The sequence below is a fragment of the Ostrinia nubilalis genome, chromosome 9 (genome assembly GCF_963855985.1).
Source record: "Ostrinia nubilalis chromosome 9, ilOstNubi1.1, whole genome shotgun sequence".
In the NCBI taxonomy this organism is placed as follows: Eukaryota; Metazoa; Arthropoda; class Insecta; order Lepidoptera; family Crambidae; genus Ostrinia; species Ostrinia nubilalis.
Genome location: NC_087096.1, coordinates 8,589,699 through 8,661,787, shown reverse-complemented (window position 1 = coordinate 8,661,787; position 72,089 = coordinate 8,589,699). Strand labels below are relative to the sequence as shown.

At 39.0% G+C, this 72,089-nt stretch overlaps 1 protein-coding gene across 1 annotated transcript; it reads right to left on the bottom strand.

Annotated features, from left to right (window-relative positions):
- Positions 1-23,441: 23,441 nt before the first annotated feature.
- On the bottom strand, positions 23,442-58,149 carry LOC135074573 (transcription initiation factor TFIID subunit 1). Its single transcript, XM_063968911.1, has 35 exons — positions 57,806-58,149; positions 57,630-57,697; positions 56,843-57,096; positions 56,629-56,746; positions 56,163-56,344; positions 55,514-55,685; positions 54,846-55,025; positions 54,310-54,437; positions 53,568-53,815; positions 52,908-53,067; positions 52,574-52,808; positions 43,799-43,984; positions 42,501-42,673; positions 41,989-42,109; positions 41,648-41,805; positions 38,544-38,739; positions 37,886-38,149; positions 37,666-37,799; positions 37,159-37,327; positions 36,864-36,978; positions 36,355-36,554; positions 35,920-36,007; positions 35,602-35,741; positions 34,883-35,071; positions 32,962-33,195; positions 29,430-29,574; positions 28,848-28,978; positions 28,229-28,391; positions 27,661-27,803; positions 26,402-26,585; positions 26,197-26,253; positions 26,011-26,103; positions 25,531-25,676; positions 24,429-24,530; positions 23,442-23,894 (listed from the first exon to the last, which is right to left on the bottom strand). Exons 1-35 carry the CDS (start codon positions 58,023-58,025, stop codon positions 23,820-23,822), a joined length of 5,571 nt encoding a protein of 1,856 aa, XP_063824981.1. The 5' UTR covers positions 58,026-58,149; the 3' UTR covers positions 23,442-23,819.
- Between the last annotated feature and the right edge of the window lie 13,940 nt (positions 58,150-72,089).

Sequence of the window (72,089 nt, the reverse complement as noted above, 5' to 3'; positions counted from 1 at the left end):
TTGTTTGCTATAGATTTACAGGTTTACGCATTTCAAACAGGTTTTTGTTGCAAAACCGGTTAATTAAAACTACATTAAGATAAAACTCTTGATTTGTCATTGTCTGTATTGTATTTTGTTCTACAATTATACTATCAAATACTTAATATGTGGCTTAAAAGCTACAGTAAAACAGAATGTTCATTTCAAATTGGAATGTAATTCGCAACAGGATAACTTATCATAATATCGTTCCGAAACGTGAATATTTTTGTAATTATTGGAACATATTGAAATAGTCATATTGTGTTCAGAAATTAATGCTACATTTTGGTGAACTATACTCGCGCTTCTCATAGAATAAATTTTAATTTGCGTTTGTTTGCTATGACAATAACGCTATTATTTTAATAATTCCCGGTACAATATAAGTCAAACAGCAATAATCAATATTTATGTTGATGTTCACGAGTAACGGCTTATGTCCACAGGGACTTAATAAATAATGTAAGCTTCTATCCGTGGCTTTGCCTCGGAAGTTCTTGATGATTCCACGAAAGGATTGTAAGTAAGTACGTACTACTTTATCAGTGTACCTAAGTATACAAATAAAGACACACATTACAATATATTTTTCACTTTGACTTTGGTTTTGTATAGCTTACCTAATGTAGATTTAGCTCGCGGTCGCATGAATTTCAAGCGCCTTTCAAAAATCAGGATAAAAACTATCCTGCTTTTTCCTGGTTCACAAACTAGACCTAGGTCGGTGGTTTGGTCAAATTGGATCGGTGGTTCAAGCGTGAAAAAAACATAAAAAGACAAAGTTATTTCGCATTTATAATGTTAGTATGGATTTCACCCTATTTACCCTAAAACAGAGTCATCATCATCATCATCATCATCATCATTTCAGCCATAGGACGTCCACTGCTGAACATAGGCCTCGGCCAATGACTTCCACATCGCACGGTTGGTAGCGGCCTGCATCCAGCGTAAACTGGATGATATCTAAGTCGTCGAACATGTTCAATTCCGCAATTCCTGTAGCTAAGTTATATATAATTTATCTCAAGCTAAGATTAAGCACTTTGCCTTTGTTGCAGTCGTTGCAGACGTTGCAGACATTGCAGGCATTGCAGAGTAGCCTAAGGCTTTGTTCTCGATAAGTTTGCTACTCAATTACAAGCGAGTATTGGCTGCTTTAGTATTCTGTGATTTGCGAACAAACTTCGCCTCGAGCTGCGATTGCAAGCTTGGAATTTAATAAGTTGATGATTTACGAAGCGAGCACCCGAATTTAAGGAAGAACACTAACACCTTAATTTAATTTGATACTTTACATGCATAGTGCCGTTTCAATTTTGTTTTTTTGTGTTGCAAAAATGTTTTTACAAAGTTTTTATTAGAATGAAAGTTATGTACATTTAAATACGTTTTTTATGGGAACTGGAAAAGCTTGCCAACAACAACTAGGTTGGAAAATATGTACCTATACCGACGACAGGGCAGCACGTCAACTGTGTCATATGCACATGCAATACGGGTGATTTTGCAACAAAAATTTATAGTCTGATGTGTTACCGACTCTACTTAAGTAATCCGTACTAGTTTCAACTACTCTGAACTGGGCTTATATCGGACAGTGAATTTCTGTGAAGCCGCACTTTGAAACGGTAGCTTTAAAAACCATAGCATGACCATTCATGAAAACGCTGCTCAGTTTAGTAAGATTTTTCAGTAAAAAACCTGACTCATAAAGATTTTGCTATTTTATCACGACCCGTGAGTATTTCTAACCCCTGGGCCACACGTCATCGTGATACCTGAAGATTCGCGCATTCGTGTGTAGCCAAGTATGAGTGAGATGAGAATGTGTATGGCCCAGGGGTAAAAAGGGGTAAAAGTACCTTATTTATGTAGACGTAGAATTCTTCAACTTTTTGTCAGAAATAAACCTAGTAACAGCATTTAAAAGTGGCAAGGGACAATAGGTAGTAATTGACCATTAAATTTTAATAAGCCCGTTTAAAGCGGTACTTGGCTCGCAAACAACTTTTTAAGCAACAAAGTTAGTCCTAATAATACTGACTCGTAATTGCGATTTGTAAACTTAACCCACTACGCCATCTTCCCCAATTTTAAACGAACCCTTCCCAATTTCGAGTTGGATGTAGCAAATTAGGAATGTTAACGAACATCGAAACGTAAAGGGATCGTGACATTGACGTAGGCCTTGTTAAAGTTCTATATTATATGAACTAGCTATAGTTTAATTTGCGTCAACCGTTGGTACAGTCAACAGCATCAGGCTCAATATTTTTGAAGCAAAATGACTCGTATTGCAACTGTATAAGATGACCTACTGTGTTGCCTTTCGTACTACAGGAAAGCCGTAATAAATGCCATTATATATTTAAGAAGGTTCGAATCGTGGGCGAGGGGTAATGGAGACCTCGTTATTTTTTCTCGGTGACACTTATTTTATTACAAGGCTGTCCAACAATATTGTAAACGAGATGAAAATGTGGTAAAAGCCCACATTATATGAGAGGGGAACACACAGAGGGGAATGTCAAGTTGTCGTATACTTTTCTAAAGCCTCAGTTACACTATAGTATAGCTTTAGGGTACAAAATGCTCAAAATCCTTTACATGAAGCGTGACTAAACACTGCATTTTTTGGGTACAATGGGTACTTCTAGGTACCTACGCATCAAAACGCTACGTTTACACTCCTATACTTACTTTACGTAAGTCACAAAATGTTTATTTATGTGTGACATGTTGCCTCGGATATTACATAGCTATTGCCTGTAAGGTTAACTTCAAAGAGTTTATAATGTACTATCCCAACTTCCCAACTAATATTATAAATGCGAAAGTAACTCTGTCTGTCTGTCTGTCTGTTACGCTTTCCCGCTTAAACCTCGCAACCGATTTTGATGAAATTTGGCATAGAGATAGTTTGAGTCCCGGGAAAGAACATAGGATAGTTTTTATCCCGGTTTTTGAAACAGGGACGCGCGCGATAAAGTTTTTCTGTGACAGACAAAATTCCACGCGGGCGAAGCCGCGGGCGGAAAGCTAGTTTACAAATAAACCCAATCATAAAAATAAAATAAGGCCTTTTTAAATAGTCTCACAACCACTTACTTTACATACTTGTGTTCCTAGCTCAAAGTGAAATGTAGAAAATGATTTATGATAATAATGAAATTCTAAATGTTAAAGGTAGGCGGTAAACGAATATTTATTTATTTCAATTAGGTAAGCCCACTTGCCCACCCACATCATGTTTGCCATAAGTTTTACACGCTAAATGCACAATACTTATTACTACTACCTACGGACTTTTTGACGTAACTAATTTTTACTTCGATTTTTTCAATTACATTCTCACACGAAAATCTTATGTGGTATCAATTTGAAAATACGAAACAAGCGTAGGTATTAGTTATGTAATAAAATAACAAAAGTAGGTCAATAAACACTCGAATAATGCCAGTATATTATTGGATATTCTACCAAAACGCAAAGGGCACGATCCTCTTCAAACGTAGGAAAATGTCGCGAGGGTCGCAGTGACTACGAGATTTATGCTCGAACCCGATAACTTATTGCGTCCTTCTATCGCCATCGATCAAACGAGAATCGCCATGAAAACTACCAATGGACTCTATCTTGATAGAGATTGTCACGTGATAATTTCTATCAACACACGTGATTGGAACCCAACTTCTGCAGCGTCCGATAGGGGGCGACGTCGCGGAAAATATAAATTCCACTTCACTCAACCGGGTGTCGAGTTCCGAACGATTTCACAGTCATGAAACTTTGCTACCTGCATCGAAATTCTGTTGGGTGTCCGAGTTTGGGTATAATAAGGTTTGTTTCTGGTCAGTTGCTCGTGAGACAATAGGTAGAGCATTGAAAGAGTAAGTCATAAGGTAAGTAATAATAACCATCGTAACAACAAGAATAAGTAATCAGTTGCTTCTGTGCGAATAGATAGGAGGACCATTAGTCAAAAAACTCAAATCGTAAAATTTCGATATCCTACGAGTAGATAGTGCCGTCATTATGGTTTGGGCAGATTTAATCAAGCTACTTTTTTAACTTCGTTTTAAACTTCGCTGTCATGATGACCAAAGCATTGTTTGATGTCACAACAAAATAACTTAAATATTTGCGTAAATAATGAAAAAAAAACGATAAAAATAAACCTTAGCTGTTCACGAAATAAGTACCTACATCTGTTTATCGTTTATTCACGCAAATAATTTATAAAATACTTTTCGGTGACAGCAAACAAATCGTTATGACACAGACAGTCTAGAACTTATTAAATTTTATTCCACAACAAAAAAAAAATAACTGCAAAGGTTAAATACGCATAATATTTATATTCGTTTGTTATAAAAACAAAAGCAGTTTACAAAATACACGGTCCCCATCAGTTTCACGTTGAACTTTACATATCCCAACCCGAGGAGGGTAAATATCTGTTTCTTTTCAACGAGCATTTTGGTCCAGTGCCTCTATAGGCCGATCCCTTGAGGTGACCCTTTCATCTGTGATGTCGTCCATATCATTTATTTACTTTCACTTTTTATACTCTTACTTAAGTAGCATAAGCCATTCAATACAGGGTGGAGGTTGGTGTCTCGAGAGAGCGTATAAAGCGCTTACACAGGTTATTACAAAGTAAATAGTATGGTGTCTCTTCAGAATAGTTAAGTGATCTTTAAAAATATATTTGGATAAAATAATTTGTATCATTGGAAATTGGGTTAATCAATATTTTAGACCAAACTAGTGAGAACACGTCTTGTTTTGAAGTTGTTGACCCAAGAGACGCCTATTTATACAAATTACCTATTTAATTGAACGCATAATAACTTTTAAGCCCCTTGACACGTACAATGTCCAATACATAAGTACAATATATTTTTGGGCCTTCACTAAAACCCGATTTTTTCGAGCGATTTTCATTGTGAATTCCGTGCGTTGCTGCTGCTTCTCAACGCTGGTCTATTTGTCCCATAGCAATGGCACAAAATATTTTGTGGCAGTGGTTAGGTAATACTGGGACGCGCAAAAAGCTTTTTTTTTAAATAAAGGACTAATTATGCTTCAAGTATATAATTTCTTACAGTATGCCTTGCATCCTGTATATGTGAATATGCATGTACTCTACATGTCACCGGCTGATTGGTCACGTCATTTCACGCTCGAATCGCTCCCGAAACCTTTTACCCGCTTACACAAAACCTCTCTTCGCAAGCAATCAATGCCGCTAAGTCCTTATTACGCTGCTCCGCGAAACCTTCTTGTTAGTGTTGTGGCTGTACCCGAAACTCAAGTATTTCGTACTGAGAACTTACCCGTAGTATGAATACTAGTTTAAAGTATTTGACTTAAAAAGAGGTCAGATAAATGCTTTATCAAACAAGTTTTTTCATTAAAGAAAACATGCAGTGAAACCCAAGTAAAATTTAATATAGAGTCAAGCAAATATTAGTTTATTTACTTACTTTCAAATGAATTTGTTTGGTTTTCATTTATGTAATATAAATAGCCATACTAAATAGTTTACAATCTAGGTTTGGTAATTACTTAAAGAAAGAGTCTTAACAAAGTCAAACACTCTGGACCATACGATATCGTAAGTTATTTCATCAATAGACTCTAACCAATATATATTTCATTGCATCGAACGGCCATTATACAAACAGTAGGTACTCGTAAAGTGTACCTTTTACCCTAGAGATTTGTAAAATCCGTTCTTAGCGGATTACTTGGGCGTCTTACAAGTCCTGAAAAAGGTACTTTTCCCATCACTATCGCCGACGAGGAGCTATCATTTATCTCGGTGGAGCCCGACAACGGAGGTGACACTTCCCTTAACTTATCTACTCAGGATCAAGCTTTTTTTAACTTCCACACGGCCTCTATTTTAAGTTCGCATCGTTAGGTGACTAGCGCTTTATAAAAGTTTTGGCCCATCCCTTAATAAATGAGTCGACATTTCGGTAGGGTTGGAATTTTGCATATTTTTTATCGTTCATTTGTGCAGAAAAGTTAGCTTTTGATGTTCTATTTTTCAAGTTTCTTTGAACGTTTCTTTGGCTCAAGGGATTTTGACGTGCAATAAAGAATTCGGTTGTTCATTATTGAAGGCAATATCAATATTTAGATTGGCAATTATTTAGTACTTAAACATTCTGTTCTCTGAATCCCTACATTGTCTGAAAGAGATTGCTTCCCAGCGCTGAGAAGTGACTTACAACTTTTACTTATGACTTTCTTGTAAGTTTGTAGTTATTCGTTCTCGCGATTGATAACGTACCTATTGGAAAATCTTAACTGTACTAAACTTCTTTTCCTGTTTAACAGAACTATAAAATAAATAAAAAACAAACATTCTGTCCTGTTTACAAAATAGTTCCCTCGCGACTCTCGCGAAACACAAACTCAATCGAAATAAACGCAAATTTGCGTGACAATACCGCAATCTGTGGGCAGAATTGAAACTAGAAACGTTCCGAATGGGGGATGCTTGTCATATGCACAGTTGACAAATAAATTAGGCTACGTAGACTCTACTCTGTAATACGATTTCTGAACTTTCGACTCTCTCTAGCTCTCTTACTTTAACCTAGCTTACGAAAGGAACGAAAGAGATGGTCACTTTTGGAAACAGATCAATCGAGTTACGAAATAGGAATCCTGCTATGGTCACTAACGAACCACCCCAATCGTTATTAACGTCTCGTTTTTTATTCCCTTCGCTCATAAATGTAGGTATAGGTGTACCAGAATCTCATGGCAAATAGGGAAAATAAACTTTGTTGAGAGCAATACTGGGGAAATTGGAATAAACGATCTTGATACTATTATTTTTTTTACTTTTATGACTAATATTAATGAACATGAAGTACGAATATACATTTTAGGTAAGTATGTGTATGAAGAATGTTGTTATAAATAAATCGTATATTACTTAAAGTAACTAATTTTATTATGCACCATACTTTTAACTTATCACTTCATTCAGAACTAGAAAACGATTCTAAGAACTCCACTTGCATTTCTTGTTCTTCAATAGATGATCAAGATAAAGAGGTGTTGTAAATAAATTGTTCTTCCAACATTTCAATGGAGAAGTTTCCTGATGCTAAAAAAAACTATATTTCTCTGAATAGGATTAAAATATATGTATACCAAAAGTAAAAAGACGGTGAAGTTTTTTTTTAAATCGATCTAGAAATTTCTGGGAAATTAATTATTTAAATTACCTACATACTTATTTTGGCGTGGAATTGGAACAGGCGGTGCCGTTCTTTTTGTATAAATGGCCAGGTCTGGGATATTTAAAAAAAGGTTACAAAATTCTACTAAGAAAGAATCTTGAGTGACTAAAAATGAAATTAATGTAAATTAAAATACACTCACTTCAAGTTCCACGTTTCATCAGTAACATGTATTGCTATGGTTGTTATGGTAACTGTGTGCTAACTTTCTTATAATTATGTAAAGAGTTATATATAAGGTGTACAATATGTAACGTATTTATGAGGTATTTATATTATTATGTATCATGATTCATAAGCAATTGTTGTGCTCAGTAGTGCTCTCCCTGTTTGGGTGTCCACGGAAGACCAGCGTCGTGGCATTATCTACTGAGATGCTACGACACCATGCTGAGTGGATACCTTTTCAGTATCATTGTAATTACCTTCTCATTAAATAATGTTAAGTATTGCAAGTGTATTGTCGATGATACTGAATAAACATTTTTTCTTTCTTTCTTCTTTCTTTCTTTCAAAAAAAATAGAAATAGATTTAAAAAAATATGGATCTGTCAACAGCACTGGATCAGGGGTGATTTACTGTTTGTACCCCGAATGACTGTCGTGCGTGAATACAGCGATCAAAACGGCGTGAATAGTTATGCGCAACTTTAGGGCCCTGTAACTTATTTATTTGTAGAGATATTTTCATGATTCTTTCACAATTATTATTAGTTTTACTTATATTTATTTCAAGTTTATTTAAAAGAAATAAATTGGAAACTTCTCCATTATTCAATCTTGCTTGATGAAATCTTTTTCAATTTTCTTTACATGGTCATAACATTTTGACCATTCCTCTGCACCAATTTGTGAGATATACCTGAAAACATCGATAAAGCAGCTATTAAGTAAGAATAAAAAAACATAACCCTCCTTCTGACGCAGTTGGGTAATAAGCTAAATGTATCAAACATTTCAGTCCAACTCACTGTCAACTCGACGGCGCGTTTAGAATCAAAGATTGACTTTGAATTATGCCTTATTTTACAATTCACATTGAAAACAATATGACTAGCTTGAGCTTTTTCGACTTTTTCACAAAAATAACAAATAGTCAAGAAGAGATTACAAAATTTTTGCAACGACTGACAGATTTCATAATTTTCTTTGACAGATGACAATTAAACCATAGACAATTGCCATATGAAAAACTCACTTTTCCAATATTTTTGTTTGCCATGAGATTCTGGTACACCTATACTCGTAAGTTTAACAACCATAACATTTTTATACGTTTTTACGATATCATAATAATGTTCCATGTTCTCTGAAACCTTTTATTTTGGCATTGTGTTGATGTTTTTTTTTAATTTAGATTGTCAAAATTACCGCGTTTATAGGGATCATGTATGTCCATAGAAGGGAAAAAATCCTAAGGATTCCAAATCATCTAGTTAATATGAAGAGATTACCTACATAGGTACATAGGTATTGTGTGTAGGTAGATGTTTATGTGTCTCTATGAGCTCTTTTAGGCAATGTTTATTTTCTAAATATCGCTCTACCCACTTTGACATCTACCTACGTTGTCATTAGAACTAAAATATTAATTCCTGAAATAGCTCCGTTCTCCGCAGGGACCTAAGGATAAGCAAACATTAATATTAATCACACTGAAGTGCAAAATGAAATTCCTCGTCAACAATGTAATAAACTACTATTCTCAAACAAATATGGCGCATGGAATGCTATGCCATTTGGTGGGGCAGTTCCATAACATTTGGAGAGTTTAGACCCCGGTAAATTCAAAAGTAAACTACACTCTGGGGGATCACATATTATGAGATATACTGGGATTCCCAACATATCAGACTTGTTGAAGTTAACGATTAATGTATTTGCTATTACGTTCAAAGCAATATTACAAGATGTTAAAGATACGTTGGCAATAACTTATAATTATAGGGTGAGACAGACCAGTCAGGGGTTAAGTAAGAATCATCGAAATACTGTCCTCACGGACTGATTCCTTTGTGCGGCCTTTAAGAAAATCGAACCCAGAATCCCCAGATCTACAAATCTACCGTTAATTCTACGAATTTCGATTAACAAGAAATAAAAACTGTCCGTCCGCAACACATAATGCTCTCAAAGGCAACGAATCATTCGAAACCATTACGAAGAATTCCCGAACAAACTAAACGAGCCAATGTAACCACGCATTCCTAAAAGGAACTGCCACTAATAGAAAAACGAGGAAATTTTTGCAGTACACCGAAAATGGGCCACAAATAAGCAAAAGTGTTCACACAATGGCCCCTAAAACACATAAAAGTGGCTCGCACTTGGGCGGGCGGGAATAAACGTTATCAAAGAACAACGTTCACCATTATACTCGTACTATGCGATGTAGCGGCAATCTGACAAGTCGGCTACAAATTACGGTGCTCATAAAACTGCAAGTGTAAATTAGCTTGCAAATTTAAAAATAAAAAGCCCATTGAAATTGTAGTGAATCTTTTTACTCATTTTCTACTTAAACTGCAAGTCGTTTCGTTAGAGAATTTCCACTATAGTAATTTAGCTAGTTAGGAAATGATTTGTGAGTGTGTGAGACAGTTTTCTTTTTTGTTTTTACTACTTTCCTTTAGGAACCAGAAAAGTAATCTACATTGCGAATTACCGCCACTTAAAATCTATACTTTAATCTTAAAGCTAAAGCGAATCGCACAGCCTTCGCTGCGAATTTTATCACGGACGGAGAGTCCCGGTAACCCTTTAATACGACGTGCAATTTCGCGGTGATCTGCACAAGACGACCGCAATTTGCACACGAGCCACCACGTTAGAAACCGACGTAAAAGCACACGTTTTAAACATTAGAGATGGTGGGTGCTTCTGACAATATTTGGGCGGGCTTTTTCTAGTTTTGCGACATACCTACAATGATAACAATTACAGGACCGCAAAAGGAAATAAGTATCGTAGTCATTCATCTACACTGCAACTCTTAAGTTCTAAATACTAATTTGAACTCTGCAGCAGAAAATTTTCAGATAACTTCATTATAAAGTCTAACAAAATAATGTTTCAATTGAAATATTCCAACATAGATTTATCTCTTCTCTTTACCTTCACATAAATTTGAAATCCTCATAAATACAGCTGCATCAGTAGGTAAAAGTAACACGAATGTTAAATTCAACATTCAAACTGCCTAGCATCGTTTGTTGGTTTTCAATTTGTCTATTCAGTGAAAATAATTATTTAACCATAAGCTCGCTGCGTCTGCTTTGCGAGCCAAGTCCAAGTTAGACTCGAGTTGGCGTGCGATAGCTGCCTCTTTTAGGCCCCAGCCATATAGCTAATGGTGCTTTTAAGGGTTTCAAAAGCTATTTTGCAATAGTATGTTACTATAGTCTGTTAAGGTGACGAGACGACTGGCATACCTAGATCCACAGTCCACTGAAAATCCACTGAGTTCTTTGTAGCTCTACTTAAATATTATCGATTGTTTTGTTTGTAATCATTCATTGCAATCAAATGAAAAAAATCTTTAGTTCTTACTAAGGCTCGTGTTCTCGTAATTAGCACTCTGAATACTTAGTTCCCTACGTATAACGCATGATCATCTACTTTAGTGACATCACTGAGCTTTTTGCCAGTCATCCATTTAAGAGGAGGAGGGATTCAAAGAGAGGTCTATTTTGTAGTTTTGCCTCACCTATCGCCTTTCCAGTGATAAGGATGGGTAGCTTGGGGTCATTGGACAAAATTCTACGTGCTCGCAGACCAGACTATAGGTTTCACTATTTCGGTAAGAACTAAGGTCTTGGCTTGGATCTAACACTTTATAGCCACTTACGGTTAGAGTTGTTGCTTTAGTTTACCTCTACTTACTTGTTTGCATGAGACCAAATGTTATTGGCAGAAACTCCACGAGTAATTCCTTTGGTAAAGTTTAAATTTCCATGAAAGCTACTTTAGTGTTACCCAGAATTACAACCTTTGTGTATATCAACCTGTTTGGCATAACTTTCTTCATAGATCTCTAATTAATTATAGTTAATCCGTTAATAATAATCGTCTTTAAAGTCAACAGCTAATTCTTAAAAGTTCGGATCAATACTAAAAGAAATGTTCTTTATAAGCAGTGCTTTTACATATTTAAATAATAGATAAGACCCAAATTAAATTAACAAAACCGCAAATTGATAAAGACAGAATGCTAGACGAAACCGCAACGTAACATTCACAAAAGTTAATGGTTATAAATATACAAGAGCACCACCACCGCAATAAATTATTGCGGACAAGTAGCAGGTTGAGAACCGCTACGGGCGCCATGCTAGGGTGACCATGCTTTATTACCTAAAAATGCCCGTGTGTAAAACGCTAACCCCCTTTTTCATATCACTTCACAGTGATAATAAGAAACAAAATTTTATTTAAAAAATTTAGTTTTGGTTTTTATACATGAATATTTTATATTTTGATTTAGACATGATTAATCTAACACAGCCGTCAGACCAGCAAAGCAGCGTATTTATATTCAGTATTTAGTAGAGTACGCATTACTAGTATTTATACGCCTCATTGCACTAATCATCGCCAGCTCAAACTGTCTTTTTGTAGTCTCAAACTATAGTTAGGCTACAAGCAAACTACATTATAATTAAATAACGAATTTTTAATTTGTCCTAAAATTAATGTCCCCAAAGTTACGTTAACCTAGTCTCAGTTAATAAATATTAGTGGCGCGAGCAAGAAATACGCACCTCGCCACAAAAAGCTTGCACTAACAGTTGACTTTACTTTGAGCTTTCTGGTTCATTTACTCTGATTTAATGTTATCTGAAAGCTACGAACCTTTTTCGTGGATATTTCTAGTTTTTAGACGACAACTCTTGGGACACGATAGTATCCAATATAATATTTAGTTCGCTATTGAAAGTGAAAATACTTACGAGTATTAAAGCACGAAGTATTTGTAAAATAATAAATTAATCTATACAACCGGCAGAACCGATTTAGCTGAAAATTGTCAGGGAGGTAGTTTAGAGCCAGGAGAAGGACATAGGATACTTTTTATCCCGTTCGAAATTAAAAAAAAAGTCTGCTTATTTATTGCCATTAAGGCGGAACAAAGTTCGCCGGGTCAGCTAGTTTTTAATAAAACTAAAGTGAAACTCTACTTATTTCTTTCAAAGTTTTTGTAGACAGTAGACATTTTTCAAATTAAAATTTTTAGCAAGGCAAGTTTTCGAACATTAACCATGTTTTATCAAGATACAGTTAAATAAGTAAACTTAATAATTTATGGACATTTTCCGATTCCTTGAAATTACAATCTCGAATAAAATAATAGCTCAGCGAATTGCGACGTCACGTTACTACATCCCAAACATTATTATGTCAAGAAAAATAATGTATCGTGTAGGAAGCAGCCAAAATACGACGAAATAAGTTTTAATACAAGCCAAAACACGGTTGCGGTAAATTACTTTCGGAATTGAGTCTTTGGCTTTTACCCAGTACAGTCAGATTCAGAAATATTACGCACGACATCTTTTTTTTGGTCAAAGATATGATTTACATCTTCTGCTATTGTATCATGGTTAAGTATACTTGAAACTAATATGACAACCGATAAAAGAACGCTCTACAAAATAAGAAAACCTGACAAGTTATGTAATTTTAAAAGCAAGTTACTTTTTTAAGCGAATAACTAAGTAGGTACCTACTTACGCCTAATTTCGCTCTTGGATTTATTTGGATTCAGTTATCTGTGCTATTATACCTAGATACCTACCACGCATTTGTAAACCTGTCTGTACATAAACACGAACTTTTCCAAGTTTTAGAACATTTTTGGGCTTATTTTGATTTAGGGGAAGGGGGGGCATAGTGGAGTACTTAACTTCAATCGAAAAAATAAAAAGAACCAGATAAGTTACGAAGACTAGTTTTAATCGAAATGATACTACAAGTATTATATTATAGATAACTCTAAAAAAAATTTACGAATTATTAACTATTTTGGCATAAAAAAAGTTTTTTTTATAGTCTATAATTTTCCGCTTTGCCCTTATCACAAGGGTAAAGTGGAATTGCACATTGGGCAAAGTGAAAAAGGCACTTATTAAGCGTTTATCTACTGTATTTGAGCATTTTGCTAATGAGGTCAATTAAATGAAATAACATAAACAACTTATTTAGTAATTAGGAACTGTTTCAGGCCATAAAAAACCTTGTCCCTTACTACGGCAAGATCATATATTTTTTGCTCCAGTTTTTTTGAAAAATACTGGACGAAACCTATCAATCTTCTTCGATGCATCACCAGATTTCAAATGACAATGAAGAGTTCCAATTAGGATACCATATTTTGTGATGCCGAACTAATCGTAGTAAGACTCGCTTCCTCCATCGCTCTTCTCATTTGATCTTCTCTCCATGAGCCTTGGTTCGTTTTACTTTTGTAATAATTATGAACCATCTGAAAAAACAAATTAAATATTTCTATGTGGGAATCATTCCACTTTGCCCCCTTGAAATATTTTCCACTTTGCCTTTTTGATAATAATTACAGTTTTCAATTGATAACTAAGAAAGTGTTAAAATTTGTTTAATCTACAAAATGTCAAAGGAATCTATGATAAACAGATATTAGATTTAAATAATAAAAATAACATCACTACTCACTTTTGACAATAATATCCAGTTTCCAAAATCCTTGAATTTCGTAAGAAACTCACTCGATCTACATCGCGCAGTCATGTAGCCTGCTCAGTGGCGCTAGCCGGACTGATTTTGGTCAATGACCTTGGTCGGCCCTGTGCTTGGCTTACGTGAAGCACGAGTGCCGTTGGGTGAAAGAGTGTTGGTAAAATCAAATTTTTCGCTTTGCCCACCCCTTCCACTATGCCCCCCTCTCCCCTAAAGACGAGTTAATTGAGAGTCATCAGTGCGGTATGGCCCAAATTAGTTCGCAAATTTATTTGATAGAACTTCCAAGGCTGATGCTACATTTTGAAAGCAATTAGGCTAGCCCTGGGCACTATTTATCATGCCTGTCGAGAATAAAACCTGTAAGCGTTTTGCTAATTCAGCAAACAATAATTAAGCAAAGGTAAAATAAGTTGTTAATTGCATTACGTGGTTAATTAAGAAAATAATTGAACTAAAACATGACCTTATTAATTTTAGCTCTACAATTTCACAGAAAATATAAATTGATGATCTTTTCACTGTACCTTTTTGCTGACATGTAGGTTGTAATTACAATATAAGTAGTTACTTACATTAAATTATATCTGCACAATGTTATTCTATAGTATTAGATATCATCTACTTTAACGACTTATAAAATAAAGAGTAAGTAGTATTCATGTGTATCTAGTCGTAAAGTACACCCCAATAAGACATCTAACTAGATTAGAGGATTCTATTCAATGCAGAATGGGAGGGTAATAACGAATTCATAGAAAGCATAGCAAAGACCCAACAGTGTTACACAAAAGGTCTATTCGAATATACTCGTATGACCTTTTTGTAGTAACAACATTATCCCTTGCGTGTCTGTGAGGCACGAAAAAGTCTTATCTTTTGCTATTTTTGCTTGTTTAATTCTTTTTTCAATACATCTCAAACATTATTCGGGATATAATCCACTTTAATATCTACAAATCTAGTATATTTTCTAGTCATACGAGTAGGCACTCGTATTAGACAGAAAAGTGCCTACATCCACGTCACTCGCAGTATAACGGGGCTGTAAATGTTACTTGATCAGCCATTTCAGTATAACAGATTTTAATTCGTGTGTGTCAGTGTGTAACTCCAAAAAAAGCCTAGATTTTTGGGGCAACTGCGCAAATTTTTTAATAAGCCTTGTAACTTATTTACTTACGTTAAGAATTAAATAAATAAATAAATAATAGCTTTATTTCTAAGAAGTTGTACTACACTAAGCTCACGCTTGTATCGCAGCTGCGAAATAACACAACTATAAAAGTAAATTACAGTAGCATTACGACAAACAGTTTTACTTTTAAGCTAGTGGCAAAATGATATCTAAGGTAATATTAAACAGTCAAGTAAAAACTATTTTGATAACAATTACAATATAGAAATTGAAGTTGAATTACCCAATCAAGTATACCTAACGTTTTCCTAGAAAATATTCTTGCTCAACCCCTCAGTTATCTAAGGGTAATAGTACAAGTGTTAGGGATACTAATACCCTTTTGTGGCCAGGAGATGGGCCCACGCGGTAATACGTCCCGCAAACAGGGGTTGCTTTACTTTCTTTCATAATAGAAACGTGTTACAAAAGGGAGATAATAAAAGAAAAACAAGATGAAACATGTGTGTGGGACGTGCGCCCGTAAAATACCCTTTTAATTTTTACTTTACACAATTAAAGGTCTATTATGAGACCGTAACATAAGTAACCAAATACGTTAAGTACATCATATACTTTATTAGCACGCATCATGGACCTATAAAAAAAGTCGGACGGATTCTCATCAACAAAATACTGTGACATTAGGATACACCAGCTTGCCTGTACGTACAGGCCGGCACGCACACATTCACACCCTGTTACACCACTTCGAGTGCAAACTTCACACAGTTGACACATTTAAGCAGCGAAAAAACAACACGAATACGACATGTCTTGTGTGATGAAATTGTGTAAAAACCGTTCTGTTCGAACAAACAAAAATTAAGGAATCACATTTCACAGGCAAAATAATAATCCAATCACTTATTTCCCGACATTAAAATATTGAAATTAATTGAAATCAAACGTCATTCACTCGAAAAAATAATACGTCAAAGACCAGTGTTCTCAGTTATTTACGTGGGAAAATTACCCGAAATATGGAAAATTAATAATAATTTTAGGACTTTTTAGTTATTTATTACGCATACTATGGAAATAAAATAATTTATCATAATAATTGTGTTTTAATGGGATATATTTTCATAGGCAAATTTGATCCTTCCCAAAAATGTGGAACTGCAAAATTCAAATTTTCTTACATTGATTTCAAGTCAGTGTCAGGTTGTATGTTAAAAAAAATCTATCAGAGATAATAATAATTATATTGATGATGCATAAGATTATGATTATAATGTACACAAGATTCGTAATTTGTAACTGCGTGAATCATTTTTGATCAACATTAGGTATGTACATAACTACATACCCTGACACACTGACTTGCAAACAATGTAAGAAAATTTGAACATTGAAAATTTCGCGCCTACCTCAACGCATTCACCTTTCATCCTTTTAAAATGGCACGGAATAATTCTGTCTACATTTCCAAGTAACATCTGCCGATCTATGTTTTTCTTAAAATAAATGGGTAAAATGTTTTGGCTAACATGGCATCCCTAAATTCACTCACACAATAGACAAACGCCAAAATTTTGCGTCACAGTTTTGTTGTAGCGCGAGTTCCGTCCGCCTTTTTTTATAGGTCCATGGCACGCATACCTACTTTAGAAACATTTTCTAAATATTAAGCTTAAATATGTTGCTGTTTATTTAAATATTGTTGCGTTCCTGAAAATTTTAAATCTAACTCAGGATTTCCAGAAACCAACTCATCTGAAATACGAGTAGGCATCTACAGTATACAGTCGCAGAAATTGAAATATAAACTTTGATGCTAGAATTTCCAGAAATTGGATTCTAAGTTTGTTTGGCTTATTTGTGCTTTTACGTATTAGTGGTTAGCTAGATTTTCAATTAAGGTATGATTTCTGTGAATAGTAATCTCTAACCAAAACGTTTCAGGTTTTCCCGGAATTATTTGACTTACTTAACAAAGCGATTTACAATAAATTGTTTTAATTTATAGTGAATCGGTACTAAATACTTAGTACACGAGTAAATTATAATTTTCTCGTAAGTAGATAATATTCGTACTACATTCAAAATCAAAATATCTGGGTCTCTAAAAAGTTATTATACAGGGTGTTAGGTAAATGGGTAGGTATATGAGCCGACACTAGCCCATGTTAACATGGTCATATAAATGGTATGGTGAAGTCAGAAGATTGATATCTTCATTTTAATTATTTTAATTTTCATACAAATCAGATTTTATAAAATATATTTTGTGTGAAAATTTAAAAAAATAAAATGATGATATCAAAAGACAATGCCGGAAATTGGCATCTTTTTTTTTCGCGCGGCCATCGACCAAACTTTATTTTTTGATTACAAAATAGTGTAATAAACCAAACTTATTATCGCATGTATACCTCTAAACTGAGTTACGAGCATTAGAAGTTTGATGATTTTCATACTAGATTTGCTTTTTGCGCGCAAGTTTTGTAAGAAATTGCAACAAAATATTGCGCAATATTTTAATTGCGCTGATTCTGCTGCATACTGATGTCTGGAGCCTTTAATGGATGGTATTGTTTGTTTACACATACAATGTCACTATTTTGTTGCAATTTCTTACAAAACTTGCGCGCAAAAAGCAAATCTAGTATGAAAATCATCAAACTTCTAATGCTCGTAACTCAGTTCAGACTGAGTTTAGAGGTATACATATGTCATAGTAAGTTTGGTTTATTACACTATTTTGTAATCAAAAAATAAGGTTTGGTCGTTGGCCGCGCGAAAAAAAAAGACGCCACCTTCCATACAAAATCTGGCATTGCCATTTCTGACTTCACCATACCATTTATATGCCCATGTTAACATGGACTAGTGTCGGCTCATATACCCATTTACCTAACACCCTGTATATTCTAGGTACCTAGAATTTCAGATGACGGAGACGGTACATTACCTACGGACTTAAAACAACAAAATACCACCACCACCACCACCACGATAACCGGTGCTTTTTGTATGGAGTTTGACAGATTTTTGACGTTTGTTAAAGGTAAAGTAAAATAGTGCAACCCAGCCTCAAATAAACAAAATATTAGCAATATCTATCTATATAAATAAAAATGAATTGCTGTTAATCGTTAGTCTGATTAAAACTCGAGAACGGCAGGGCCGATTGAGCTGGTTTTGGTTTTAAAGGACAATGACCAAAAATGTATGGAGTGTGGTCCAAATGTCCACCACTAACGAGACCTATGTAGTAAAATAGTCTACTAAATACTGATTCATTATAACCAAACCGCAATCAAAAATATGCTGTCAGTAAAAAGTTATGGCTGAATGAAAAGTTTGTTTTTTACCTTTTCATCCGAAAAATGTTCTTGATATCATTCTATCCATTGCACATTTTGGACTTATCTACGCATATTATGTCATGTCGCATGTGGCGCGGGCTTATAGATGAATTTTATTAAATATTATACTACCTAAGCCTACGACTTTGTACGCGTGAAAATAGTTTGAATAATATTTCCCATTTTTACAACATTTGTTGTCTTTACTGCTCCGCCCCTATTGGTTGCAGGGTGATGTTATTTATCCTAAAACCACCCTTGATAAATGGGCTATCCATAACAAAAAGAATTTTTCAAATCGGACCAGTAGTTCCTGAGATTAGCGCGTAAACTACTACAATTTTTCATACGGTCATAACTTTTCACTGACAGCTTATTTTTTTTTTCGTCCCATACTGAAAGTTAATCTCTATTTAATGCACTATAAGCCAATATAGGTCTCATTAGTGGTGGACATTTGGACCACTTTTGGTCATTGTCCTTTGTTTGTCGTAGTCACAGCTGGGCATTAACTCGTTAATCCGTTAATCGTTAATTAACGAAGTTAACATTTCTATTAACGGATTAACTTTTAAGTTAACTTTAAAAAATGTTAACGGACTCGTTAACTTCCGTTAAATTATCCTAAGTCCGTTAATCGTTAATCCAGTACCTACTATTTACCAAAAAGATACAGCAGGTACGCTGAAAAACGCTAGAAAAACGCGTTCTGACAAGTACGTTCGGGCTTCCAGAACCCAAAACAACAGTTTTTGGAACCAGATCACTAACGAAACTTGTTAGTATGTGTGGGACAACTTTGCATCTGAATTTAAGACCAGTTTTCCTCAACCGATTGAGTTGAAATTTGGTATACTTATGTAAGTACGATGACAATGCAATGTTATGGTACCATTGAGCTGGTCTGATGATGGAGTCATGCGGTGGCCATAGGAACTCCTAAATGAAACGGCGGCATCGCATCGAATTTGGTTTCGTTGGATTTGTCTTTTCGAGCACTTTAGTACTAGATTATGTCCAGGGTCCTGATGATGGAGTCAGGAGGTGGCCATAGGAATTCCTAAACGAAACGGTGGAAACTTATCGAGTTTGGGTTTGCTGGATTTGTCTTTTCGAGCACTTTGGTGCTAAATTGTAGGGGAACCTGTTGAACCTTGGACAGAGTTGTACCTAAAACAATTGTATATATTTTTTAAATTATGTGGTTTTATGAAAAGTTGTCTAGGGTATTACATACGTTATTTGTCAACATTAACGTGAAGTTAGCTAAGATTCGCCGACGCCGTGCAAGTTCAAGAAAAAATGGTAATTTAATATTTTACACTGACGCAGTGAGATTTTGGAGGTTTACTTCATGTCAATTTATGAAAAATGTTGCATGTTTGACAAAACGGTTATAGTTAGAACATAATCTTTATAAATCTAGCTACTGGACAATATGAGTTTCAGATCCTAAGCTCAAATGGAAGTGGGTTTATTTTGCTTATTAAGTGAAGTAGTCGTAATGTTGTACCTTGACCACCCAACTAGCGATGTACCTTGGTCACTGATTTTCATTGCGTTTTAATGAGAATTACCCAATCAAGTATACCTAACGTTTTCCTAGAAAATATTCTTGCTCAACCCCTCAGTTATCTAAGGGTAATAGTACAAGTGTTAGGGATACTAATACCCTTTTGTGGCCAGGAGATGGGCCCACGCGGTAATACGTCCCGCAAACAGGGGTTGCTTTACTTTCTTTCATAATAGAAACGTGTTACAAAAGGGAGATAATAAAAGAAAAACAAGATGAAACATGTGTGTGGGACGTGCGCCCGTAAAATACCCTTTTAATTTTTACTTTACACAATTAAAGGTCTATTATGAGACCGTAACATAAGTAACCAAATACGTTAAGTACATCATATACTTTATTAGCACGCATCATGGACCTATAAAAAAAGTCGGACGGATTCTCATCAACAAAATACTGTGACATTAGGATACACCAGCTTGCCTGTACGTACAGGCCGGCACGCACACATTCACACCCTGTTACACCACTTCGAGTGCAAACTTCACACAGTTGACACATTTAAGCAGCGAAAAAACAACACGAATACGACATGTCTTGTGTGATGAAATTGTGTAAAAACCGTTCTGTTCGAACAAACAAAAATTAAGGAATCACATTTCACAGGCAAAATAATAATCCAATCACTTATTTCCCGACATTAAAATATTGAAATTAATTGAAATCAAACGTCATTCACTCGAAAAAATAATACGTCAAAGACCAGTGTTCTCAGTTATTTACGTGGGAAAATTACCCGAAATATGGAAAATTAATAATAATTTTAGGACTTTTTAGTTATTTATTACGCATACTATGGAAATAAAATAATTTATCATAATAATTGTGTTTTAATGGGATATATTTTCATAGGCAAATTTGATCCTTCCCAAAAATGTGGAACTGCAAAATTCAAATTTTCTTACATTGATTTCAAGTCAGTGTCAGGTTGTATGTTAAAAAAAATCTATCAGAGATAATAATAATTATATTGATGATGCATAAGATTATGATTATAATGTACACAAGATTCGTAATTTGTAACTGCGTGAATCATTTTTGATCAACATTAGGGTAAGGTGGGGCACAATGAAACAAAAAAACGTTTATTGTTCATAGAAACAAAATATCTTATTATTTTAATAAACTCTTTTCAAGAAAATTTACATTAGCTATCCCTTTAATAATCAACAATATCAAACTACATGTTTCTATAAGTAATCTTAAATTATTGGCACTTTTTCGAGATCAATTTTTTGTTGTACTGTGCCCCAGATCTGGGGTACAATAAAACTAGGGTAGGGGTACTATGAAACAGATTGGGGCACAGTCTCAGTTCTCGGTTTTCCTTTTTTTTCTTGAAATACCTATACAATGTGCTAAAATTAACATTTTTCAGATTTTCTGCTTCTCTTAAGTTAATCGTTAATCCAGTACCTACTATTTACCAAAAAGATACAGCAGGTACGCTGAAAAACGCTAGAAAAACGCGTTCTGACAAGTACGTTCGGGCTTCCAGAACCCAAAACAACAGTTTTTGGAACCAGATCACTAACGAAACTTGTTAGTATGTGTGGGACAACTTTGCATCTGAATTTAAGACCAGTTTTCCTCAACCGATTGAGTTGAAATTTGGTATACTTATGTAAGTACGATGACAATGCAATGTTATGGTACCATTGAGCTGGTCTGATGATGGAGTCATGCGGTGGCCATAGGAACTCCTAAATGAAACGGCGGCATCGCATCGAATTTGGTTTCGTTGGATTTGTCTTTTCGAGCACTTTAGTACTAGATTATGTCCAGGGTCCTGATGATGGAGTCAGGAGGTGGCCATAGGAATTCCTAAACGAAACGGTGGAAACTTATCGAGTTTGGGTTTGCTGGATTTGTCTTTTCGAGCACTTTGGTGCTAAATTGTAGGTATTGTAATTGAACCAAGGCTCTGAGATTGAGATACTACTAAAAAGTGTAAAATAAAATTATAATATGTAATTAAAAAACTTTTTTAAAAACAAGCTTTTATTCTGAAATGCAGTTGTACTAAAGCGAAAAAATTTATAGGGATGTTTCCTGGGTAAAAAAGCAAGAGTTTTGAATAGTCCGTCAGTTAGCTTATCAAAAATTACTCGACACGTATTTTTCACTTTTTAAAACTAATGAAAATGTAAAAAGATAAATCGTGTCAAAGTTCTAAAGAAAAGGCCCGTGACGTCAGTGAATGCGTAAAAGTGCAGCACTTTGTGACGCCGCGCGGAACTTCAACGCACTATAACTTTGTAATTATTTGTTTGATTGACAATTAAAAATATACGTGTCCAATATTTTTTTATACTAAAATTGACGGACTAAAAATTTTTTTTTCTAGCCTATTGTACTTATGCAAGGTTCAAAAAATTTCAAAAGCTTGTATCGCGCATGGAATTTATTCCTTTTTTATGTTGCATACAATTATTTTTTTCGTTTTATTATCATGTGTTAACGGATTAACGATTAACGTTAACTTGCGTTAAATCTTGCGAAATGTAACGTTTTAACGTTTAACGAAGTTAATTTTTTTATTAACGGTTTAACGATTAACGAAGTTAACTATTTGGTTAACGGTGCCCAGCTATGGTCGTAGTCCAGGGTAGGTCTAAACGGTCAGCAATTAAGGAAAAATTGCGATGACTTATTTATTGCCTTTAAGGCGGAACAGAGTTCGCCGGGTCAGCTAGTTTAAATAAATAATTGGTTTATGACCAAAATTAGTTTATTTAAAGTTTTTACCTAATAAAAAGCCTGCACAGGTAAAATCGAATTGCAATTCACATTACACACAGCAATGTTCGTTTAGGATTCTCAGCCTAAAATATTAAAGACGCAATCTTGGCATCCAAAGTTAGTACAAGGCGTTAGACAGACTAGACTAGAAGATCTCATCTCGACAATTTGATTGCGCTGTTTCGAATATTCCAAATCTATGAATATGCAATCTGAACGTACGTGCCTCACCCAGCTCATTTATTATTCACTGCGATGCGCCAATTCTACTGCTTGGAGATTTCCAAATTGAGAAAATCTGTTCGTTCCCGATAGAGAACGAATGTAAACGAATCTCGAACGGATGTGATTTTTGAATAATATTTTAGAACCGTTTCGTGACAACGCAGACTGAGTGGGAATAACTTTTGAGCTTATTTTAATCCTGTTTTATAAAGTATTAAATTATAAACAAATAGCTTTAGGGCATTCTATGATACTAAGAAAAGTACTAGTTTCAAGCTATTTTCTTTTTAGCAAATAGTAATTTATTTTTATGCAGTAGTGTACGTAGTTTTTAGGTACGTATAGACTTCACCCATACGCGTACATTGAAATAAAACCAATGTTAAAAAATAAAAAAACGTGAACAGTGTTAAAATTATTTATTATCTTATTGCAACGTATTATAAACCAGTAGAGGACAGTTTCACCGGTTCCTGATAAAGTTATAGATAGTAATCTGACATAACACTAAGAAATAAATGTTAGATACAGATTTTCGACTACTTTATCTGCCAGACAACTTAGTACCTGTGAAACAACCAGTAGTTTATCTGGCAGATAAGTTTTTAATAGGCAATCAGGGACCTTGCCAGTAAGCGGTGAAACAAGACCTAAATATCCTTAAACATTTACTATACTAATCCAACAAGTTTCTTCAGTACATAAAACTATAAACATAATTTTTGTATATAAAAAACATTTCGAGTTTGTTTTTAGTAAAAAATACTTTATGTACAGTCACATTAGAACCATAGTCCATCTTCAGCCTCTTCCTCGCTGTCTGTCACTTGTAAGTCGTCTTGTATGGCAGGATCCGGCTAGGGAAAAATAATTTGGATTTAATTTTAAGGTACCATAACCTTTATTTAAGAAAAGAGATGTCAAGGTAAAATTTTAATGTCCTCTAAAACATGATTAGTAATTAGTTATTTGTTTTATCAAAAACTTTTTAAAAAGCTCAACAACACCGACTAGAATGGTCAAGCCAATGGTCAAAGAAATTACAAACTGACAGTATTATGATCATCGGCAAGCCGAATACGAATAGTCGTAAAAATCACAAATTGACAAAACGAATATTCGTTGTCGAGTGGTCGTAGAATTTATTTATAAACGAAAGCTCGTACAATCGGCAACCACTAATTGATGTTAACTACCCATTGCCGGTCATGTCGTCTCCTTCTATCGCAAAGAATCACTATTTGATGAGAGCAAGAGCAAAAATGAAAATTGATAGTTAACACTGTGGCCGATAGTACAAACTGTTACCGGCGAATTAGAAATTTTCGACAAAACACGTGGAAGAATAAACACAGTGGATAGTAAAAATATACAAGCAATAGATAACTGACCTGCCAGTTCTCTGGCGGTTCCTCCTTGAACTGTGGCGGTTCCATCGGCGCGCCTTCCATCATGGGCGGGTCCATTTGCATGTCGGGCTCTATCGGCTCCTCCTATAGGATTAACATAAATATTATACCGCTGAAGCCAAGGACGCAAACCATGGTGCCTAGATGAGAAGGGATTTGAGTCAGTGTTACTTATGAAATACTTTTTTTAAATAAATAGCCCGCGCCATTTTGTATCCCGAGTTCTATATCGAGCTTTAAAAGAAGACATTTAAAAAAGCAGAATGTCTAAATTCAAATTCAATCATTTATTTGCTAGAATACATAATCACATGCTCGTTTTACAAAGCAGAACTAGACTGTGAATCGATGGTATATGGAAAGTGACTGGTAGCTTCTTCTATCTTATAACGAAAACCCATAAAGTACTCCACTAAGCATGCAATCACATTTCAATCTAGGTCTGGGACTTAGGCCTCAGCCTCGAACTTAGCGGGCAGCGGGGCGGCGGCGGCGGCGGCGCGGGAGCGGCAGGATCTTATGCGTAAAATCAAATAGACCGGTTCTCGAAAACAGCGGCGCGGCAGCGGCGCCGGAGCGGGCAACGAGCGGGCAGCGGCGAGGGAGCGGGCAACGAGCGGGCAGCGCACTCCTTCTTTTGCCCACAATAAATCGAGCGGTAGGAATAAATTTGAATCGAAATAAAATTGTCGCCGTTGTTCAGACATTTCGTTTGCGAATAAAAACAAATATCTCGACAACACAACCCCGAACACAACACTTCGCCGCTAAAGCGCCGCGCGAGCTGCCCGCTTGTTTCGAGAACGGGTCTGCGTTGCCCGTCCCGCTCCAGCGCCGCCGCCGCTCCTGCCCCGCTGCCCGCTAAGTTCGAGGCTGAGGCCTTACTGAAGCGTTTGATACGGGACAACTAAGGATCAGGTTCATTGGCCACTAGCATGGGCGGGCGACGACGTTCATGATAGTTGAAGGAAGAAGTAAACCATTATGTTTTTACACTATGTGGCCCAAATAGGAATTAGACCGACTGATGGCGCTTAAAAGAAACGCGATGTGAATAGATCTTAAAATATATTCAATGGCGTACCTTCACAACAGGCGGGTAGGAGTAGTCCGTCTGCTGGTCCAAGTCCACAAAGTCCTCGGACAGCGGCGGCGGCTCGTCGGGCACCTCGCGCTTTATCAGAAACTCGGACGTGTCGAACGAAGGCTCACCCATCGGTATGTCGTCGTCTGGAATTAATACAGGAATAAATAGCGTGCCGTATAAAATGAATCGTTTTTTGATAGATTACAAGTTACTAAAAACCTAATCGTCGGATATTGGGACTCTACGAACAAGACGTTAGAGATATAATTATTAGGCAGCGCATGATTGGGAGAGCCTCGTATGTCGTGTCCCGTAACAAGGCAAGGCAGAAGAAGTAGTTCTCGGATAGTAAGGGTGATGTGACCTTCATCCTTGGACGTTTTTGTTAGTTATCGAAATAATTATTTTATTGCTGGAACCGGTGAAACTGGCCTTTACAAATAAGCAACAATCTTTGATTATTACTATTAAACTTACCAGGTCGCACAGAAAGTTGTACCAAGCCTTCGGCGGCGTCTTTCTGTTCCACTTCTTCAAGCTCTGAGCTGCCGCTGTCAGAGTATTGGAGATCTGCACAAGACAAAGAGGTTAGCATCCATACAACAATATATTTCATTCAATGTTACTGCAGTTTAGAAGGTAGGTAGTCTTTATATAGCTTACCTTCTTCCAAGCTGTTTTGGTCTTTTCTCGGTCTGCCGCGCTTTCTTGGAGTAGCGCCTAGAAAAAAAAGCAATTATTAGCAGTTTGACAGATTGAAATCTCTACACTGCTTGATTCAGACCCTCCACGGTCTCGCAATTTTTAAATTTTATACAGTCCTATTGGGTAATATTATGATTTATACAATCCTATTGAGCAATCATACCGTCAGCGGAAGTAGAGGTGGAAGGCTTATGTTTCCTAGGCCTTCCGCGGCCTCGCTTCTCGTCCGAGGGCGGCGGCGGCGGCGCGTGCTCCTCGGGCTCTAAGTCCGAGTGCTCCGCGTCTTCTAGCATCTTCTGTTGCACGCGCGCGATGTTCGCTTCGAGTTGGCTGACGTTTTCGCCGAACTGGGTGAAAAAAGTTGAATTGAGAACTTACAAGGAGTTTTAAAGCAGATATAAAATTAAGCAATATTAAGTATAGCATCAACTGAAGGCTTTAAGTTTCCACCAGGGCGGAGCGGAGAAGTAGAAAATTTTTACAGCGGCGGCGGCGTGGCGCGGAGTGGAACTGTGCGGAGGGGAGAAGAGGAGTGAAAATAATTAAATCTAATTGGTTATTCAAAACACTTCTGCGCTCCGCTCCACTTTGGTGAAAACCGGGTCTTAAGGATCCCAGGAAGCATCGTTTTCGTCAAATGTTCCCTAAAGCTGTTTGGGCAGGGCGTCGGCGCGCGCTATTTAAATGCTCTGACGGGCCGGTAAGCGCGTACGCATCTGACTATGAACTAAACTTACCTAAAGCAACACTTTATCTGTATCTCGTAACATTTTTTTTTTTTTTAAAAGGGTTGACTTAAAACATTTTAGTTTTTTAAAAAGGTTGACTTAAAACATTCCCTAATATGAGTGAAAATGACAGGCTGAAAGGTTGCCAATGATAAAAGCACCCTGTATTTATTATTTTTTGTAAATATGTTACGGTCAAAGTGATAAATGTGAAAATTATGAATAATCGCCGGTTATTATGAATAATTACCGAATGATTTGGTAAATGTGATTAATATGAGGTCATTTATGTGTGTATAAAACTAAATAGGCGGCTTAGGGGTGGCCCAAGGGCCACCCCCGCCGCACCTTAACCTATTTTTCACTTTAAATCGAAACATTATGTTATAGGCATCATGGAAAACTAATATTATGCAAGAAACACTCCAAACTCATTATGCCAATTTATATTAATATATGATATCAAAACGTTCAAAAGTTTGGCTGTACACGAGCACGTACACAAGATGTTGTTCTCTTTTATGAAATTTGTTAGTACTGAGCTTGAATTATTAAATAATCACTGTTAAATGTGATTCATTTATCACTTTTACCGCGACTGTCGGTAATTATTCATAATAACCGGTTATTATTAATAATTTTCAATTTATCACATTAACCGTAACAAATATACTAAATTTTAATACTACTTTACCTGTTCCAGTGCCTCTTGCGTCACCTTCAGTATGGCCTCAGCCTGCCTCGTGAACTGCGAGTTGATGCCGTTGTAAGCGCGGCAGTTGTCGACTAACAGCTGTATGTCCCGGAGGAACTCGTCGCGGCTGTGGTATTTGTGGGCTGGTGACAAAAACATATTCAGTAAGATCACAAGCTATGAAATGTATTTCGAGTTTGTGGTATTGATAATAGGAATTCTATCTTCATAACTTTAGTAACTCTGTCTGTTTGTTATAAAGAAATCAAATAGATGGACATGGGCTTTTTTTTTTTATTCTAAAATATGTGTTAAAAAAGTAAACCAAGCTGTAAACTTTATATTGCAGATGGAAATAAACGAGGTTAAAAGCACCATTGAAATCGAACGGGGAGTGACCATTGATAGCATTATTTCTAAAATGTAGAAAGATAGGTACTTTTTATCACACTTCACACAAAACAGTCTTAACGCTAGGATGCAATCTCTTCTAGACATCCTAGGATCCCAGGACTTTAAGGAAAAGGCCGTTCAGTTAAATGTGTGCTCCTAACATACAGTTTCTTACCTTGAATTTTCTTGCCCATAGTCTCCATGTCGATGGGTTTCTTGATGACGTTGTAGTAGTCCTTGACTTGCTTCTTGTTGACAGGCTTGAGGAACGGCCACGCTTCAGGCATCACCTTCAGTTTCGTTGTCAGTAGGTTGTCCAAAATGAACGATAGTGCGACCTACGAAAAATAACAGTTATTATTATTACATCTTATGCTGGTTATTGTGCATTAGAACTATGATGCTAGTGTAGTCTAAAAACGCCGAAAACGCTTCTTCTTTATGTTGTACGTAATAATTTCGATCGCGTAATTGGATCTTGTTATAAACTATGTTACTTTACACGAGAAGTGAGACGGAAATAGTTTACACTAAGTTTTTTTTTTCGTTTGTTTCGTGTAATTTTATACTGCAAGTGGACTTGAAGCACTTACTTACTGGATATTTGTATAATATACGGGTTACTTACATTATAATAATATGTATGCTACGGTTATTGTTTGTGTGGGAGCAGTTAGTTAGAGCCCTTTGGCTTAATTTTTTTTTTTATTGTGTAATGCTGTATCTCATGTTGATAGCCCAATAAATAAATAAAATCGAGTTAACTAGCTTGTCGAAAAGACGGTTAAATTTACCTGATCATTATCGTCAAGAAGCGGGTTGATCTGTTTCTCCAGCTTGATGATCAGCTCTTCCTTTTCAGCCAGCTTTTCGACGCACCGCTGTAACATCCTCTGAGCCGCTAGGGTCAGAGTGCTGGTTGGACCTATACAAAACATAGACAAATGACTGAGATATAAATTAAAAACAAAATAGACTTCAAAGTATTTTGATTTCAGATATCGGTCAGATAAAGTAACAAGTATAGCGCCTAATTGAGAAGATTCCTATGGTAAATAAGTTACATGCATAATATAGTTTATTATTATTTTATCGTGTTTTACAAAAAAAGTTAATAAAAAGAATCAATTCATATACATAATTATATTACCAAATAAACAAGACTTATGTACCACTTATTATTGGAGAAAAGAAATTGCTTTGTCGCACGTTAATTTCAAGTCATTTTGTAAAAAAATAATAAGATACACAGTATTCAGCTGGATTTACTACCGTCTGTATAATTAACTGGTCATGAGTTTTTATCCGAAATGAGCCACTATTACAACTTTATAAGATAACTCACTGTGCCGTCTACACACTGAGATTCTACTCACCGTTATAAAGCGTAGAGTTCTCGACGATCTGGTTCACGTCCGCCAAGAAGTCTTCGCGGCTCTGGTATCGCTTCTGACGCATGTTTTCGCGAATGGTCTGGAGGTCCATCGGCCGCGATACTATTCGGTAGTAGTCTGCCACCAGCTGCGTTAAAATACGACATTATGTTCCGTCATTCTAGTCACCTTAGATTAATAATGCCGAAGCGCAAGAAAAGTGAGTGACTTAAAAATAAAGACTGGCTAGTTTTTCCTGTAAATTCTGACAGCAAAGACAAATGCTAGTGAAAATATAAAGAAGATGACATTGGATGACAAAATTATTTTTGCCTCACTTTATACAAACAAACCGCTTGTATAGACTAGTTATTAAACTAAGGGCTGATTTTTCAATCGTCAGATATCTTTTAACTGAAGAATAAAATTGACATTTTGACATATTTCCCATACTGAAACTGTCAATATGCCAAACTTATTCTTCAGTTACAAGTTATCCGACTATCGAAAAATCGGCCCTAAGTTAGCCACAGGATGTCCGCTGCTCGGCCTCCCCAATGATTTCACATCGCCCTCCTGCAAGCTTAATTCATGATGTGTTGAAGGTACCAGATGTAGACATTCCACCGGCACAGGTAACGCATTTATAGACAGAGCCATGAAGAAGAGCCGTTGTCATCATGCTTTTTCCAATCGTCTTTTACATTTTTTAAAGTAGTCATTCCATTGCGTCTTTTATAGCCCGACCAGGAAAATAAAAACCCTCCCCATGTTGCGCAAAACTAATGGTACTAATTTCTTTTAATGGCAACAGTAACTGAAAACTTCATTGACATGTCACCTTGCATGTCAGTCTATTGCTGTCAAAGTGTAAACAAACTTTATTTTAAATGTGCGCAATTGATTTTGTGAATTAAATTGCTAAAATCTTTTTATAGTCGTGAAAGAAAAGTGTTCACAATGTGTTAAAGTATTTTTCGAAGAGAAATACTAAGGGTTCGGACAATATTTTCATTGAATAATGTTTCCGACAAAGGATGTCAAAATGACTGACATGTTATCGTATAGTACAGTCCACTATGAAAATAAGCTGGTGGTTTGTTTCAATTTCAACTACCTATTTTAAATTTTTTGTCACTTTCGTGTTGAATTTTATGGAATTGGGAAAGAAGTACCGAGTTTGAAGCGTTCATGAGCAGACATTGCAGTTGAATATTCAAGTTCTGAATTTGATTATTGATGAATAATAAAATAAATCCTACCAGCTCGATTGATGGTTTCATTTAATTTATTTAAACCAGGTTACCTATAATAATATTTTTTCGTTAATTTATGAAAATATCAAATTAGCCCGTAATCCTGAATCCTGATACATAAAGTTAGCCTATTATTTTAACACAGGTACGACTGTACTCAATGTTGCACTATCAAATGCAATTGACGCGCCTCTATGCCAGGGTTTTTATGTTCCTGGTCAGGCTATACCTTCTGATTGACAGGAAACAGGAACGGTTGAACATCTGGCAGATGCCTCATATGGTTCAGTACATCTTCTAGCAACGAAGACAGCGTAACCAAGGGGTCGGTACGCCGCCTCTCAGCCGGTCGCTTGACGAGGTAGACGCACGACTCCGAGGCAGTATCCCAATCGCGTTTATAGTTTTATTTATGACCATTTATGTCACTTACCTTCTGATTGACAGGAAATAGGAACGGTTGAACATCTGGCAGATGCCTCATATGGTTCAGTACGTCTTCTAGCAGCGAAGACAGCGTAACCAAGGGGTCGGTTCGCCGCCTCTCAGCCGGTCGCTTGACGAGATAGTCACACGACTCCGAGGCAGTGTTCTAATCGCGTTTATGTTTTATTTATGACCATTTATGTCACTTACCTTCTGATTGACTGGAAATAGGAACGGTTGAACATCTGGCAGATGCCTCATATGGTTCAGTACGTCTTCTAGCAGCGAAGACAGCGTAACCAAGGGGTCGGTTCGCCGCCTCTCAGCCGGTCGCTTGACGAGATAGTCACACGACTCCGAGGCAGTGTTCCAATCGCGTTTATGTTTTATTTATGACCATTTATGTCACTTACCTTCTGATTGACTGGAAATAGGAACGGTTGTACATCTGGCAGATGCCTCATATGGTTCAGTACGTCTTCTAGCAGCGAAGACAGCGTAACCAAGGGGTCGGTACGCCGCCTCTCAGCCGGTCGCTTGACGAGATAGTCGCACGACTCCGATGCAGTATAGTAATCGCTTTTCTAGTTTTATTAATTATTTATGACCATTTTTGTCACTTACCTTCTGATTGACAGGAAACAGGAACGGTTGTACATCTGGAAGATGTCTCATATGGTTCAGTACATCTTCTAGCAGCGAAGACAGCGTAACCAAGGGGTCGGTACGCCGCCTCTCAGCCAGTCGCTTGACGAGATAGTCGCACGACTCCGATGCAGTATACTAATCGCTTTTCTAGTTTTATTAATTATTTATGACCATTTTTGTCACTTACCTTCTGATTGACAGGAAACAGGAACGGTTGTACATCTGGAAGATGTCTCATATGGTTCAGTACGTCTTCTAGTAGCGAAGACAGCGTAACTAATGGGTCGGTTCGCCGCCTCTCAGCCGGTCGCTTGACGAGATAATCGCACGACTCAGAGGCAGTATACTAATCGCTTTTCTAGTTTTATTTATGACCATTTATGTCACTTACCTTCTGATTGACAGGAAATAGGAACGGTTGAACATCTGGCAGATGCCTCATATGGTTCAGTACGTCTTCTAGCAGCGAAGACAGCGTAACCAAGGGGTCGGTTCGCCGCCTCTCAGCCGGTCGCTTGACGAGATAGTAGCACGACTACGAAGCAGTATCCCAATCGCGTTTATAGTTTTATTTAAGACCATTTATGTCACTTACCTTCTGATTGACTGGAAATAAGAACGGTTGAACATCTGGCAGATGCCTCATATGGTTCAGTACGTCTTCTAGCAGCGAAGACAGCGTAACCAAGGGGTCGGTTCGCCGCCTCTCAGCCGGTCGCTTGACGAGATAGTAGCACGACTCAGAGGCAGTATCCCAATCGCGTTTATAGTTTTATTTAAGACCATTTATGTCACTTACCTTCTGATTGACTGGAAATAGGAACGGTTGAACATCTGGCAGATGCCTCATATGGTTCAGTACGTCTTCTAGCAGCGAAGACAGCGTAACCAAGGGGTCGGTTCGCCGCCTCTCAGCCGATCGCTTGACGAGGTAGTCGCACGACTCCGAGGCAGTGTTTCAATCGCGTTTATGTTTTATTTATGACCATTTATGTCACTTACCTTCTGATTGACAGGAAATAGGAACGGTTGAACATCTGGCAGATGCCTCATATGGTTCAGTACGTCTTCTAGCAGCGAAGACAGCGTAACCAAGGGGTCGGTTCGCCGCCTCTCAGCCGATCGCTTGACGAGGTAGTCGCACGACTCCGAGGCAGTGTTTCAATCGCGTTTATGTTTTATTTATGACCATTTATGTCACTTACCTTCTGATTGACAGGAAATAGGAACGGTTGAACATCTGGCAGATGCCTCATATGGTTCAGTACGTCTTCTAGCAACGAAGACAGCGTAACTAATGGGTCGGTACGGCGCCTCTCAGCCGGTCGCTTGACGAGATAGTCACACGACTCCGAAGCAGTGCCCCGACGTTTGTTACGGGCCCCAGCTCGGTATTCGCTGGGTCTGCCTCGACGACGCTTTATGTCTTCCACTGAGTGCTGTTGGAAGAATGAAAACATTGATTAAGTAGTTGACACTGAATCCGTAATTCCAAAGTCGAATTTTATAAAAAAAAAGGTCCTTGTAACTATTTTTGGTTTATTCCCAATTAATTTTCCCCAATGAAAGCTAACGTAATAATGATTGCCCCTCATCGTGTGACGTCATAGCTTCTATCCTATCCTACTAATATCCTACTAATATTATAAATGCGAAAGTTTGAGTGGATGTTTGTTACTCTTTCACGCAAAAACTACTGAACGGATTTTAATGAAACTTTACAGTATTATTGTATATAACCCAGATTAACCTATAGGCTATAATTTATGACGATCTGTGACAAACTAAAATTCACGCGAGTGAAGCCGCGGGCAAAAGCTAGTTACTAATATTTACATAATATTTAGAGATCACTTTGTGACAGCTAGGGCCCCCCGCCCATATTCCCAGTGTCCTGTGGACCTCTTATGTATATCTCACCTTCATAACCTTCGAAGACACCGTCAGCTTGGTTCCGTCAACGTATCCCAGTTCGTCGTCATCGGGGTCCGGCGGCAGTGCGTCCACGTCGATCTCTGGCGGCGAGGCTGGCCCACCACCCATGGATCCCGTGTAGTGGGGTCCGATTAGTTTGTGTATGGCTGGCCCCCCGCCCATGGACCCCGTGTAGAGGGGGCCCGATTAGTTTATGTATGGCTGGCCCCCCGCATATGGACCCCTTATGTATTTCTCACTGACCTTCATAACCTTCGAAGACAGCGTCAGCTTGGTTCCGTCAACGTATCCCAGTTCGTCGTCATCGGGGTTTGGCGGCGAGGCTGGCCCTCCCTCCAATCATGGACCCCGTATAGAGGGGGCCCGATTAGTTTATGTATTTCTCACTGACCTTCATAACCTTCGAAGACAGCGTCAGCTTAGTTCCGTCAACGTATCCCAGTTCGTCGTCATCGGGGTCCGGCGGCAGTGCGTCCACGTCGATCTCAGGTGGCGAGGCTGGACCCCCGCCCATGGACCCCATGTATAGGGGGCACGATTAGTTTATGTATGGCTGGCCCCCCGCCTATGAACCCCTTATACATTTTTACTGACCTTCATAACCTTCGAAGACAGCGTCAGCTTAGTTCCGTCAACGTATCCCAGTTCGTCGTCATCGGGGTCCGGCGGCAGTGCGTCCACGTCGATCTCAGGCGGCGAGGCTGGACCCCCACCCATGGCCCCGTGTAGAGGGGGCACGATTAGTTTAAATATGGCTGGCCCCCCGCCTATGGACCCCTTATGTATTTCTCACCTTCATAACCTTCGAAGACAGTGTCAGCTTGGTGCCGTCAACGTATCCCAGCTCGTCGTCATCGGGGTCCGGCGGCAGTGCGTCCACGTCGATCTCAGGCGGCGAGGCTGGCCCCCCGCCCATGGACCCCGTGTAGAGGGGGCACGATTAGTTTAAATATGGCTGGCCCCCCGCCTATGGACCCCTTATGTATTTCTCACCTTCATAACCTTCGAAGACAGCGTCAGCTTGGTTCCGTCAACGTATCCCAGCTCGTCGTCATCGGGGTCCGGCGGAAGTGCGTCCACGTCGATCTCTGGCGGCGAAGCTGGCCCTCCACCCATGGACCCCGTATAGAGGGCGCCCGATTAGTTTATGTATGGCTGCCCCCCCACCTGTGGACCTCAAGTATTCCTCACCTTCATAACCTTCGAAGACAGCGTCAGCTTAGTTCCGTCAACGTATCCCAGTTCGTCGTCATCGGGGTCCGGCGGCAGTGCGTCCACGTCGATCTCAGGCGGCGAGGCTGGCCCCCCACCCATGGACCCCGTATAGAGGGGGCACGATTTGTTGGTACGCATGTGGCCTACTTGACCGCAAGCACCGCACTGGAATATAAATGTAATAAGTTTTTATGTATCAACATGGAGCTATAAAGATCATTCGATTTGAAATATAGAAGGGATATTTATTTATTTTGAGTAGGCCCTGTAAAAATGTTTGTGCTATTTCAGTTTGTGGTTTGTACTAACATCTGTCTTGGACTCGAATGAACAGGTATTTACTGAAAGAGCGCGCGCCGTCTTAGATTTCATGATCACTTACCATCAAGCAAGATCAAAGAAGTTCCAAATAATAATTTAAATCACTTGCTAGTAGCTAAAGCGACAGCGCTCCAATGCCAAAAATAAAGTTCATAAGTGTTTATATCACCGTGTCGTATTGCCGGTGAAGTAAAACGGCCATTATAAATGTTCTCCGGCTTTAGCTGGTTACTGTTTCATTTTTAATTAGCAAGTTAGTACTTTATCAACACTCTAGTGTTAGCTAGCGCTCAAAAAATTCAACTTTTATCCTCCCTAACTCTCGCACCCACACAAAGTATGGAATATTTATCAAATTAACAATTGTATTTTACCTTCAATTTCAAATCGGTCTTCAGCTTGGCCCGGCGACGCGACGGCGTGTGCAGGTCCGGCTCCTGTTTGATCTGACCGAGCGGGATCATCGCGGGGGACGGGGAACCCATGTCGTTCATTGATGATGATAGACTTAAACCTGAAAATCGTTGTAAAATAGTATCTATTACATCTGCATAAGATACTACACAAAAGAGATAGATGTGGCCCAAAAACAATTCAATTCATTTTAAATACAAGTAGCGTATAAAAACGTAAACAAATAATGATTGTAAGCAGGATTATTCATACTATTTATGTATATGCATGAAACTTACTACTTTCGCCAGGGAATGATCCAGGTACTGTCACATTTCCTGCAAGTCTTTCTCTCTCCTGATTTCTTTTGATGCGTCTCAGTTGTTCCTAAAACATAGACATTTATTTAGTATGTTCTGCATAATCATAACTTTCAATAATACCTATAATAAGGCGCAATAGTCAACTAAAATCTCCCTTCAGAAGATGAAAATGGCCGATAATGACTATTGCAAATGGCGCCAAATGTCAACTCTACTTTGGCATTTAGTGAAGAAAACAAAAAAGATTTAAAATACACGTTATCCAGACCAAATTAAAGACTGCTACGAATTCGCCTCTTTTGTCTCTTGCAAATGGTGCCAGCCTTCAATTCTACTTTAACATTAGCAAAAGAATCAGTCCGTTAAACATAAATAAAGACTCCTAAAAACTGCGAAAATAACAAAACAAACCTGAATTCTCCTCTTTTCTCTCTTCATCTCCTCTTTCTGCGTCTCGTCCATGGTAGCAAACTGCCTGATGAAAGTCTCGTCTTTGGTGGAGCGTATCTTCGTGTAGGCCTCTATGACCGCTGCCTTGCGCACGAGTTCCGCGCGAGTGTACCGCTGACCGGACGCGTTGCGGAATGTGCGGACTATTCTGAGCACGCGACCTATGAATATCAGTTAATACTTAGTTTCGTTACTAAAATTATAAATAATCTTAATACAACGTAACGTCAGAGTAGTGCGGTCATAGAAAAAAGGACAAAAATAAGCGAAGTCACAGCGCCAACACCGTGACAAACGCGACGTACGTTGGTTTCTAGAAATGGTATGAAAACTAAGCGCACCAAAATGGCGCCACTGAAGTGCTTCCTTATGCTTCTAATTTGAAGGCGCCCTTGACTTAAACTGAAGCAGAAGGTTTAATTTAATTATCAATATGACTGCAATGCATGTAAGTAACATTTTTCACTGACCTTGATTGGACGCTTGTTGCTGATCATTCTGATTGATTTGTGGCTTCTTTTCAGACTGTCCTAAGATCATCTTTCTCAGCTCTGCTCTTTCCGCTTCTTCCCTTTCCAGCGACAACTAAAATGTAGACAAGCATAATTAACCGATTGAGTCCCAGACGGCATTAATTAATGTCATAACAATTGATTATCTATTGTGTCTAGATTCGCGGAGCTTGAAGGATTAAGTAATAGTATATGACAAAGTTTTCTGAAAAGGATTATAATACTTAAGGATATGCTTCACAGCCTATATTACCTGTTCTGTGGTCTTTTTGTTCGCCAACATGTTTTCAATGTTCTTTCCCATCTCCTCCAAGTCAGACTCCTCACTGACCGAGCTCTCGGCTTCGTCAGTACTGAGCACTTCAGTACTTTGCAGCACCCTGTTCTGGAGTTCGAATATACGCTGACACTCTTCTTTGTACCTAAAAGATAAAGGGATAGATTTCATTATTGTTCTTAGATATTGTTTTATTTATCGACCAATTTATGTACAGCCACATTTTGCATACTTTTTGTGACTGGTAATATTTTTATCTTCACCCGCACATGATTCTAAACACATTATTTGTTGTTATTATTATAGCAAACATTCTTTCCCAAGGACTGATACAGTTTAGTTAAGCAAAGGCTTCTATCAAACATGCTTTAGTGCGGACTTTAAGCTAATGGCAGCTCACAAAGTCTACTATTAGAACTTCAGTCGATACACGTCACGATAGAAAAGAAATCTAAGTGGCTGAAGCAATTAAATTAGGCTTACCTTTCCTGATGTTCAGCAATTGAAAATCTGTTCCCTCTTGAAAACTTCGTCATACCCTCTTCTCCGGCTTTGGCTTTCTCCGTCGATAGCGTTCTTACCACGTCAATGACCTCCCAACGGGATAGTTTTTTGATCTACGAATAAAAAAAAAAAGAATTATCAAAATCTTGAGAACTTCCTCTATTTTTTTGTTGATTTATGCTAAAGAGTTGAACCTTACCTCTTCCTCAGGCACTCCAAACTTCCTCAAAAGCGCTTTCGCGTTATTCAAGCTCAGTCTCCTCAAATCCGCATCTGTTCCCGTCACGGTCCTCTTAGGTTGCTGTTCCTCATTCGGTTGCTGCGTGGGTTTATTCGGGATGCGGACGTATGAGAAACCTTCACCGCAACCGGTGGGGTCGGCAGGTCCGGTCAGTTGGAGGAGGCATTTGCCTCGCATCGCTTGGATGTAGGCACGGGTCGTATTCCATGGGGCTACTTTCACCTGTGATACAGAATTTGTGGTTAAATTCAAAGATGGAAACAAGATTTCACGCTATCAAATTATTATAAACCACCACGAGTCGATTCTTCTCTTTGAATGGCACGCAGAAAGCGGGTTTCATTACTGCTTGCTTATTTGATCTACCATCATTAAAACTATCTTATCAACAAACACAGTAACAAAATAAAACCTCTTACGCGTGGAACTCTTGGAGAACGATAGCTCAGCCAGCATAGGATGCAGCCCACCTATCGTCGATTTCAGACGACAAAATGTATGGACTTATCATCTTAAATCGATAAAATGCCTCGATAAAATTATATCGTGGCGCGCATCCTAAAGCGGCTTTTCTTAAGATCACAACATAAATCTCTTTACCATAGCTTTGACTAACCTCATCATCCATCTTCAGCTGCAGCTCCTCATCGTCGTCCTCTTGCGGGGTGAATATGAACTTCTCCCCGTACCCCGCGTCTTTCAGCCTCTGTTCTGCAGCGGCCATGCTGAAGTAAGCGCAGCATTGCTCGGGAGACACCATCGCTCGGATCTCCTCTTCGGATGGCAGACGGAAGTCTGGTTTGATCACCCACCTGTTTAAGTTAGAGTAGATAAATTAAAAGGGTTTTCGATTTTAATCTGTAATTTGACATTTGCGAGAACCATAGACAACAATCAAATACGTACAAAAGTGACAGCAAAAGTCAAAAATACTGACTTAAAATCATTTGAGTACTGTCAGGTGACACAGCGCCTTCAGTTATAGATGACCCACGCTGAACTGTCCCACCAAACTCAATGACAGGGGGGCGCTACCATCGTTCAACTATATGGTTTCCAACTTGGCAAAAATCGGAACCAGCGATCCAGTATTTTGGAACTATAGCTCGATTTTCTTACGCTTCATATGAGTGAAATTGTATAAAAAGTATTATGGATGTAAAAAACATCTCGTTCGATGAATTATCAAAGTTTTAAGTGGCCTGTCCCCCACTTTCGTCATCTGATTACAGTTTGATTATTAGATTACATTATTTACATTACATAGTGATTGACTGATCATGATGTATGTAATCTATATACTTATAATAAATCTGTAGAGAAGTCAATTCTGTACATGAAATATATTTTCAAAATAACTATCAGGGGGTGATTAGTGATCGATACTGATGCCAAAAATGCAATCAGTAAAATTTTTGTCTGTCTGTCTGTCTGTCTGTCTGTATGTTCCTTATAGAAACAAAAACTACTCGACGGATTTTAACGAAACTTGGTACAATTATTCTTCATACTCCTGGGCAGGTTATAGGATACTTAGGAATTCCCACGGGAAAGGGAAATAGCAAGAAAATCCTTTTGTATGAAAAATCTAAACCGCTTAAGTTAGACGCTTGAAAAGACAATGCCGGAAATTGGCGTCTTTTTTTTTTCGCGCGGCCATCGACCAAACTTGGTTTTTTGATTACAAAATAGTGTAATAAACCAAACTTGCTATGACATGTATACCTCTAAACTCAGTCTGAACTGAGTTACGAGCATTAGAAGTTTGATGATTTTCATACTAGATTTGCTTTTATCGCGCAGTTTTGTAAGAAATTGCAACAAAATAGTGAGATTGTATGTGTAAACAAACAATACCATCCATTAAAGGCTCCAGACATCAGTATGGAGCAGAATCAGCGCAATAAAAAATAGCGCAATATTTTGTTGCAATTTCTTACAAAACTTGCGCACAAAAAGCAAATCTAGTATGAAAATCATCAAACTTCTAATGCTCGTAACTCAGTTCAGACTGAGTTTAGAGGTATACATGCCTTAGTAAGTTTGGTTTATTACACTATTTTGTAATCAAAAAACAAAGTTTGGTTGATGGCCGCGCGAAAAAAAAAAGACGCCACTTTTCATACAAAATCTGGCATTGCCATTTGGCATGCAGGTACCTTAGTAAACTTAAAGTTTAGTTACAACAGGATATTGCAAAATTCCCACGGGAACGGGAGTTAGCGGGAAAAAACATTTGTATGAAAAATCTAAACCGCTTAAGTTAGACGCTTGAAAGGACAATGGGCAAAATGGTACCCGGCTCCAATAGATATGTGTCTAGTATCGTTTGAAAGGTCTTACCAAGATGAACAACTTTTACTATGACCACCAGCCTCAGATCTGGTTGTGTACGAAGATATACATACTTTTTTGCAGAATGGTACCCGGCTCCAATAGTTATGTTTGTAGTGTCATTTGAAAGGTCTTACCAAGACGAACAACATTTACTATGGCCACCAGCCTCAGATCTGGTTGCGTTCGAAGATAAAGATACTTTTTGTGTAATCTAAGTATCATACAGTATGAAGGGGGACGCGCTCAGGGCAGGGCACCGACGAGATGGTCGGACGCGGTGAGGAAGACGGTGGGCGGGAGTTTGCATCGTGCGGTCCACACAGCTTATGACCGCAGTCTGTGGAGGAACACTATCTGTGGTCGCGATCCTCATCAGTGAGGGATCGAGGAAGAAGAAGAATAACTATCATACGTGTCTATCGTATGGTACTTAGGTTATGCGAGGCAGGAAGGGTTTACTGCTCCAGCATCCTTCCTTAACTCTATAATTATTGATGGGGATAATTGTGAAATAAATATTTTTATTTAAAGAAGTACTACCCCCTTATTAATAAAAAGTTACACCTAGGAAGAACCTTGGATTAAAATGACATTTCCATACCAAATGACAATTTAAGCCAGAATTCAACTAGGGTGTAACTTTTATTAATAAAGGGGTTAAAGTTTTATTACTTCTTACGGGTTTTATTATGAGTTGCTAAAGCGAATAAACCCACAAGACCCAATAAGTCCATCCACAAGATGGACCGACGACCTCATAAAGGTAGCGGGAAGGCGCTGGATGCAGGCCGCCACCAACCGGCCATTGTGGAAATCATTGGGGGAGGCCTATGTTCAAATGGACGTCCTATGGCTAAAATGATCATGATGATGATGATGAAAGCGAATAAAGGGCTAATAGCTTGGGTAGTTCATCGTAGGTATAATCCTTTCCTTTTCAATGCTTCTTTTAGTTATATTAATAGATTGTATTCATAATACATACTCGTATACATGGATGATTGTGTTATACTTTCATTATAATACTTAGTGGAATTACTGCTTTCAAAACGTGAATTAGAACTGGCCCCATAGCAGACATTTTCCTACATCTAAAGGCCTTTTAAAATATATATTGGTTATGGCTATTGGAGCGGGTACCACTTTCCATACATTTGTGCCCATCATCCTTTGGCATGCAGTTACCTTAGTAAACTTAAAGCTTAGTTACAACAGGATATTGCAAAATTCTCACGGGAACGGGAGTTAGCGGGAAAAAACATTTATATGAAAAAATCTGAACCGCGTAAGATAGATGAAGGGGGGGTAAAACGAGATCCACGCGCACGAAGTCGCGGGCGGCCGCTAGTGTCATAATAAAGAACAACTAAAAAGTAAACTTACCAATTAGAATCCAATCCCGTACGTTTGAAGTCCGCGCACAGTTTGAGACGCTTTCGTATCGAGCTCTCGGAGTGGGACGGGAATGCCCTCTTGATGTCGTCCATCTTGATACGGCGTGGGTTGTCGCGCGATTTCCAGAATAATCTGTATATGTACACCTAAACAAAAAACCCTTTTAGTATTGGTTTTTCTATTACGGAAAAAGATGTGAAAAAGTTTTACTTCTCAGTCTGACTATTTAAAAGATAGGGGTGTATGATTATGTTATGATTGTATAGTCTTTACGCTCATTTAATAAAAAATCATACACTAGTTGTACTCAACATTTTGGATAATTTTACCTGTAAAAAGTCTCGAACAAAATTGTTGGCCCGCTTTGAATTTGGGCCAGGAACTTCGTACAGGGGACATTCTTGACCTGCCACATATAACGCGTCAATTTCGCGGATGTAGTATGCTTGTCTGAAACAAATACATAATGATAAAAAATATTTCCAAATACAGGCCTCACTATAATTTCCTCGTGTATCCATTTCATATCAATAAATGTAATAAGGTAGACGATTCAAAGCTTTGTAAGTTTTAAAGCATCAGAAAATTACATTGTTATTCGGATACATTTCACCGCATACAGCTAGTATTGCTGTCGTCTTTAGCTATTGTCGAGTCAACGATCCATTCACCGAATTACAGTATATACAACGGTTGGAGATCGAACGGTGGTTCAACAGAGTACTAACAGTCTGCAGACCACCGCCCACCTTTTTTGTAGTATACTCTGCTCATCTGCTCCTAATCACGACGTAAATTATTCAGTAATTCAGTCAGAATAAGGTTCAAAATACCAACTTACCTAGTTCTAATAATGAGGAAGTCAGTCTGAGGCAACGTGTGTTCGTATATCGGCGCGCGATACATATTGTTCTCTACCACGGGTTGCGTCGCGCCCGGAGCCAGTATGCCGAGGAAAGGCGATGTGTGCGCGTACGCAGTTTCGCCGTATTTTAGCGGTTTTGGGCCGTTGTCCTGATGAAACAAATATTTATCTTATCATTTTTGTAATTTCTTAAAATGAAATAAGCCGAACCAGACAGACATTTTACAATATGTATAAAAAACAACACTCAATATTTAGTAATAAATAGATTTAACTTTCACTATACAATACATGCAATTTATAAAATAAAACCATTCCAATAATTTAACATAACATAAAAAAATCAGCTGCTTTCTCGCGATTATATCGAAAATTATATTGTATTCTGAGATGAGATATAATAAATTTATCTGGGTGACACCATCAAAGTTGAAGACTTACGCCCACGGCAATTTGAACTTTATTAGCTGTTGCTCTTCATCTCAGCATACACGTAGGCTTACTGACTATTGAAAGAGCGCAGGTTACAATCATCCAACAAAAAGTATTAAATAAATAAATAAACACATAAATATTATTAAAAATACACTTACGGTATTCATGACATCTGTTTGCTTAGGTGATATTAATATAATTAAAAAATGTGCATTTGAAACCATACAAATAATAAAATATATTTACACTTTCATTTTAATACTAATTCGTGTACGAAGACTATTAAATGATTACGCGTGGACTAACTTGACTTGGTGCTGGACTTGGAAATAATTTACGACCAGCAAAGAAATCTATAGGTATAGCCAGAGTAAATACAAATGAGTAGGTCATCTTCATAGGAACGCACCGAGCGCGGTTTGTATGTGAGCGCGCCAATATACGTAGGTATGCGGCGCGCACGCACACACTGACAAAATTCGGCGCACCTCACCGCTGAATTTTGTCAGTGTGTGCGTGCGCGCCGCATACGTGTTGGCGCGCTCACATATAAACCGCGCCCGTGCGTTCCTATGAAGATGACCTACTCATTTGTATTTACTCTGGCTTAACTCACTTAGTGCCTGAGGTATTGGAGTGCCACGGGAGGGGAGACATTGACATAATAATAATATGATGTGCCAGAGCATACAAATCTAAAGATCTGAAGTCTCGCTGACGTTTGGCCGTCACTAAAACGCCCTTCCATGCCGCTACCATACCTCAGGCACTCAGTTAAGCGCTACGCCTATAATTGGATCAATAAACTTGATTACCCTAAATAAATAATATAACCTTACCTTGGAAGTGGTTCGCTTATAATAGTTCTTGATCTTAGAGCACATGCCCACTTGACTGATCAGCGGTGGGTGTTCCTCGCAGAACTCTATTAGTAGTAGTTCGCCGTCTCGCCCGCTCAAGTCTTCGGGCGTCCTCATGAAGAACACGTCACCACCTCCCGATGCCAAACGCTCGGCCTCACGTTGCTTGAAGAAATTTTTGGTTTATTTAGTTTAGGTCCCCTAAGAGTAAGAGGATAAGAGATTTCGCAGAAGCATTTTTAATTCCTTTAATTTGAAACGTAAACTGTGGCTTATATCAAGTTATTAAGCCTTGTTTTGTAATACTGACCAGCTAGTTTTTAGCAAAGAGCTTCATTTAATATAATATTTTAAACTTTCGCGTTCCATTGCAACAGCAGCCGAAACGTCAAGCTGTGAGTAAATAATGTAACTCAGACATAAATGTGGCGTTAAGACTCGTGTCTTTCTATTTTAGCTTCATTTGATGTTCAAGCGAAACGAACTGTGTATTCATAATTTCATTACTTAATGAACTTTCTACTAAAATACCAAGTTCTATTTTTTGCATGGACCTGTTTTGTTTATCCTCTTCCTTACTTCTTCGTCCTCGTGTTTAACAAATTTCGCACACCTGATGCGCATCCCAAGGCAATATGAATAAGCTTCTAACCAAGAGGTCTACTATAGAACATAGCCTCTATTTTAAACATTGTCTAGAGTTCCATGATGATCTCCACCTCTTCAATTATCAGGTCGCAGCGTGGTGCGAGTTCCTGCCCAGCGGATGGCAACTCTCTGGGCAGGTATTCGTCCCACGCTGCGTTATCCGATACTCGGCTCCAACTCTAGAACCTTCCATCCTCTTCAGCCTTTCTTCATATTACATTTGAATGTGCCTCGAAATGTATAATTTTGAAAATATTATTTTAGCTAGATAGAAAGAAAACTGTTCCTAATGATGGTACCGTATTTGCTGCTCTCCAGTTAGCGCCAATGGCGAGTTAAATCCTGTTTTGTTACAGGCCTTCTTAATGATGATTTTACGGATTACTAATGTTTGGCCAAAAAACGTTTCCCAAATTATCACATCGCAAACAACGTTTCGCAAATTTTCATTTGGCAAATTCTCATTTGGCAAAGCAACTTATTGCAAACTTTTAATTCGCAAATGTTGTTTTTGGCATATTATTGTTTAGCAAATTATTGTTTGGCAAAGTATGGTTTGCCAAATGATTCATTAGGCAAAAATATTTCACGATAAACTATTTACAAAATAATTTGATTGGTGCATAGAATGGATACAAATTAGCTTGTGGTTATTATTTTGTTTAGTGGGTAGTTAATATAAAATTTGTTCTACATTAATTTCCTTATTTCATTCTTTTTATCGAAATTTCCAAACGATTCATTAACAATAGAGGTGATTCTAGCGCTCGGCGGCCGCTGCCGCGGCACGCTTCGCTCGCCTTCGCGCATTAAGGGTCACTGTTCTAACCTTTTTTTTTTTTTTTTTTTTTTTTTTTTTTTTTTTTTTTTTTTTGCGGGGAAAAACAGGGTAGGTTATGTGGGGCTCACCAAGTCAGAAGGACGAGGCATACCCACTAAAAAGACCCCGGTGCTCCGTCACTCGCCATAAGTGGGAGGAAACTGTGGGTTTCCGGACAAAGCCTTCTCTACCACAGCCCCTCCCGGCGATTGCCCGCCTACACGGCGGGCCCTACAAGCCCCCCAGGACGGGGGGCGACAGGAACAGCTGGAAGCACACAGCTGTTCCCGTCCGACGGTGGTGGTGGCCTGTGCAATGCAGGCGGGGGCGCCCCCACGCCCCCGGCCCGCTGGCCATCACCGAGGAGAGGAAACTGGAGGCGATCATATTGTCGCCTCCTCTGACCCCTCCGCCGTCGCCGGAGCGAGGGCGCGTTTGGATCATCCTCGCGCTCTCGCTCCGCGGCTTCCTTCTGACACATCACGTCTTCACAGAAGGATGCCATTGCCACCCAGGCCTCGTTGCTGTCCAGCATAGCTTTGACTATACTGGGCAGCACAAGGTCCCGGCCTACCGCCGCGATAAGCGTATTGCGCTGCGGAGCCCACGCCGCACATACCGCAAGGGTATGGTGCGCCGTGTCCTCCGCACCGCCACGACACGCGTGGCAGGACGGCGTCTCTTCCCTCCCAATGCGGTGCAGATATGAGCCAAAGCATCCGTGCCCGGTCAACACCTGCACCAAATGGAAGGAAAGGTACCCGTGCGGGCGCTCGAGCCACCTTTCTATGGTCGGCGCGAGCGCATCCAAGGTTCGGCGGCCCGACTCGGCAACGGCGAGGTGGTCTGCCCACTGCTGGACCACAGTTTCACGAGCCTCGCGCCGAACCGCCTCCCTCTCCTCGAAGGCTGGGTGTTCGCCCCGCTCTTTCTGGGCCGCCATCCATCTGTAAACGGCGGCCTGGACATGCGCTTCTAGCTCCCAGGGAGGGGTCCCCGCCAAGGCGCATGCTGCGTCGAAGCCGACGGTGCGATACGCCCTGGCTACCCTCTGGGCGATGGCCCGTTGGGGTCTCCGGAGGTGGGCCGCGTTCCCCCTCCTGTCAAGGGTGTCAGCCCATATGGGAGCCCCGTATAAGGCCATACTCTTAAGAATGCCGGCATAGAGTTGTCGGCATTTCGCCCTAGGACCCCCCAAATTTGGGAGCAGCCACGAGAAGGCGTCGGCTGCCTTTCTTAGGCGCGGCGACATGTTGGCGAAATGTGCGCCAAACTGCCACCGGCTATCAATGATTAGGCCCAGATATTTGAACTGGGCCTTGACATCGACCCTAACACCTGCCACCATGATATGGGCATCAGGAGGGATCTTCTTACGGGGCCCGTGGAAGTAGATGGCCTCCGTTTTATGGAGAGCCACTCCGAGCCCCAAACGCCCTATTCTGTTGGCGACCGTTGTGCCACCTGTAGCGGCCAGGCAGGCCGCCTCGTCATAATTCCTCCCCCGGGCAGTTACAAGGGTATCGTCTGCATAGCAGATGATGTCCATGCCCGGGGGAAGGGCGCCGCGCAGGACCCAGTCATATCCGATGTTCCACAAGATCGGACCAAGGACGGACCCCTGTGGAACACCGGACTTGACACCATGTCGTCGAAGTTGGCCGGCTCTGTCCACGAACAGTATCTCTCGGTTCGACAGGTAGTCGGCCAACAGACCCTCTAGATAAGAAGGCACCTCGTGGTATCGAAGCGCCTCCAATATGGTGGTGTGGGGGATGGTATTGAACGCGTTTGCTATATCAAAAGATATAGCCATCACACCATCCCCTGTATTCACTGCCTGCTGGACGAGGCCTTTTAAGCGGGACACAGCGTCAATGGTCGACCGGCCTGCCCGAAAGCCAAATTGGGCCTCAGAAAGATTGGGCCCATTTTCCGTCAAGTGCTCGACGAGGCGGTACGCTATGATGCGTTCGAATAGTTTCCCTACCTCGTCGAGCAGGACTATAGGCCTGTATGCAGAGGGGGAGTCAGTTGGGCGACCCTCCTTGCGCAACAGGCACAGCTGCCCCTCCTTCCAGGGTTTCGGGAACTTTCCGATAGCAAAGCACTGGTCGAAAAGCTCCCGGAACCGACTTTCCAGTTCTGACGAAGCCAGAGCCACCATCTTGGCCGGGATACCATCGGGACCAGGAGCCGTCTTTTTGGCGCGGATTCTTAAAATAGCCGCGCCAAATTCCCCGTTTGTGATACAAGGAGGAGCGTCCTGAGCGGTTGGACTAGCTGCCCTGCGGCGATCGGCCATTTGCGGTGGGGTGAAAGAGGCAGGCTGACTCGGAAAGAGCGCCTGCACAACCCTATCCAACAAAGTCGGCTCCATGGTCTCGGTTAGCGGGGGGCCGATAGGGCGTAGCTTATTTCTGGCCGCCTTATACGGCCTCCCCCACGGATCTTCATTCAAGCTCGTCAGCATCTCGGCTCTAGCCCGATCCTTGGCGGCGCCGATTTCCGTCTTGAAGACCCGTTTCGCCTCCACGTAAGTGCTATAGAGGCGGGCCTCATTTGATGGATCTCGGACTGCGCGGCGTCGGCTCCTAGTGTAGGCCCTCCTAGCCGCATTGCAGGTGGCCCGCATCTCTGCCAGCTCCATTGACCACCAGTAGACGGCGCGGCGAGGGGGAGGGCGGCGCGATCGAGGCATACTAGCATCGCACACCTCGGTCAGTGATTCCCGTAGTTGGGTGGCTGCCAGGTCTACGTTTGCAGTCGTCACAGATGGCTCAAACCACGCCTGCACAAAAGCGGCCTCTTTGGCCATCTGCCGGTCAAGGCGGGTGATCGCCCACCTGGGAAAAGGGGAAGCTCTTGGACGGACCACTCTCTGTGGATCGTGGTTGGAGACCTCAAATCGGATGAACCGATGATCTGATAGGGTCTCCACCAGTTCTACCCTCCAGTTTTGCACACGCACGGCTAGAGCGGGGGTGGCGAACGAAACGTCTACCACAGACCCTCCCCGTTGTCGCACGCACGTGTGTATTGTCCCTCTGTTTAATAGGGACAGACCACAAGATGCTGCCCATAGCTCGACGGCCTCACCTCTAACATCAGTGGCAGGGTTCCCCCATGCCTCCGATTTTGCGTTCAGGTCCCCGAGGAGGGCCACCTGACGTGAAGAGCACCTACGAACTACCGCCCCTAGAATATCAAGATAAGAATCAAATTCGACTAGGGGGCGGTTGGGGGAGAAATACACGCCGACAAGGGCAATCTCCCCCCACGCGGCGGCCACGTATCCATGTCCCCGTTCTAAGAGCGAGAGGGGTGGGGAGTCGGGGGAGGGTCGCGGTACGATAGCTACTAAGCCGTCACGGTCACCCAACCAACGGCCGGTCACCGAATATGGCTCAGCAACGACGGCGACATCTATCAGCCACTCGGCCATTGCCTGGGACAGGAGGTCCTGAGCCGACCTGCAGTGGTTTGCGTTAGTCTGCAGAACTGTTCTTTGATCAACTCCAGACATTATTCGACCATCGTATACTCCTCCTCAGCCGCCGGTCGTGCGGCTGCAGCGGTGACAGACCGGGTCGCTGTCTGTACTTTGCCCCTCTTTGAGGGGGGATTACATTTCCTTCCCCCCATTTTGTGACCAGCTGGCCGCCCGCTATCCGCGCACACAGCGCAGTGCACCGCCTTTTCATCACAGGTGGACGATTTGTGACCCTCCTTGCCACAGCGGTAGCACAGTGCCGCCCTGTCTTTTGACGGGCAGAGCGCGCGGGTGTGTCCGATGCCGTAGCACCTGAAGCACCGCATTGGCGGATCTTCCAGGGCCTTAACAGATACCGAGCACCAGCCTATCAAGAGCCGTCCTCCTTCTATTATAGCTTTGGAGGCGGTGACCGGGCATTGCAGCCGCACCGTGCCGAGTCCCCCTCGGCTGGGACGGATCTCCCCCGATTTTATTTGGTCCGGGGGGCAGCCTCCCTTCTCTGCCACCTTGGCCACGACCTCGGCTTTTGTAACGGAGTCGTCAAGCCCGTTGATAACCAAGGTTATGGATTTATATGGGCGTGCCACTTTGGCAGAGTCCGAAATTACTTCCTTCAATTTCTCGGCAAAGAGGTCCGCCTTCTGTCCGTTTTCCGAGCCTGGGAACTCGAAAATTCGAGCCCCAGTTTGCGTGGGGCGGCAGCGCGCTGGACCAAGTCCCAGTTGAGAAGGATCGACAGCTTCCCGCGCCCGTTTAAGAACCGTCTCATAAGTCTCCCCTCTCTCCGCAGCCTCTGCGGTGAGTGTAACCACTACCGCAGTGGTTTTGGGGGGAGCCAACTTGGCCTTCCTCATGGCCTTCCTTTTATCTTCTATTTTATTGGCGGTAGGCTTAGGGGCCTGTGGGGCCTGAGCGGGTGCCGCCTTAGCAGTGGGTCCGGGCAATTTGGCAGCCTTTCCTTTGCCTCTGGGTGCTACTGGGACATTAGCTGCCTTCATGGATGAAGGCTTCTTTCGGCCCCTCTTTACTACCTCAGACCACCCCTCGTTTGCGGGAGTAGTCGACGGCAGGAGCACATCCTCATCTTCTGGCGTGGCCGTCGGTGGGTAACGCGCTTCAGCCCTAGCGGAGCCCAGAACGGGTGCGTGGTGCTCAGAAGTCCCCTGAGTAGCCGTAGATGCTGAGGCCTTCCGTGCTTTTGCAGCCCTTCCCTTTGCAGTCTTCGCACTATTGGGAACCTTGAAAGCTCCCGGTGCCTCCAACTCTGTCTTCTTATCCGACGCAAGCGGGGGACGTGTCCTCTGTTCCGGAAGGAGACGGTCTTCGATGCCTGCAAAGCAGGATCGCACGAAAGACCGTTCCTCCTGGACTATTTTTCTGATCGTCGCCTCCAAGTCCGATTCGGGGTTTGTGGGGGCGAGGGTTTTTGACCTGGCCCGCCGGACCGGTGGTGGGGCCGATGCGGGTATCGGCTCGATCTCCATCTGCAGATCTGCAGTCCTCGCCGGAAGGGTCGAAAGCTCCTTGCGGAGTTCTTCTACTTCGGACTGCAGGCGGTTCACTGTGGCCTGCAGCCTTTTGGTTTCGTCGGAAGCCGACCGCTTGCCTATTTCGGCAACGACCGCCAGCATAGACCGCGCGCGGTGGTAAAAGGCCTTTTGGAGGGTTCCTTTAATTTTGGAACATTTCCCGGCGACTTCGCAGATCTTATGCGCGTCCTCTGCCGCAAAGTTCTCTAATTCCTCTAGGGACATATCTGCCAAATCAAGTTGCAGGTCGGTACCATACCCAGCCCTTTCCCTGGCCACCCGAGTCCTGCGCTCGTCTTGCGCCACTTCTTCCTCCAGGTCCAACTGGAGCTGAGCCTTTTTGCCGCAAAGTTCTCTAATTCCTCTAGGGACATATCTGCCAAATCAAGTTGCAGGTCGGTACCATACCCAGCCCTTTCCCTGGCCACCCGAGTCCTGCGCTCGTCTTGCGCCACTTCTTCCTCCAGGTCCAACTGGAGCTGAGCCTTTTTGGCGACTTCAAGATATTTTTTGGCCGCGCCAATGTCAGCGAAACGACCAGTGGTCTGGGTACGACCGTGGCCACGTCTCGTTTTCTTTGGTGCCCTTTGGGCGCTCCTGTCTTTTCCGGTGTCCTGGGCGTCGCTGAAAGCTGACTCCCAGCCGTCTTCAGTGTCAGTCGCTTTTCGTTTAATCGACGCTGACCTTATATATTTATTTCGTTCGCTTTTCCCTTCGGACGCGTTTGTGAGTGTGCTTGCATCCGAATCGGAGAGGTTAGAATCTTGGGTCAAATCCTGTGGCACCCAAAAGGCGCCAGCCACAGATGGAGCGGCGGCGCGACTCCTTGTACAGGCTGCAGGTGTGCTGCTGCCAGATACTGACGCCGAGGCATCTAGACGCTCGAGCGTAACCTTGGGGCGTTTGCCATTTTTCTTGGCTTTGGCGTGTGTCTTCTGGGCACAGGCTTCAGCCTCCGGTTCGACGGTGTCCGAACTGCAGGGATCGGAATCCTTCTGGGGTTTGCGTGGGTAATTGGTTTTGGCGTGTGTCTTCTGGGCACAGACCTCATCCTCCGGTTCAACGGTGTCCGAACTGTAGGGATCGGAATCCTTCTGGGGTTTGCGTGGGTTATTGGTTTTGGCGTGCGCCATCGGGGCACAGGCTTCCACCTCCGGTTCAACATCTACCAAGTCGTTGGGCAAGTTCAGGTCCATTTTGAGATTGCGAGAGTCGTCGTAACACGGCCGAAGCCGCGGAGCAGTGTTGGCCCCCCCGTATACATGGGACCGACCGCCTTTTGAGCGGCCACGGGATTCCCCAGCTTGGCTGGGACCCGCCCGGGAAATTAACGAAGTCTTGACACTGTCCATATTGGGTTTGCTGCTTTCGGGCGCAGCTGCCCCACCGTTCCATCTTGTAGGTGTTATAGGCTTTTCCTTGCCTTGGCCCTGACTTCCGTAGCCAGGACCCCCGGCCCACTCCATTGTGGGTTACGGGTTGCCCGACAGGCCCGCCGAGTTGACGTAACCTGCCGCGCAGGTGAAGAGTCAGCCGCCCGCGTGACAAAACACGCGGACGTTGCCCGGGGGTCTAACCTAACCTAACCTACTATTTTTTGTAATACCTACTTTTTGCAACCATACTATTTCCTGCAATGTTTTACATAAAATTCTTGTGAAAACCATGATCATGTGCCTTAAACTTTGATTTGTGGGTAACGGTGGGTAAGTATGTGAAGTGTCAATTTGACCAAACAAATTATTTGGGATATAATATTTGGCAACATAAAACATTTGCTATGTAAACATTTGCCAAGTAAAATTTGGCCAAATGATAATTTGACCAAATGAATTAGTTGCAAAAAGTACAGTTGCTAAAAGTTCATTTGGGAAATGAAACTTTGGCGATAAGTTGTTTGCGAAGTGAAATTTGGCGAAAAGTAATTTGGCCAAACGGAAGGATACCTGATTTTACATGTTTAGATTAAAAAAAAAAAGATTTAGAGATAGTTACCTACCATACCGTATATTGATCACCAGTTGGCGCCAATGGCTTTTATACAATATGTCCGAGTATACTTGCTTCGAGACAAAATATGAGCTAAGAAAATGCACCAATAAAAACTCAGAAATTGAAAATGTCAATGGCGTGTAAAGTCTTGTCCTATCACAGGCTAGTAAAGTAACTAAGACAGTGGCGCCAACTACAGACATTAAGTTAAACTATTTATTAATTTTTTTACAAACTTCAGAGTTGATAACCATAAACAAAACACTAACCTTAGCCTTCTTTTTGATATGTTTAAGCAGGGGCTGCACTGGGTGCATGCCAGGCGCGGCCAACGGTCCATAAGACAGTTTCCTCATGGCCGGACGATGGAATGCCCTCAGCCTAGCTGGTCCCATATGGGTTTGTATGAACGGAGCTCGCAATTCCACTACAGGGGTGCTGTGTTGGATGAGAGGACCGCCACCCACTTTGAGACGAGGGTTTTGGGACTTGGGTTGGTAGTAGCTGAAATAAAAACCAAACTTTAGTAGTAGTAGGACCTTTTTGGTTGTATATTTTCTGTGTCCAGCTGTATACACCTATTTTCCACAGAAAAACACTTACACGTCATTGGAAATGTTGAAAGGATCTCTGTCAGGTGACTTCGGCGGCGGCGGCGGGGCGTCCTCTTGCAACACGTTAATGACACCGGCTTTGCCCAGCAATATCTTGGACTTCTTCACGTGCGGGTGAGGTATCTTCACTTTGGGCGCTGGCCCTCGTTCTTGAATACAATAATAATGAAATAAGTATGCAAGTAAAATAAAAGCCCAGGACCAAGACCCAGTTCAAAGCACATGATTCAATAAAGTTTCACATTCATTTGATATGGTCTGGCCGAATATAGTCTTGCTTCGAGACAAAATCTGAGCTAAAAAGATGCAGCAAAACAAACTCAGAGATTGAAAATGTCAAAAGTGTTTTCCAAAATTACCTAAGAAATTATTTAATATACCAAACTTTAGCAAACAGATGTCACTAATTCTATAGGTCTAGCGCATATCTCAGTCATGTGCCTGAGGTATGAGAGCGGCACGGGAACCCGTTTATTGATACGTCAAACGTCAGAGAGACTTCAGATTTGAACGCTCTGACACATCATAATGACAAAATCGCCCCTCCTGTGTTGTACCCATACCTCAGGTAGTGGCTGAGTTAAATGCTAGGCCTAGTTTCATTAATTCAGACACGAATAATAATTCAGTGACCAAATGATCATCTTACCTCTAGTAATCTTAGACGGGTCCACATCATCCGGTATCCCCAGGATAATGTTCTCGTCATTCGGATCCAGCGTCAATATCTTCGGTTTTGGTATCTTGGGCATGCACTCGGCGTCCCATATTACTTCCTCTTCCCATGTCCCGTAGACCAGCTCCTCGTTTTCTACGGGGAATATGCTGTACCAGGTGTTGTCTTCGCCGTCCGCGGTAGTCGCGTTCGCTTGGGCGTTCGGGCCGGTCGCTGATGAACTGTGGGGTTATGGGTTATGTGAGCATTGAGGTGGCAGTTATTTTTGGATAACTAACTAGAAAACAGCACTAGTGAACACGTCTTTAGAAGAAAGAAAGGAACATAGGCGATCATATTTCATAAAAAAAGTAGACCTAAATTGTGACTCACTGAGGCTGGGTGCACCATCTAACTATAACTTTAAGAAACGTCTAAAGTCTGTAGTACTTCATACAAAAAACACCGGTTATGATTATAGTCACGGTTAAAATATGTGGTGCAACTCAGAATGTCATTGCTAGTCAACAAGTGAACAAACTATCGAGAGCAACTAGAAGTCCAAGCTAACCAGGAGTGGCAGTAGTCTTGTAACCATCAAACATTTCAGCCAATGGCATTTCAAGGCTAAACTTTAGTCTATCCCATGAAGTTTTTTTCATCCAGCTCCTATCTTCTTTAGGTCAGTCATCAGTCCATCAAAACCTATTCATTGGAATCTTATAATGACACTCACGTGGCAGGTTTGGCAGTCAAAGCCGCCGGCGGCTGCGGTCTCGGATGTGAAAACTGCTGCGCGGTGCGGCTCACCGATGTCGGGACCCAGCCGGCCGCGTTGCTCTTACTGTTTAGCCGAGCTAGCACCTGCAATACACGAGCGTCACAAGCAAGCTGTCTGTTAGAAGATTGTTCATCGTAGATTTATCACTCTTTTTAATTCATTAGGCATATTATGCGTGAATTATAGAAAATGCAAGCAAGAAAAACTACAGTCATAGAGTTCGGGAGCTAGACTAATTTACTCCAGTGACATTATTAATAAAAAAATACAAGCAAAATGGCTGTCGTCCGTTCCGATCGGAGTTTCTTTTTAAGAGAGACGTGTGATTTCGGTTCAGCTGCGCGCACACCCAGCACTAGTGTTGTAGCGCGGCGCTAGTGATGTTGCGTGCGTGGCGCGAACACATAGGTTGTTACACTAGATACTAGATTATTGTGTAGTGATTTTTCCCTCACCACGAATGTAATTTTATTTAAGTATATTTCGCTTACCTTTTGCTTTATCTCGCTGCCGTCCCAGATGACGTCATCCTCCCATTGCAGCTGCGAGACCATCAGGAACGAGTCGTCAGGGAACCCACTGTCAGGGCTGTCGGATGTCTCTCTTTCTTCCTCTGGCTCTTGCTCTGGATCCTTTGGTTTCTCTTCCCTTTCTCGATCGGGGGATGGCGCCTATAAGTAATGGTCATGGTCATGGTAATGGTTTCATCAAAGTTATCTGATTTGAACCTCACATTCTAAAACGTCAGTCGAAGCTAGATTCAATCTGGGTAATAGGAATATTTGAAGCAATCACCGAACAGATTCATACTGGATTGTCATTTTACAATTGCAGAATAGGTTTACACTTGAGTGTCATTATGGGCCTTAATGATAACTAATACAAAGTGTCACAATATGGGCCTTAAAGATAACTACTACAAAGTGTCCAGTAAAATAAATCCAAGTATATTATTTGGCTAAGAAGTCATAAAGGCAATGTAAAAAACATAACTTTCTTTTTGGATGCAAAGACATTAGAAACCTAACCTAAAGAATGCCTTATAACTGATGTCTAAATGTTTGGTTTATGACAAAATAAGACAATTAGTTAGTTTTGCAGGGCAATTAAATCGCACTTAGCCTCTTGATTGGGTCATTATGCACGATAAGACAAGTACCTTCAACTTAAATCCATAGTCAAACCCATCTCCAGTCTCGGGTACGTTCAACATGTCGTACCACACTTGGGCCGGGCCGAAGCGCCAGTGAGCCGGCGTCGGCCGCTGCGACTTGTCGCCCGAGTTTGACGTGTTGTTATCTGCATTTGCCTGAGGATTCTCTTCCATAGGTCTAAAAAAATTAGAAAATTACAATCAAAATACAATAATTTAAATACTTTACTAGTATACATTATAGGGCACAGGACCAATTGTTGTGGAAATCCTTGGGGAAGTCGTTTGTCCAGCTGTGGACGTCATTTTACACATCTCCAATATAGCTTCTTGCTTGCTTCTATTGACTGAGATTGGGCAACTTTACATTATTATATTTTTACTGTGTTTTTATTAATTAAGTGATTATTAATTATTATTAAATGACATGCATTATGATTTATCTGTAATTAGTCTTATAAGCACTTTGGAACCTGTATTCTGTTACATTTTAAGATGTTTATCAGTAGGTATAATTTTTGACAGAGCAGCTAAATTCGTATTTATTGAGACAATTTACAAGTGAACTAATTTTAATTATTTATTTATTTAATTGTAAATTTTGTAATTTCTGTTCCATAGTATTGTGAATAACTGTTTACAGATAGATATTTACCTGAGGAACTTCTCCTCATCATCGCTAGCGCATTGTAGTTCTTGAGTTTCGGGAATCTGTGGTGGGGTATCGCTACTTGTGCTCCCACTGCGCTTACGGCGCCTACGTTTCTTCACACCACGCCAGATCTGTGGCAAGCTAGAGAGTTTTCCCGGACCGAAGAGTCGAGAAAATAATAAAACCTGAAATAAAATGAAGTACAAACTTACATAAATCAAGAGATAGATTAGAAAATTTTAAAACCGTAACCCAACTACAGAAAGGCATTTGTTTTAATTGACTCTTGATTTGGATAAGTGTGCGTTTAAAATGCAAATTACGCACGACACTAAAATTGGCAACGCGCTATGGAGGGCATACGGAAATACAAAGATAGGTACATAGATAGACTACTACAATCATAACCCTTTCTTTTGATTTTGCTGTAGGCAGTTAAAAATTAATTTTATTAAATCTTTTCACTCACTTTGTCAGGTCTAAAGTCTGGGAACAGCTCTGTCACATCTGTGTTGGCATACTTTGAGGGTAACATGGCCGCCAGTGGAGTCTCCAGTTTTTTTGACTTATCAATCTTTTGAGGTTTCCTAGAAAAGTGGATGACAACACAAATGTTCAAGTAGGTATTAAAAACATTTTTATAGATCATGTTTGAAAAAATAAATTGAATAATTATTACTTACGGAATAACAGATGGTGGAGGCATGAGGCCTCCGTCTCCTTCCATATCTCCCTCGTAGCCATCATCAGTAGTAGGCTGGCGATCACTTTCATCGTAAGCACTGTCCTCATCAATTTTGACGCTTTCTGTTGGTTCAGGCTGAGGACAATCGCTCAAGGAATCGGACACAGGTTTTACATCGTTTTGTGCACATTCCTCTACCTCCATGTCTTGTTTTACATCCTGTGCATCTTGGTTAGCACTAATGTCTACGTCCTATTAGTGGTGATTTAAAACTAGCGGTTAGAACACAGGTGAATAATAAAAATAGCATTACTCTTTAATAAATCATTTCACTAAATTGTGCAATATTATGAACCAAGTACTGTTTTTAATTTTTTCATAAACTTTTTTTTATTTTTTTTATGCTACAGATAATGCTACAATTATTTGATGGATAATGTGAGGTTGTTATTGACAAAAACATTCAAAAGGTGAAGAAACATACAATAATACTAAGTGCATTTTACATTACAAACAACAATAACCATTACCATGATTAATGACTTTCATTAACATAATGTATAAAACCAATGTGCTTTTTTAATCCACGAGTACACATAGTGCTAATACATATACAAAAAGTAATTTATAAGTTTCAAGTATTTTTTTTTTCAGATAATAATAGAAACTTGGTGTCCCCATAACATTTTACTAGTAAAATTTACGTAGAGATACATATTTTAAACAAATCAGTAGCAATAAGAACTAATTGACACATTCATCATACAAAATCTTCAATAACTTACCTTTATATCTTCGGCAACATCATCTATGTCAAAGAAATCAACAGCAGAAGGGCTTTTTTGAGTGTAATCTGGAAAAAAATATGCTTTATGTTTTAGGATATTTTTTTTTAACAACAAATGTGTGCCACTGCTATTTCAACTCATAAATAGTAAAGCAAACAACAAAATTCACACACCTTTCTCCTCATCATCTTTGGATGGTTCCTCGCCCTCCAAAACTTCGGACAGCATCGACCCCAATCCAAGTCGCGTAAGAGATGATAGCATCCGCTTGGAGTCTCCATCCAGGAGCCCATCATCTTCAAGCTGACCGCTTTCATCAATATTACCGAAAAGGAATCCGGTTAGATCAAGACCCGAGCGGGCTTGATCCCCTGGGTCGTCACTGTCACACATCTTTTATGTTAATGTTTCTCTAGACTAATAAGTCTGACAATTAACTATTTCTTGAAAAAAACCATCATTTTTATAGAAAAATGGTAAGACGAACCAAGCTTCGTTTGTATTTTTTGACACTTGAAAGAAATGACGTTTTGTGACGTAGACTGTCAGCTGTCAAACCTGCCACAGACTATCGCTCTTCTTCTTCTTTTTTGATGATGTTGGCAATACACGTCGAGGTCGACTTGATTTGTGCCATTTTCAAGTATACAGGGTGACAGGTAAAGCGATACATCCCTTGATAGGGGTTAAAGTAGAGCTTATTTGCAGTCATTTAAGTCATATGACACCATGTCCGAAACTTGTTCATTTCCAAGTTATTCAAGATTTAAGTATTTTTTAAAAAAATCTCCAGTTTTTATGTTAAAATGTACCCTTGTAATGAAGAATACGGAATAATGTTAACTTTTTTGTTGTATTCGTATAGCTAAATAATAAGATTGACATTTTAAATTAAAATTTGCAAGAAAGAATCGTCATTACTCAAGTAAAAGCTAAAAAACCATGTATCATTTTGCAAAAAAATTATGTTTTATGTAATTAAACGAAGAATTTCCAAGAAAAAATGTATGGAATGTTGTGTACAAATTACAGAATTTTGTTCCTTGATTCATTAGCTATTCAAAAAGGTACAGGTGTTTAACAAACGCTACATAATTATTTTTTTATTTGAATTTAAACGTCTAGTAAGATACTTTCATAAAAAAACTAGCGGCCGCTAGTCCGCCCGCGACTTCGTACGCGTGGATCCCGTTTTACCCCCTTTTCCCGAATTTTCTTTGCTATAAACCTCACGGAGCCCGAGTCCTTTCCAACGAATGCAAAACCGTGGAAATCGGTTCGTGCGTTCTGGAGTTAAGTAGGTACTTATAGCGTCAGGGAGGAAAACCCGACTTATTTTTATATTATTATAGTAGATTAATAAATAAAAAAGTCACACTACCAACTATTCTTGGGTCTCAATAAATGAAAAACTTAATATTTTAATAATAATTGTATCACCTAATTTTATCTAGGTACATTATTTTAAGCCCTGCTCAAACTGTGAGCCCCGTCTTCTAATACGCTCATAGTCTGTTTCTCACTTTTGTTTTTGTGACTCTTGTTGTCAAACTGCTGAATACCTTGAGCTGCCCTCTGAATGCGCTCACGAAGCTCTTGCTCGTTGTTTACGGGGTTAACATACAAGAGATCCTACTTCATGTGACCCCATAAATAAAAATCGCAAGGGGTCAGATCCGGACTTTTGGCTGGCCAAGGAATGGGTCCACCTCGCCCAATCCAACGAAGTTGATATTGTTGATCCATCCATTGGCGTACACTGAGCCGAAAGTGTGCTGTGTGTGAAAGCTTCGTGAGCGCATTCAGAGGGCAGCTCAAGATATTCAGCAAAGTTTGACAACAAGAGTCACAAAAACAGAAGTGAGAAACAGACTACGAGCTTGTATTAGAAGACGGGGCTCACAGTTTGAGCAGGACTTAAAATAATGTACCTAGATAAAATTAGGTGATACAGTTATTATTAAAATACTAAGTTTTTCATTTATTGAGACCCAAGAATAGTTATTAGTGTGACTTTTTTGTTTATTAATCTACTATATAAAAATAAGTCGGGTTTTCCTCCCTGACGCTATAAGTAACTCCAGAACGCACGAACCGATTTCCACGGTTTTGCATTCGTTGGAAAGGTCTCGGGCTCCGTGAGGTTTATAGCAAAGAAAATTATTAATTATTAATCCACCATTATTACACATTAATAGTTGCCCACACACGAATTTGAGGAAATAAAAGAAAACCGCTAACATGACGCTTCAGATTCCCGCCAAGCAAGAAGTCAACTATCGCTCTCGTACTTAAATATAACATAAATTATGCACTCATGAAGCAGCACGACGACAAAATAATCAACTCAGATTTGTGACGTCGTGATTGCCCATTAAAATAAACAATAAAAAAACTCGCTTATTAAGCTATAGCACGCAATTTTATCGATTTTACGCGATAATCCTCTGTTGTCTAAAATCATCAATAAAATTGTATTACGATCATGGTTATGATCATGGTGCGCATCCTAGCCGGAGACTTTATTTCTTTTTATTCAGGACTAGCTTTTTTCCGCGGCTTCACCCACGTAAATTAATTTGTCACAGATCGTTTTAGATTAGAGCGTATTCTGCTGTAGAATCAATAATACTGTAAAAGTTTAATAAAAGTCTGTTCAGTAGTTTTTACATGAAAAACGCACTTTATCCATCTAGTTAAATACTGCCATCAGAATGCAAAAAAGTCCGCTTGTGGAGATTTGTCTGTCTTAAAAAATCTTTGCCTAAAAATACTTTTTAACCTTAGATTTTAGTTATGTTACATACAGACAATTTATCTATTTTTTTTTAATGCTGCGTTATTAATAATGACATTAGTCAAAACAAGTACCTAGGTAATTATTAAAGTGTACCTACGAGTATAATAAAAACAACGAATTCGTATGACAAAATAATAAAGTGCTTAGAGTAGGCGCACACCGTTGATTTTTAGTTGGCCGATAGTTGTACCCGATTTTAATTTGTTGAAGAATCGGCCAAATCGAATCGGCGTAGTGTGCGCACTCCCATAATACATGCCCATACTGATCAACTGCCCGACTAAACTATCGACCGACGAAAAATCAACGGTGTGCGCCCACTCTTAGGTTCTCGACTATGACTGTTTCAATAGGAACCGAAACCATTATCTTATTACTCTAATCTTGTTGTTGATATGTTTCAGATTACTAGCTACAATCATATTTTGAGTCAGTTTTCATTTTTAACTTGATCCAAATACATTCACATTAAACAATTTATTATATCATCCAAAAGGTTTAAACAAGTTACCCCCTGGAGTTAATAAATGTTATCAGACTTTCCTATTTTTTACCCGTAGATAATATTCTAGTGAGGATTTACATCTGTAATATCTAATTTAGAAACTATACTCGCATATAAACCTCCTATATTCAGTTTATACATTTTACATTAACGCTTTGCCAAAGGCGTAAACACCACATAAACCTAGCTCATAAATAAGCCGTGCCTCAGTTTCATAAGGCTCCATGAGCCAACTCAAAACAATAGGCAGCGGAGGCCCCTATTATGGCCTCTAGCGTGTTGTCCAACTCCATCTGAACCCGGAGTTGAATTAGGGAACTATTTCGCGTAAATTGGCAGCGAACGGATAAAGCTCTCCAACACAACCGAGGGTGGCGGGAGTGGGTTATAAAATACAGAGATGGACTCTAAGCGCCGTCATGACGTCGTCATGTGCCCTGGAAAGGACCTACGAGTATATGAGTACCTACTGAATAAACTATTTTATATATTTTTATTTTATTATCGAAGTATCTTTGCGCGTAAAATTGTAATGGTGAAGTTACTTGTTTTTCAACTCTACCAAGAAGTGAATAATTGAAAATGGACCTAGGATCTAACCCCCTTACTAATAAAAAGTTACACAGTTGTTAATCACTCTTTTAAAATTACATTTACGGTTTACGGTTTAAGAACTTTATTTCTCATAAGAATTAACAATAATTCACTTCCTGAGAAACATTTCAATTTAAATTATTTAAACATAATGAGTGTACAACTAATTACAAACAAAATCAAATTAACTATCAACATTAACCAAAAATAAAAATAATGTGACGGTACACAACAAAAAACTTCGAGCCAAAGCATAACGAGTCGCCACACGCCAGTCAACCACGGATGTAATGCTCACTGAGCGAACTTTGTAAATTGGATGCGGCATATTAAATGGATTGTAAAAATAATATGGTTGTATGCAATAAATGTAATTTTAATTGTGTATAGAGAATTTGACGTATTTATATTAGATTAATTAATAAAATTTAATTGTTATAGATGTTTAATTTATTGTTAATAGTATATAATTAAAAATACAGATGTCTAATTTATTGTTATCTCATTTAGTACGTATATTTTTAATAATTTTTTAAAGGAAAACAATGATTTCCATACTAAACGTCACTTTATATTAAAACACTGATCAACGAGCGTGTAAGTTTTATTAGTAAGGGGGTAATAGCACAGGTAATAGTTTTATGTAAACTCGTATTTAGTGAACATCAAGCTGTTACTCGATGAAGGCTTTACTAATGGCAAATAGTCTCCATCACTGACTGAGTATGAATATTTATTCTGTGGAAGTATAAATACCTTAAAAAGAAGTCAATTAAATATCAAGACAAAATATCTAGGTGTTAAAGGTCACAGCTTATTACAGCAGCTATTTTCAGGCGACAAACTACCTACATAAATAAGTAATGAGACATACGGACGAAATCTTATAAATTGTACCTACTTATCTGTAAATTATTGATGACGCTCCACCTACACACACACGTTTTGATATTAAAAATGTACCTACATTTTCTGGGAAAGGTGTGACAAAAATAGGTGGTTCAATAAATAATTATTGAAGTTGGTAGCTTTCCAGTTCCAATTTCCAAGTAATTCCTTAACTAACTATTTCTATGTAGTGTAAGCTACTTAGTAGAGCAAGACAAGTGATACATAAATACGCCAACGCTTAGTGCAAAATCGCTCCTAAAAATGACAGCTCTTACCTACCAGCACAGGGCTACTTAGGTATCAAGCTACAAGCTATTAGCTTTAAAAGGGGTAATTTCATTGAAACATTGATAAGTACCTACCATAGCATGCCTCAGTGTATAATATGATGTGCCGTTCCCTGTAATTACAATTTACACGTCATTTAGATCATTATATTATAGATTAGATAGAAGGTAGAAGCCCCATCATAATAATACTTACTTGAAGGATATACCACCAATAAATTTGACCGTAATAAAGTTTTACGCAGTATTTAGGCCATAAAAGGATGACAAATTTATAATGAACAGTCATGTAGGACGTAGGTACATTACATACCGTCTACAGCACACCACTCTACATTCTACATTTTCATAGCAAAGTAACTCTTATTACAACTGTATAAAATGGAAGAGTCCTTAGCCTGATATGCAGTCATCCGTACTACATAGTCCCGGGGGCTAAAAGTTAAGTTAAAGTTGCCTAACTGTCTGTGTCAAGTTTTCACAATAACGGTGATGGGGGGAAATGGTAAACTACAATTTTGTTGCTTTGCAACACATGTATGTATGTTAACTTAGTAATACCTAAGTAGAGTTTATTTATTTATGTACAGAGTTCAAACTTATGGTTTAATTTAACCTATTATTGGCAAATTATATAACAACGCCTGTATATTTTACTTAAATATTACGAAGCTGAAACGTAACGCTAATCTCAGCCTTAATAATTATTGTTTTTGGGTTGGATAACCTATTTATCGAGGAAGGTTAATAGGCCATATAAAATCACGCTAAAACTAATTAGGAGCATATCATCAGTGAAAAATGTTGGGAAAACGTAGAAAAATTAAACTATTTTCACGTGTAAGAAGTCACGGGCACAGCTACTATGAGTATAAAGGTACTGTTTGAATTCGTGAAGTCGAAATTTGAATTAAGTGAATGTTTATCAATTTTAACCACCTTGCAACTGTTTACATTTATCATTTCCACTCAGATAGAGCCTTCAGCATGATAGAAGGGTAATCTCGCCGTTCGCTCTTTGGGCACGTATTAATAAACTCCATTGTATTTATGAAACCATCGAAGTATCAATACAATAGAGTTGATATGAACAGAAATAAGCAAAAAAAAAATGTTCGTATTTATAACCCAGAGCTAAATTCTAGTTAAACTGTGTTTAGTACAGGTACATAGGTATAGACCCGTATTATGATTCTTAAAACAAAATATGCAAAGCTCTACTTAGGTACGTACACCTATTCGTTTTGCATAGCAGCTGGGCTCTGTAATCGCAACTTAAAACTGTTGAGAAGTAACAATAACTTGTGAAAAAAATTAATGGATGTCCCATAATTCATTTCTACTCTAACATCGATGACGATAACATTACCCACCTAAAGATTTATTTACTCGTTTGGTTGCTGAAAAAAAAACAATACCTATTGTAGCAACGACATTAGGGATAAACGTTAGATTGAAACTGTTCTGTAACATTCTGTTCAAGATATAATACAACTCGCGTAGACTACGTAGAATTTACTATATCCCTAGTTCCCGTACCTTATTTCAATTTAGCGGATCATCCGACCGAACCGGGAACAATCCAGCGGGATGTTCGCCGATAAATACTTGTAATCCTATTAACGAAATTAGTTCGTAGTTCGCCACTGACCCTCCGAACCTTGTGTTTGACTATTGTACCTATGCAAATAACAACTGATTTTGGATTCCACTTCTTAGGAATTTCTTGAGCAATGTTTGTTTTGTGGGAAAATATGGTGTTTTAGCGAATCGTTAGGCATACGTTTAACAGGTGTGCTTTCTTAAGATTTTTAAAATATTTTGCAGATGATGAGTTTTATTTAAATGAATGACGATAAAAAACAACACTGTTACAGAATAACTATACAAAAAGCTCAGCAAAGACAAATTAAAAAAAACCTAAATACATGATAACAAAATAATGTGATTGTAAAATTACATAAATGTAGACTGCCATTAACAGTTAATACGTTACTCAATAAAATTATTAGTTCGAGCTAATTAAGTTCCACATTTGGTTTTGAGCTAAATCAGTTACAAAGGAAGCTTTTGCAGAAATAATGTCAGTAATAGATGGCGACGGCATTAAAATAAGGAAATGCTTTTTGATTAACATAACTTCATTTACTGTTAAAACTATTTAAGTGAACGAATCTCCGCCATAAATAAGAATTCCAACTTTCCGCAATTCAAATGGGTTTCATTTATTAATATTCAACAAACACAAGAAACAAATCGCCTCTCAGCTACAGTCTCGTTTTATTTTGCCGTCACAGGAACACCTTATTTGCAATAAAGTTCCTCTGTAACTCATGTCCGTACTTTCGTTACGTATAAAAAGTAATAAAAATAGAGGTACACAATCTAAACTTTGTGATTTGCTACAATGTTCGCTGTTTGTGACTTTACAATGCTTGCCAGAATGAAAGGTAAAATACCTACATGAGTTTATGGTCTATTTAGATTAGGTTTGTTTTAAAACGACATACAAAACTCGAGAGACAAATGACCAGTCACAGGATTTAGGCCTAAAATTTTGACCCTGAATTTTCCTGAAACCTTAACATGTTCTAAAAGCAGTTTTGAGCGCCGTTTTCTTTTTTCATAAACGAGCTCTATAATACTAATCTATTCTAGTTATCGTAGTTAGTCTATGTCACAGTTTTATGGGAGTATAGATACGACAAAAATCTAAGAAACAATACAAAAAATACCTTTAAAACGAATACTTCAATGTCTGTTCGTAGAATTAATGAACTCTGTTAGAAAATACAAATGAAAACCTTCATTAAAACTTTAATTTGTTGTGAACGGAATGCAGCCTATTCAATCCTTTGTTATCTTTTATTTAGGTATTCTTCGCAAAAATGGTAAAGTTTTCTTCCAAGTCATATTATTCGCTTGAATGGATGAAAAAGAAGACCTGACGACTCCATGCCCGGTTTTGATACTAATTTGCATGTCTTTACTGTGATCCGTCTCTTCAATTGTACGTCGCTCTGTTCCTGTGTTTTGTCTACATTTTTATCTCCCGGGTTACTAGGTAGTTAGGTTGTCACGAAAATGTGATCGCGTGCCCTAAAATATATGTAGATTAGACATTTTTTTGAAATGATTGCTGATAAATGATTCAGTAGGTACAAACGTATGTGTGCACATTTTTTTATTTGTATTGGACTGGGTGTTTTCTATGTAGGTACATAATACGTATGTACTTATTTACAACATAAAAATGTATTTAGGTATGTTTATACCTACATACACAGATAAAATATAATACAGTTGTGCAATGTACTATCTATTTTACCAATTCTAAAAAGTTATTCATTCTACTTATAAGGAGCTTATAGGATTATTGACAATGAAAACTCAACAATGCGCGCTACATAATAAATACGCGGTAAAAATCCCGAGCACAATGCAAAATCTTTTCAATCCGCTATAACAGCCGTTATTAGGTCCACTAGTTATACCTATCACTATACAAAACATTTTACAACAATGAAAGCAACAAAGGTTCTATTGACACAATGAAAATGTGAGCCGATTAAAATTTAAATTGTATTTAAATCGTTGAATTTTGAATGTTGGATCGTTGAATGCACTTTGACATGATCATAGTACCTATGCAAATCAAAGTAAAGTTTTTCACTAACATTAATCATTTTTATTGATATTTTAGCAAAAGACTTTGAAAGGAATTAAGTCTCACCTTTAAGCCTAGGATGCACGCCGCTATAATTATATTTTCATCAATTTATTTTATCGATTTTGCGCGATATTACCATTAACCGTCTTATCATTGATAAGATTTTATCGCCATAATTATGGCCTATCCTAGCCCGGTAGACCAATTTATTCATATTGGCTAGTATACATATCACTAGCAATTTGACTAAATTATCACAGATTACTAATAAGTTAGTATGTTGAAAAGAAAGAGTTTGCTAGTAAGATAATTATCAGCAAATCTACGCGTCATGCTACGTGCTACATCATCTACGCAGGTTGCTACGGACTACGCCGTAGCTCGTAGCATTCCCCGCTAATGTGACGTAATCAGGCCCATTCGAGGCACATGTTGTGGCCGCGAGGAATTTGTGTAATGATGTGGATTAATGCCTTGTGGTCTGGCCATAGGTCGCACCGTGACATCTATGAACTATGAGCTAGGTACATTTACGAGCAAAAGTATGGAATCACTTGTGTTTTGTTCCGAGCGATTTAAAATTAAATTGAGGTGATTCCATATTTTCTCACGATATTAGTTTGTGGGCGATGTTTTATGAAATTATGAAAGATAAATCTGCCGCAGTCGTGTACATATGTACATGCAGATTTAAAACTGCGTTAGTAAGAAAAATAATAGTGGTATTGATAACTGTAAGCAAATATAGTTGGAACCAAACGACGTTGGATGAAATTGTTTTTGTTATAGGAGGTGTTAAATTGTGGTCTTCAAATAAATAAGTCAACTGTATGACTGAATGATTTCCAAAAGTATACTTTTGCACAGAAAAATATAAGTTGTCTCGATCACATAAGGTATTAATATTCACCACCAAAAATTTTAGGTTGTGCTTATATTTTATAAATAATCTCCAAAAATCTTGTTGTACGAGCTTTTTCTTATAATGAATAACAAGCTTGATAAAAGGTTTGGCTATACCATTCTGTACCACTTTTGTTATCAATCTTTTCAATTTGAAAAACCGGTTTCAAAGAGCCTGAAGGGTTCTTATCATGAAGATGAACATCCGTCTCGTAGAGATGGTACTCGACTTTCCAAAGAAATGAAACGTTGATTAATTTTAAAGATACATTTAATAATAAAATTTCCATTCATTAGCAGTCTAGGAAAATGATGAATTCGATTTATTTAATATTCAATGAAAATGGAACACATTGATAATAAATTTCATGACTATATTTTAGCATTTAGCATAAATAAATAAGTAGTTTAAGCGTGTTTTGAGGTTAATAAAATATTCATGAACTCATTGGTAATTTAATAATTTTAATTTGTTTCAAACATTTTCGTTTTAATAAAACTTAAACAATAATCAAATTCAAAACTTTTATTGCATGTCACATTACAATTTATAGTGGTGTTACAATAAAGAATGTTCACTAATTTTGTTTATTAGCTTTCTGTATTATCTGTTAAAAATAAAAAATACACGTGAAAGAATTATTTCGATACGTCAATTAGTTTCCAAGATATTGAATTTTAAAAGTGCGGGCGGCGGCCGGCCCGCCATTTTATGCGCGTGACGTCATATTACAGTGACTGGCTCATATTTGTATGGGTGGAATCTTGCAAGCTGAATTAAGACCCACTTCCGTACAACCGATTAAGCTGAAATTTCGCATACACATGTGATTTAGATGACCATGCAATATCATGATGACATGGAGCTGATCTGATGATGGAGCTGGAAGGTGGCCGTAGGAACTCTATAATAAAACGACTTAAATCCATCGAGTTTGGGCTCGTTCGTTTTGTATTGATGAGTACTTTAATTCTATATAGTAATCAGGGTCTGATGATGGAGCTGGAAGGTATTTCGCAATAAAACGACACAATCGCATCAAGTTTGGGTTTGGTTCAATTTTAATTTCTGTGATGGGTCTGGGCGTTAATATATATAATAAGTATGTATTTACAAAAAAAAATGTATTTAAGTATGTTTATATCCGTTGTCTAGTGAGCGGACACTGTGAATGTACGTCACGCGGGGTCACGTGATCGTCGGCGGGACTCGATATTTATGCGAACTTTGAATGCCTATATAATCATAACTACTTGGTATTTTTGAATGAAATAAAAACAAATGTATTTGTATATGTAAAAGCTTAACTGTAACATAGGTTTCAAGTGATTTTGCATACCTAGTAACATTCTCAATTAAGTACATCAAGTAGATATCACAAGCCTGGCTTTATAAAATCTACTTTAAAACTATTGATATTTAATTATATTTTAAGGAAGCTGTTTGAATATAACCCAAGATAGAGACAGCTATTGTTAAATTCCTTATTTTTCTTGCCTTGTCCAATCCAACTATAGACATGTTAACTTTTAAGACAATTTCAAAGTAACACAATAGGGCACGATATCTGATACAACAGTTACGGTACTTCTCTGTCCGTAATGGACAAATGAGAGTCGAACATTTCAGAACATTTCTGTGTTAAAATAAAGTGTATTTTTCTCTCAATGAACATTTTCTTCAATTGTGTTTTCACAGTAATTAGGTCAATTAAACTTGTTTGCTATATCGATAGTATACAACTCCCGCATGTTGTCTTTAATAATTTATGTTATGGTATGAGGCTTGTCACAACAAGATCCATTAGCTTGGTTCTGATTAAAGTTTCGCACTTGGATAATGTTATATCGATTAGTCTTGGAACTTTGTATGTCAATTAAACTCTATTTATAGATACAATTCGGAAATAACCTTATTAACTTAATTATTAACTTAGTAATTGTTCTTGATCAAAACTCGTGAAAATGTCTTCCTAGTAAAACTTTATTAGACTATTTATTTCATCATCATCATTTCAGCCATAGAACATCCACTGCTGAACATATGTCTCCCCCAATGATTTCCACAATGGCCGATTGGTAGTGGCCTGCATCCAGCGACTTCCTGTCGTCGGTTCACCTTGTGGATCGACGTTCTACACACACTGCGCTTTCCGGTACGTGGCCTTCACTCCAGAACCTTGCTGCCTGCTTGCTGCTGTAGTTTTGCCGACTAATACCCTGCCAATTAATCTTGCTAATCCGTCGGGCTATGTCAGCGACTTTAGTTCTCTTTTCGTTATATCATAGGGTATATTTACTAACTCATAATACAAAACTTGAAACTAGAGATAATTCTACGTGATTAACTTTCTTTTGTTGTATCCAAAACATGAGCTGTAATTTCTCAACGTATACTCACGATGTTTATTCACAACGTATTTCAATTTGCCTAAAGCCAGCCACTGCTGTGACGTATCTTCATTAAGCAGTCAAAGCTTAATAATCCAAGATGTTAAAAGCCTTAACATGGCGTCGAGTAATTAACCTTGTAAATTAGGCACCTAATCACGTTATGTTTCAAGCGGGGACTTTGCAACGAACAGGTATTAACAGATACCTCTTCGGATTCATATTGGGGATAAATACCGTGCGATACTTTTCGCTTGTGATGTCGTATGACTTGATATCGCACGATGACGAAATAGCTTTTCAAAAGCGATCTTTGCGTGTATTTGAGTGTGAATAAAATCAAAATACTATACCTACTATATTTCAAACATAAAATAAAGCAGGTACATGTACCTAGATTATATTATAATAAATTAATAGTCTATTTTAAGGAAAGTCTGAAATGGAAATTTCCAGTCACGATAAACGACGTCAGTATAAAAACATGCTATTACAGTTTCAAGCTAACCCATCGAGCAATTACTCTTCATATTAATTTAGCTTTTAATAACACTAACAAAATGTCCAAAACATCTCTTCTCTTGTTGGATCCAGCAACAAATTGTATTACGTAAGCGATGTCCGTCTATGTTATAGCATGTCACGCTATGTTGAAAGTGACTGGCAACTAGCAACTGAACTAATAGCAACAGAAGACTAGAGAGAGATTTTACTAGTACCTATTCTTAATTAATTGTATCCAAACCATTTATTTATAGCGTATTCATTTATAAATATAACTAATTGTTACAACGAAAGTAGGTGGGTAAAATGCTGTTTCCATCACCCCCTGGCATCCACATCGCTGTTTTTCTTACAAACTCCGAATATAAATCATAAACATAATAAAATAAATCGGCCAAACACATTAACAAGCACAACAGCCCTCGAAAAATGTATATGACTCATTCGAATGCGTAATACGAACGCGAGTAATATTTCCTATTGAATAAAGCTCCAAAAATCTTAACGTTATTACACACGAAGGAAAGTGTATAAAATGAGCTTTATACAGGATTTTGTGTGTACAGTATTGTGTTCAGACCAAGGGTTGAGGAAGTTTTATTTCATCATAAGTATGATGTACCTTAAGTATATATAGATTTTATGAATATAAAACTCAGGTAGATGCCTGTATTAAACATGATTTATTGTTCCATAAATAACATGGTCAATGTCTAAATTAGAATACATTAGAAAGCATCCATCACTGTTAACGTCACATCAAATGGCCGACTTTGTAAGGGACGACCTTGGTAAAATATTCACCTACGACTATCTCGTAGGTTAAGGTGGCATTCTGTGTGTTTTTACTCCCATGGGAAAAGTGACAGTCATGTTATGTCCACTTTGTTTCATTTTAGAGGAAAATAAATAATCTAGGTAGGTACTTAATGTTGGAAGTTTTTACCATATGTTCATGTTACATTTTTAATCTTTGACGATTCCTCACCCTGTTTTGTTGACAGTTTTAACGAGCACCCGGAGATTAATAAAAGTATGTAAGCAAAAATAAAGGCTCCAAACTGTCCTAAAGTAGCGGTAATGATCTTTATTCACGTCTGAAATCTAGGCAAGTTTTATAAACTTCATAAGCGTATGTTCGATGGTTACGGCTACGAGGAACATACAAATATGATCTTTAAGGGGGTTTGAAGGCGTTATTACTCTTACAGAGCTCTACCCTCAATGTAGCATCGTGAAGTTCCACCATTTACGTGTGAATGAGGCATAATTTTAAGTGCCTAGATTCTCAGGAAAGGGACGCAAACCTTATTCAGAATTACAGCAAGTTTGCATATCCTCTAAGAAATGCTGTGATAATAAACCTCGTTTAACAGAATTTATGAGGAATATGCTTCGTCGTAAAAACTCGGGCTAAGTCATTAAGTATACGAGTGGTAGAGGATGGGTGTGTAATGTATGATATAACTACATATCATATAATACTTAGAGGATATAACATCAAATTATATAAAATCGTTTAATATAATAATTATTTACTATAATAAACGAATAATATAATTTTAAAACGAATAATTTTAAGACAAATAACTATTAACTGATATAAAATGGTTTGATATAATGAATATTTTCTATAAAACTTACAATGTATACTATTTAAAACAAATAACATTCAAATCATATAAAAATAAAATGTCGAAAAATCAAATGAGATAAAATTCTTTTCCTATAAAACTTAAATCATATAACAATAATAATTTTATATAAAGTTCATTTGTTATAATAAGCATTGCATGCAGCAAGCAAGCAAGCATGCTAGCAAGCAAGCTAGCATGCAGGCAAGCAAGCAGGCAAGCAAGCAGGCAAGCAGGCAAGCAAGCAAGCAAGCAAGTAAGCAGGCAAGCAAGCAAGC

Coding starts and splice junctions, on each gene's coding strand:
- LOC135074573 (XM_063968911.1), bottom strand. CDS start 58,025: ATGTGTGACAGTGACGACCCAGGGGATCAAGCCCGCTCGGGTCTTGAT. Junction 52,809..52,907: donor TTCAACATTTCCAATGACGT/GTAAGTGTTTTT, acceptor TTTTTATTTCAG/CTACTACCAACCCAAGTCCC. Junction 24,531..25,530: donor CCTACCCGCCTGTTGTGAAG/GTACGCCATTGA, acceptor TTAATCCTATAG/GAGGAGCCGATAGAGCCCGA.